This window comes from Enhydra lutris, unplaced genomic scaffold (genome assembly GCF_002288905.1).
Source record: "Enhydra lutris kenyoni isolate GAN:26980312 unplaced genomic scaffold, ASM228890v2 scaffoldscaffold17, whole genome shotgun sequence".
Lineage (NCBI taxonomy): Eukaryota > Metazoa > Chordata > Mammalia > Carnivora > Mustelidae > Enhydra > Enhydra lutris.
The window spans coordinates 7,490,116-7,562,204 of NW_019154101.1; positions in this window are offsets into that span (position 1 = coordinate 7,490,116).

Sequence of the window (72,089 nt, forward strand, 5' to 3'; positions counted from 1 at the left end):
TGCAAAAAAGTGTGACTTCTGTGTAGGTGGGCACACTGTGTGTGCATGTAGGTACTTGTACCTACATGAGATGTAGGGAGATGTGTGTGTGCATGCCAGAAGAGAGCATGATTATGAAATGGCCTGTGCAAGCAGCCAAGACCAACAGCATGTGCTTGGTGGTACAAATGACAGGAACTGCAGATCCACCTGGAATCCCTAAGACAGCCCACCACTTCCTGTGATTTTTCATAAGTTCACCAGGTTCATATGGATTCTGAATTATGATTTGAAGGGATCCAGCTTATCCTCCACTGGGACCTAAAATCTTGCCATTTTCCATTAGAAATGCCAAATCTGGGCTAAACATTGTCCTCTAGAGACTTCCCTTTAAAAATGCAAATACTTCTGGAAAGAGGTACCCAGAGCCAGAAAGATGGGAGGCTATATAATTAATCCCCTTTACATTTTTATTGATGAGGAAAGTAACATGCCAGCAGTGTTTCCAAGGTCACTTGGCACACTGGATGGCAGAGCTGCGATTTGAGTTTAGCCTTCTGACCCCTGGTCTGGCACATATGGCATACCTGGATCACAGGACATCACCTGTGGGCCCTTCACAATGTACCATAAAGACTTCCTTATCTATCAGGGCCATTCTTGAGAACACAGTAGGCAAGACCAATTGGAATAAGTTGTAGTGGTGATGCTGATAAATTGGGACATTTTCATAACTTGAGCTATTGGTTTTTTCTCTAGATTAGTAGTGTTTAATAGAAATCTAACATGAGCCACCGATTCGACTTACATATGCAGTTTAAAACTTTCTAGTAGCCACATTAAACAAATGGAAAAAAAGGGGAAATTTATTTTAATAATATACTTAATTTAGCCAAATATTTTTAAAAAACACTATTGTAAAAAATATCATTTCAACCTCCACTCTCTTACTCCACTCTGTATAAAATATTAAAGAGGCCTATTTACATATTTTTTATTAAGTCTTTGAAATCTAGTGAGTATTTTACACTTACAGCTCATCTCAGTTTGGACTAGCCACATGTGGCCAGTGACCACCTGATTGGACAGCACTGCCTTAGACTCTCCCTATTCAAAACCCAGGACTCTGCACCCCTGCTCTGACCAGAGCACTGTGTGTGCATACCTTTCTTATCCAGAACCAATGTCCACAGGCCTGTAGGCACCTTAGAAGCCAGCCAGTTCAGGGGATTTCATGTTATGTTTATTCCATAGAGTCCTTAGAGACATGGATGAGAATGTGTTGGGGAGGGCGTCTGGGGGATCTGAGGCATTTGTTTTCAGCCACGTACATTGCTGTAATGTGGGTGTCGTGATGAGCATTTTCAGATTTCCTTATCAAATGTTAACTAAACTAACCTCCACAAAAGGGCAAACTGCTTAAAGATATCCCTCCAAAGAAATTACAGATTGAAGATAATACCTGTAATGCTAGTGCTCGTGGGCACCGAGAAATAGTGAGCTGCTATTTTCCTTCTCCCAGGTCAGCTATGTGATGAGATTAAAACATTAGTGATGGGGCTTGACTTTACATTTCAGAATTACCAAGAAGGCTATCTGAAATGTGAATTTATGCCCACTGTCATTAACAAAGAGCTTCACCCTAAGGGTATTTTATGGCGTCAGATATCAGTGTGTGATACTTCCAGTGTTTCTAGTGTTTGGTATATGTTTTATCATGCTTGCAATTTATTTGCTCCACAGTACATGGACATAATTCAGAAATACACACAAACTTTATTTATTTATTTATTTAAAGATTCATTTGAGGGGGAGGGGCAGAGGGAGAGGGAAAGAAAGAATCTCAAATAGACTTCCCACTGAGCATAGAACCCGGCACTGGGCCCGGCGCTCATGACCTGAGCTAAAATCAAGAATTGGATGCTCAACTGACAATATGACCCAGTCACCTCCAGAAGTACATCCTGACTTTAAAAACATAAGTCAATTCAGATCATTCCTCTGCTTAAATCCATGCAATGATTTTACACCCACCTCTGATGGGCCCTAACCCTTCAATGGGCCCTAACCCTTCAAGCCTGTCCTAGTTGTCCCTGATATCATCTCCCCTGTCCCTCACTGCCATTGTCTCTACTCCAGCCACACTGGCCTCTTCACTGTGTATCATTTTTGTTGTATCCACAACAACAAAAGACATTCAGTTTGACACATCTTTTAGCATTTTATAAATGGAGTTATACTGGAAAATTTCTTCTGTTATTCTTTCGATCAAGTTTATATTTCTAAGATTCTCCTATGACATGGTTTGTAGATACATTCATTCCTTTTCACTACTGCATAGTACTCCACTGTATTTTTAAGGACATTCTCCTGCTGTTGTTCCGAGGTTTGTTTTTTTTCCTGTTCAAATAGGGCCACCATGAACATTTTTTCAGGTGTCCTGGGGCACATGGGCCTGCACAGGGGTCATAGATTTCCACATTCAGTGTCATGATCGTTGCTTTCCCTTAAGCTCAGAATGTCCCCCTCTCAGTCCTTCTCCTATATGCCAAACTGAAGACCAACTCACTAGATGTCTCCTTTGAGGAACTTCCTTCCCAAGTCTTGACACCATTGCTTTGTCTGTGCCTTTGCTAAAATATGTCTCACTCTGTACGTTAATGATAGTGATCCCTCTCTTAACTAACCTTTGCTCATCTGAGATGCACATTAATCAGTGTTGAGGTCCCTGAACCCTGAGGACTGGGATTCTGGTTCTCATTTCCACTTTCCCCTATTGAGAGATACACTTGCGGGAGCTGGTTATGTTTGTTCTCAGACCTGCCTCTGCAAATGCTACTTGTTACCCTAGTTACAAGATTTAATTACGCGTGACATGGACCAATGAGATTAAGTGTGAAAGAGTGACAGTTGTTTCCATACAACCTAAAAGGACACACAAGACACACGAGAATGCTGATGTGTGAAGAGGTTTGAGCAGGCTGACCTAATGAGATGCTGTTATCTGGTCACTTGTGTGTGTCTCCTCAAGATGGACATACTGGAGACCACACTGGGCCTTTGTGCCTTGTGTTCTAGCCCAAGGCCTAAGACAGAGTAGGAGTCAATGAATGTATGGTGATCAAAAGATGAACGAATAAATAAATGTTGAGGTTTTAAAAGGAGAACAAAGAACTCCCTACAGGCTAGTCATGGAAACAACCTACCAGAAAAGTAGGCATGGGGGAAACAACTGTGAAAGATTAGGATGACCTGTAAACATCTTGAAGGACTCTGCACTTGGAGTGTTGTAGCAAGTGTCCTTAAATCCTTGCTCTAATTTAAAGAAAAAGAAACTGGCAAATATCATAGTTAGGTGATGGATGTTTATGCATGGGAGATGATGTGGAACTTCAGCCAGCAGACACACACTCAAAGAAAAGGGCCTGGCCCCATATTAAATAAGAGGAAAATGAGTGCATTTGTATGTTTGAAGATTAAAAAAAAATAGTAAAGGATGTGTGTCCGTTGGTCTCAGCAGGAACAAAATGGCATTCTTGAGTGAGATACTTTAAAGAGAGTTTAAGAAAAGAACTGTTTGGGGCGCCTGGATGGCCCAGTGGGTTAAAGCCTCTGCCTTCGGCTCAGGTCATGATCTCAGGGTATTGGGATGGAGCCCCGCATTGGGCTCTCTGCTCAGCAGGGAGCCTGCTTCCCTTCCTCTCTCTCTATGCGTGCCTCTCTGCCTACTTGTGATCTCTGTCAAATAAATAGATAAAATCTTTAAAAAAATAAAGAAAAAGAAAAGAACTGCTTGTAGAACTGTGAACAGAAGGGAGGGGTGCCACGAGAGAGGACCACAGGCTAGGGAAAACAGGGTGCCTTCTGACAGCAGCTGGATTTGGGGTCGAGAGAGGGAGCTGGGGAATAAACACTCTGGTCTCTCACTTCTCTATCCCTCCAATCTCCTAGCAGTGTCTCCTCTAAGTCAAAGCCAAAGTGGAGGCAGAAAACATAGGAGCCCATTGATCTAGTCTATTCGGGTGAAATCTCCAGGGTAGAAAGCAGATGGAGAGTGGACAAGAGTGGGTCTGGGGACAAATGGAAGATGCCCAGCATTGTATCATTTTTTAATGATTCTCTCCTGGACATTTTTAATTTTCTAACAGATTGTGAGTCCCAGTCCTGCCAGATTGGAGGGCTTCTACTTTGTGTGTTCATACATTTATCTTCTCCAGTAGATGGTGAATATCTAGAGTCAGGGGCTCTGTCTTGGACATCTTTGGATCTCCAAGCCTGGCTTCGGGGTTGGCATATAGAAGAGGCTCAATAATTAAATGAATCAATGCTGGTAATGCTGTAAGAAAACTTATTTGTCAAAAAAATCAGTAACTTCTCTGCTTATTCACTTATGTAACAAATGCTTATTGAATGACTCCTGTGTGTCAGGTACTGCCCTAACCAAAGACCTGATGGACACCAGAGCTATGGTCTAGGGCAGAAGGCAGTCACCAAATTATTTTACTCATTCAACAAACCACATGCCAGGCACTTGGGAAGTGCCTGGGAAGTTGAACAATAAATGAGACAAGATTCTGCCTTTATCAAACTTACACTTGAGTGGACATGTTCTTCCCTGTGGTAGCCCTCTTTAAGGCTGAAGATATGCAGTGGGGCACCACTTTATGAAGCAAATTAGGTCTGTGGCTCCTGATAGGTGAGAGGCAAGCAGGATGCCACTTTGGGTCATGGAAAGACGATCCTCTGGGCTGGATGGATGGAAGCCAGAGCTTCGGGTGAATGTCCTTCTAGGGCAAGAGTGTCCTTGTTAACCACATCTGATCCTTTGGCCTGTTGGATGATTGGGATGGATCCCAAGTAAGAATATCTGAGCTCTTTACACTTCTCCAGTGACAAGGCTTTACATGGTAGGTCTTCAATTAATTTCTGGGATTAAGTTGACTTTTACCAGCCTTTTAGTGGATGTAGACTCCCCAGAAGCTGGGCTTGGAAGATGAAGGGCTAGCTGGTAGCCGATTGGAGCCCTGGCAGGGGAATGGGGATAACATTGCCTTGTTTAGATGCTTGGGATTGTTTTAGAGCATGTGTCACTTGTCTGTATACTAGAGCCAGGCTTTTCTGGGAAGCTTAAGAGTGGATCAAACTTAGCTTCTTATCATATTAATACTCCCTGAACTCCTACACTTGCAAGTTTTGGGAGTCTGTATTCCTCTTACCTCTAAGTAACAAATTGCTGGGGAAATGATGGTTCTCAGGGAATAAAGGGTGGGGTGCTGGTCCCACATTCCTCCCAACTTGGTGTAAGGCCATCAGGATTCAGATGGATGGAATGATCTTTTAGGGTCCCTTTCAGCTTGTTTGTTCTCTGTTTGGAACTTTTTCACCCTCCCAGGACTTTGGCTGCTGTGGTTAGTCTGCTCCCTCTTACTGGTACATTTTTGGCTATCAAATGAGCTGCTGTGAATCAGCAGGATTCACCTTCAGCATTGGTCTTTGGAGACAGCTGCCTACCCAGTGTGATTTTGCAGGCTCCCGGGAAGGGACTTTTCTCCCTACGCATGTCCCAAAATACCTTCTCTAATCAGCCTTTTGATGTTTGGGATTGCTTTCCTGTGGACAAAGCCTTCCATTCCACAATGAAGACCTGAAAATAGAAATGAATGCACATGTGTTTGGGGTTGCGCACAACAGACTGTTCTTGGCCTTCTTGCTGCTGCTCGTGCTGTCTCCTTTGCCAAGAATATCCTCCCTCTGCCCTTATTTCCCTTATACTGATTCTTTAAGAGTCAGTTCAAACATGTCTTGCCTGAGGGGATGTTGTAATTGGTTTGTCTTGATTACAGGAAATAGACTTACTCAGACTAGCTGAAATAAAGGCTGGTGGGGGTGTGGGGGTAGGAAAGATAAGAGCGCATAAAGGGGTGAGCCTGTGTACAGCTAAGAAAAGGGACATAACTATCTGTATTTATGCTTCTCTCCCCCATATAGACTGGCTGTAAGATCTAGAAAGTAGGGACTGTACTTTATTCATTTTTGAATTGTCGGGAGTAGCAGATAGCCTAGTACCTAGGATATACCCAATAGATGTTTGCTGAAAAGATGGATGAATGAAAATCTGAATCCTAAGTATGGGTAGAAGATGTTGGCGTTGTCTTTGAGGGACTTATAGTGTAGTTGGGGAACCAGAAAACAAGTGAAAAATAAATACTATAAGAGCTAAACAGTGCGAAACAATGTTTAGGAGGTGACACCGTAGGGGAGACGAGGCACCTTAGGGAAGAGGAGAGTCAGTGAGAAAACCACCCAGAGAAAGACTTCATGTCACACTAACAGAAAGCTGGCCCGTGTTAGACCTTTCAGAGTGCAGATTTTTGATGGGGAAAGGAGAGCAAACATCACGCTGGTGTCCAGTTCCACATAGGGCCCCGCAAAGCGTGTCCAGCAAAGGGGCAGACACAGGGAACTTGAAGGCTTGGCCAAGAGGTGACTTGCAACATTGGGGTGCATTAGACGCCATCCCAAGTCCTTTGGGACCCATGAACGACACTGGCCGGTGATTCCCATTGGTCTAATCTGATTGGTTGATCCAACAAAGAAAGTGAGGCTCCTGCCCTGTGTCTGTGGAGTTACTGCCAGCTTCTGGTGGTGGATGAGAGGAAGGCCCCTGGGTGGCCATTGGGAATCCTCAGTGAACCAAGCAAGTCATCCTAAGGCTTTGTGATTCTATTTTAATTTCTTAAGATTTTATTTATTTATGAGAGAGAGAGAGAGAGAGAGAGAGAGAGAAAACGCCAGTGGGGGGAGGGGCAGAGGGAATCTCAGGCAGTATCACAAGTAGACTCTGAGCTGAGTGCAGAGTCTATATGGGTCTTTGATCTCACAACCCCAAGACCATGACCTGAGCCGAAATCATGAGTCGGACACAACCTATCACACCAGCCAGGTGCCCCTCAGTACTTCCAGATTTTATAGACTTAGCTCCAAGGTCAAGAAAGAAGGGGTCTTTGTAGCTCTCTTTGTTGTGGAGACTGGCCCCAGGGTGAGTCCCATACTATTCCCTCTTTTTTTTTTTAAGATTTTATTTACCTATTACAGAGTGAAGGAGAGAGACAGAGAGAGAGCAAAAGCAAGGAGAGCAGCAGGCAGAGGGAGAAGCAGGCTCTCTGCTGAGCAGGGATTCTGACACCGGGCTCGATCCCAGGACCCTGAGATCATGACCCAAGCCAGAGGCAGACACTTAACTGACTGAGCTGCCCCAGTGCCCCATCCATTCTGTCTTCTGTGACATGCATCTTTGAGTCTTCCCACAGAACTTGTTGCCCTTGGGCAGGCTCTGTCAGTTTGCCAAGGATTAGCAGTGAACGACTGTGAGGGGATCCCAAGCAATTGGAACCTCATCTCTTCTTATACTTGAAAGGAGTCAGTGGCTACACAATTGAAATGGAGCCTGCCCCTCGATGAGAAAACAGGCTCAGAGAAATTAATTTTTTTGCATCTTCATGCCGTGTGCTGAGTTTGTCCACATATACCCACACTTTTGTTTTTCATTAAGCAGCCCTTTATGGAGGGCTCACTATGTTCTGGGCGCTGTTCCAGGCACTGAAGCGTATGGTTGGGTTGCAGGTAACAGAAGGCTTGTCTAATCATGGCTTAAGCAGTACAGACACCTATTATCTCGTAAAACAAGAAGGAAGTCCAGGACTGGGGTCTGCACAGCCTGCTGGCTCATCAGCTCAGCAGTGTTACCAAGAACCTAGGCTTGGACATCCTCCTGCTCTACTGTACTTGTGCGTCCCTCAGAGGACGCACAGTGGTGTTTCCCCTTAGAGGGAGGTGTTTCCTCTCTCTCTGAGGGAGACATTGCAGTCCCTTCCTCCCTGGTAGCATCCTAATGTCCAAAGACAGAAGGAGGCAGGTCAGGAACTTTCACTTCTCTCGTTTTATTGGGGAAGGATATCCTTCCTAGAAGTTTGCAGCTGACTTCTTTTTATATCGCATCAGTAACCCCAGGTCACATGCCCATTCCAGAACCAATCACAGGCAGATGGGACAGTGATGCTATCGGAGGCTGCCGTGGGCCAGTGGTGGTACACCACTCATGAGAAAGCTAGTGTCTCATCTCCATTGAGAGTACAGCCTCTGGAGCCAGATGCCCGAATTTAAGTCCTGAACTTGAACTTGGCCAATTCTTAGTTCCATAACCTTGGACAAGGTGCTTGACCTCTCTCCTCCTCAGTTTCCCTATGTGTAAAATGGTGATAATGAGACCTTCATGGTGAGGTAAGGAAGTGCTTAGCACAGTATTTGGCTCACAGTAAGTCTTAACTACTCCTACAGCCACCCTCCCCTGGGCTGAGCATTTCCTACTCTGATTTCCAAAATCAGAAATTGTGGTAGTGATGTTGAGTAGAAAACTCCAGTGTCTGCCACATGGGGTTACAGATAGTAAACAGGTGATGTCAAAATCCTGTGAGGGTGCATTGATACAGGATAATGGTGAGGAGGATGCCTGATTCAGACTTGAGGGACATCAGGGAGGGCTTCTCAGAAGAGGTGGCACTAATGTACTATTCCAGCAAAGGTAGCCATTTCTCAGACAATGGTATGGTTGGGAATGTGGGAAAAGAAGGTCTTCCAGGCAGAGGGAGTAACAGGAGTAGAGACTTTGCAGTGCGATAGTCCATGGTATATGCAGGATAAGTGCAGACAGATTATTGTGTCCAGAGAATGAAGTGGGAGCTGGGCTAGCTCTGGAGGGGTGTGTTGCCAGGCTGAGGGAGGGTCGCAAATGTAGAGCTAAGGAGTTTAGTCTTCCTACAGATTGTGGTTTATAAATTGGAAGTAGCCCTAGGTTTGTAGTTTCGGCCAATGACTCAGGTTGTGATGGGGGAGTGGATGGGAGGGGACCGGGACCCAGGTAAGAGGCTATGACAATATTCCTGGAGTGGGGTAAGAGCCTGAAGTAGGACAGCCTAGGCTGGAGACGGGGGAAGGATGGTCAATCATCAGGATGTGGTCATCAGATGTGTGGAGAGACAGGACAGTCCAGGAGGATCCAGTATTGTAGCTGGGGTGACTGGTGAGAGAAAGGGATTGCAGAACGCAGGCGGGAGGATGTGGTGATGTGAGGAAGTGCTTCAAGTGTGGCCATGTTGGGTGGGGGGCAGCTGGAGATGTCAGCAGACCCTCTAGTGCACAAAGCCTGAAGGTCAGGAGACAGATCTGGGCTGAGAAGACAGATCCAGGAGTTACCAATTGAGAGGAAGGAGAGAAATGCTTGAGATAGATGCAATCGTCCTGGGAAACCAGAAACATGAACAAGGGACAAACCTGCAGCTCCGGGCTTCACAGGGGTTGCCAGTGTTGTGTTTTGTTTGGGGACTTTGTTGGGCCAGGTGATGCCTCAGGGCCTGCGGCCAGGCAGGGGTCTGACCTGGCTGTTGCACAGCAGCTCCCTTTTGACACTCAGCCTGCCCTGTGCTTTGCAGCAAGCACCCCCCGCCCCGCCCCTCCCCCAGTTCCTCAAATCTGACGGTCCTGGTGGAGGGTGAGGAGAGAAGGGGCTGGAGATGGAGCCCTGAAGAGCACTGGCACTTACGGATGAGTTCCAGTAGAGAGCTGCTAGAGGGAGATGGGAAGGGACATGGGGAGGTAGGAGAAGACACGCTTGAAGGATGTCTCAGGACTGAATGGAGGTCATGTTCGTGTTGAAGGCATATTATATATTTTTCCTCTATCCTGGCACAGTGCCCGGGACAGGTGTTCGGTATAGACTTACTTCTCCCTATTAAATGAACAGTAAGAGTCAGGCATCCAGAGTGGAGAGGATGGGGAAGCAGGTTGCCTTCCTGATGGTATCCTGTGGCAGGGGTTAACATCCCAGCCTGTGGAACCACACCAAGCTGAGGCAGAGGACTGGGCTGTCTGTGTGATGCTGGGCAGCTTACTTGGTGGTTCTGGGCCTCGGTTATCCTGTCTAAGAATCAGAGAAACCAATGCCTGCCCTAAGGATGTGCAGAAGGTTAAAGGGAATACTGTGTGCTCCCATTTAGCATCTATGGATCATATATATGGACCCATATATACTCAGACATCACATTTTGAGTGAATATGGGAAAATAACTTTGCCAGTGGGGGAAAAAAGGATAGGCTTGCCAAGAAACAAGGGAGTGAATTGGGATGAGGATGTAAGGGAGAAACACACACATCTTAGGGAGCCAACAAAAGGAATCTAAGTAAAGAACAGACTGGCCCCGGGAGGCTTGTTATTACAGAGAGATCCAGAACCGAGGAAGAAACCCAGTCTATGTTCTATAACAACTCTGTATCTTTGCAATTTCCAGTCTTTCTGGAGTCTGCCTCCCCAAGCATTTGGCTGGCATGGTGGAAAGGACGTGGGTATTGGAGTCAGAGAACTCATAGTTCCCAAATCCCTGCTCTATCGCTTTACCACCTGTGTGATCTTGTAAAATATCTAACCCCTCTGTGCCTCAGTTTCTTCATCTGAAAAATGAGTGGGCCCACTTTAACTGGTTATTATGTGGAGTCAATGAGATAGTGTATATAAACTAGAGACAGTGTCTGGCTTGTAACAGGTGCTCAGTTATTATTTTTGTCTTGTTTTTTTCTTATGACTGAAGTAAGATAATTTCTATTGCCTTCAAGAAGAGGGGCTCAAAAGTGTCTCTTGAACAGTCAAGAGAGCCCATTCTGAGGAAGGAAAGAGTTATGAGGAAAGAAGGACCTGGAAGGATCTTATTTTCAAGGGGGCGCGTCCTGAAAGAAGGAGGCCCAGGCTCTGAGAGAAAGGGAAGACAATGGGACCTCACCAAAGGCGGGGAAGACCACCAGCAAGCAGGGCCTCAGCAGGTCCTGTGGAACTCTAGCACCTTACCTTTCTATCCCTAACACAGTGGGTGACATAGCCACAGCCCTTGGCCTTCCTCCACTTTTGCCCAGGATCCTGGGGGCAGAGAAGAGCCAGGGTATCAGGGCTCCATGGGACGTCCTCTGCTGCCTCCCAGAGGACACTTCAGGGATGCTGCCCTGACCAAGCCCACCCTCCAAGTACAAGTGGCTTTGGTCTCTCTTGTCCCACCTGGAGCCAAAGGCCAATCCTAGAGTCTGTGGGATCTGGAGGAAAATCTCTCAGGGGGCTCCTCTTTTCCCCCACCCCTCCCCCAATATATTTGTAGCTCACAATTGTGCAGCACTTGGCAGTTCTCAAAAAGCTTTCACATCCCATACTTTCACAGAGGAGGGCAATGGAGCCACCGAGAAATGACGTGCCTAAGATGGCATGACTAATAAATGGTGGCACCAGGACAAAAACTGAGGAACTCCCAGCCCAGGGCCATTCTGTGCTATAAAGTTTTGAGGGTCCGTGTTCCATCCCTATGGCCTGTTATCAGTGGGTGGTTTGCGGGCAGCTTGTTTGGGTCTGAGACTTACCCTCGTTTTGGTGCTGGGAGGAAAGCCATGTTCCTTCCCCCTTGCCGCTCTTCACCAACATCCACTGTCTCCTTGAATCCCTAGAAAAGTGTCCCAAAGGACAGAATCCCAGCCCCCATCTCCCTGAGAGCCTCTGCCGATCCCCCGTGGGTGCCTCTAATACTCAGGCTCTGGGAAATGAAGCTGTTTCCCTGCTTGCTTAATGGCATTGCCTGGAGCTCCAGAGAGCTGCACCTTCAGGTGAGTTACTGTGATACCCAGGCACACAGACATTGCTTCCCCTCTAAGTGCACCTGGCACAGCGGCAGCACAGGCCCGGCGGCAGGCTGAATGAACCCTGTCTGTTGCTTCCCATTAAAGGGCGGGAGGAAGTTACCAGCATTGATTGAAATTCTCAGGTAGAGAGAATCCGGGCGGCATTTGAAGAGGGGAATTTAATTCAATAGTTTATATTCCACTTAGGTTCCTCCTCTATCTGGCTGCTAGTAAACAGCTGTAAACGGCCACAGCTGTCTTACGGGTGCAGAGGAAACGCAGTCTGGAGAGTAAAATGGAGATGGTGGGACAAATGTCAAGGAGATGGAGGATACCAGGGGAATGGGAATACGTGGTGGGACTCTGGGCTCAGGGACCTCATTCACTCTTGCCTTCCTGGGCTTCAGCTACCCGAGGGGCTCAGGATACGTGACTGTTCAGGCCCCCTCCTGCTCTGAACTTCACGCTTTCAGAGGGAGCTCCGTGGTGTGGTGATGGCGACCCAGGATTTGGATTCATATAATCGGGGCTCAAACCCAGTCTTGGTTCTTACTTCCAGTGACAGCACCGTGGGCACCACTTGGCCCTCCCTGAATCTCTGAGGATGAAATGGCAAGCCACACTGGCCTCCTCCTACCCAGGGGCAGTGAGGTCAGAGAGAAGGTGTGAGATAACATCTTATGCCCTGGAAAGCCCCATCCAGATGTTAGTAACTACTGTCTCCATTGTGACTGGACCAGAGAAGCCCCCACAGCCTGCTTCTTGCTGGTCCCTTGCCCAAGGGCTGTGACTCTGATTGTCTGGGTAGGACTTTCCTCCTGTAGGGGGGCCAAGCTTGTGCTAAGCCAAGTGGGCAGTTATACTAAGATTTGAAAAGTAACCAAACTATCCCCCAACCACCTTCCCCAACAAAGCTTGTCTCCAGAAGGCACCTATCAAAGCACGTTAGCATAGTGCCCCAAATAATATATAATACCCTCTCAGCCCCAGACAGTGGGACTTCCTTCCCATAGCTGTTGGTTGGTTGGTTAGCTCTCACCCTAGGAAACTGTGTGTAGACCCTTGAGGGGAGTGGGACTTAAGATGGGAAAATGTAATCATCTTGACAATCCTCAACTCACTTTCTTCCTCACTCACTTCCACCGTGCTGGGCCTGGACACACAGGGCAGCTAGCATCTCTTTATTTTCTTGTCCATTCATTCAGCAGGCACCCTGAGAGCATCATCTTTGACAGGAACTGTGAACAGGGTGGGAGCTTAGGGGCTTTACGTCTGGTCGAGGAGACAGAAACACATACAAAGGATCTGAATCCTCATGCTGGGTTTAGTAGCTCCTGTTGGAACCTCAGGAAACTTGCCACAATCCATCTCTTTAAACACACACACACACACACACACACACACACACACACACACACACATTTATAAATAAAATCATGTGATCTGTTTAATACAACTATCTAGTTTAATACCAAATCATTTATCCCCTAATCTTCACTGACATGGGTAAACTATGATGTTTTTTCCTCCAAAATGGCAGCCCATATGTTGACAAAGTCTTGTCATTTTCTGTAAGTGCCACTTTGGCTAAATATGCAAAGGAAGGAGAGGTGAGGAGCAGGCAGACAGCCTCACTATAAGCCCAGGCTCCTGTCCTGGGAATGGTCTGGCAGCCTTGACCCTGGCATGTGGTCATGTGTGTGAGCAAGGTGTTTGGCCCGAGAGAGTCCAGCATTATCCCACTGGACCAAAAAATTCCAAGCCTCTACCTCAGTGAAAGGGCCATGCCAGCTTCCCCTACTTTCTGGCAGCCCTCTCTGTGGTCCCTCTGTGTCCTGAGCATCCTGTGTCATCTGTGGGGCCATTGCTTACCCACCTGTGGTCCTGGACACTGACCTGATCCCTCCCCACTCACACTCACCCTGCTCCTAGCTCCTGGGAGCCCACTCTGGGTCAGATCTCTGGGCCTCCCACTAGCCTGGCAGGAGCCCTCTGGGAGAAGCAAAGGGAGCATGATGAGAGACATTCTCATGTGGAGAGAGCCCTGAGAGAATTTCTAAATCCCTTTATTACTCTGTGATCTGGGACAGGCAAAATCTTGACGGGGAGCCATCCCCAAGGGAGATGAGGAGGCGTCAGAATGTATAAAACACAACCTCTGTAAACAAATGACTCTGACCACTTCTCACCACCCCACTGTACCACCCTCATCTGGGTACAACATCAAACTCCTGGGTTGCTGGGCCAGCCTCGTCTTGGACCCTTCACCTCACCCTTGTCTCCTGAGTCAGAATCGGACCTCACTGCCTACCACTCTCCCTTCCTTATTCTGCTCCATCCCTGGCTCTCCCTCAGCATCCTGAGCACAGGGAAGCCTGGCCCTAGGCCTTTTGCACCTGGATCCCCCTCCTTCCACTTCATTCAGGTCCCTGCTCCAATGTCAACTCTTCAGACCTTCTCTGACCCTTCCGCCAAAACTCAGGCCCCGTCACCATTATATACGTGGTGCTTAGAAAAATGCCACCACATAGTAGGTATTTAATACATAATTGTTGAATGAATGAACATGTGAATGAGTGATTTGTGGCAGCTGCTTGGGAGTGGGGAAGCAGTCCGCAGTGGCTAGGGGCACAGGGTTAGCACAGGACCAAGGACTGAGGCCCTGGGCCTTTGCCTGGCCATTCTCTGGGCATGAAGGGGGCAGCTGGGGAGGGGACGGGATGGGTGAATGAAGGGGATGGTCAGCACACCTGCTCTCCCCAGGGGCCTCCTTCGCTGAGTTTCTTCTCGTGTTCCCAGTTTCTCCTCATGCCTCTTGCAACTTCACCCCTGCTAGTCTGTGGGCAGAGCTAATGAATAATGACAGGCCTATAATTAGATTGGCAGCAGAGCCTTCGTTGTCCTAGATAGCCAGAGCTCAGAGTCAGAGTTCTGCTTTCCCCTGCCGCTCTCAGCCCCGTGGCCTTTCACCCAACACCCTTGCTCATGGCCTCTGTCTCGTGTAAAGTGACTCACTTTCCAGGATCCTGAACAGTCAGAAAGGAACCAGATGCGACATTGTGCTTGGGACAAAATTAGAGAGGCAAGGAGTGCCTTTCAGCGGGTGGTAGCATGCTGTGGGAAAAGGTCCAATGAGGAGCCTAGGCTGGGGTCCTGGGGGTGTCACGTCATCTCCCAGGTTTCAATTTTCTCCTCCATAAACCTCTAAGAGTTGGACGGATCAATATTCTTTATACTATGTTTGGAGTACTGTGGGGAATGCAAATGACATTATTTGGATTCTGCATGGAATCCGGAAGGGGGAAAAAACCATGATCATCGCCTGGCGAGAGGTCTCCACTGGGATCTGTGGACATCTGGGGGGCTTTTGAAGGGGGCGAAGGGCAGAGGGGGCAATGCACCTCCCCCGTTTTACCGGGGCAGCCCTTCCCCCACCCCCCGCCTGCTTCTTACTTGGCATTGACTAATGAGTGATTAAGATTTCACTTGAAAAAAGGCTTTTCCCACTAACACTTGAGAAACACCAGAGCAGATGGTCCCCAAATTCTCTTCCAGTTTTGACACTTACGGTCTTTATTTCCTTAAGAGCAGAAAGGCTCCCAAGACTATTTTGTTTCTTCTGCTGGGTGGTGTTCCTAGCAAGTGCGGTAGGATAAAAGCAGGCTGATGCAGGGCAGTCAGGCGCACCCTCCAGAACAAGCCTGGCACAGTGCCTGGCACGTAGGAGGTGCTCACTTGTGACTGACTGACCCCACTGGAGAGCCAGAGCCAGGGAGATGGCTTATCTTGAAATATCAGGTCCAGGGAAAGCTGTGTGACCAGGATGCCAGGAGCCCAGGGCTCTTCTATAGACAGGCAAGTCGTTGGCTTAACTCCCTGGCACCCTGTGTAGCTCTTGGGAGAAGCTGCCAGCAACGATTAGTAAGAAGTTCTGGAGTGTCCCCTGCCCTACTACGCTGCTTCCCCAGCTAAGGGGTAGACAGTGCTTTGTCTGAGTGGCAGCTCATTCAAGTGGGAATGAGTCCTCGGTCTCATCCAGAGCTGGAGAAGCATTCATTGTCCCCTGATCCCACTATCAAACCATTTTTCGAACTCTGCTCAGCCTACTCTGGTCTTGGCCTTGATGGAGAAGGAGGTGGGAGTGCCATGGGCCACCCAGGGGCTGACCGGAAACAAGGGACACTGAAGACCAAGAAGGAGGGATGCGGCTGGAGGGGGCCAGAGTCATGTGGTAGAACGTGTTGGGAGGAAAACAGTGTCTTGCCAAGGTGACGAGGGCTTTGAATGGAGCCCTCCTGTGAGTGGTGGATCTCTTTGGTTGCAGGTTATAGCTGCTCTGAGATCAAGAGATTTGAATGAGGACAGGTACTTATAAGAGAAATCCAGAGGAAAGGTGGCTTCAAAGTCACACGGCTGTAAAGTAGCAGAGACAAGATTTGTAAGTTCACCACAGCTTTGTGACCCTGGCATGCGGTGGGAAAGCCTGGGGAGCTTTCCTCAGCTCACTCCTCCCAGCCAGCCCCTCCCTCTGGGCCGTGGGGCAAGCTCAGCATCTTAGCCTCTGGGGGTACAGGCTGGCCCAGGAGGGCAGCATGGGGCTGGTGGCTGTAAGCCTGTCCCACAGCAGGGGTGTGGCAGGGGATAAGGGGGAGGCAGCCTTCACCGAGGTCTGGGTGGGTGCAGTCTTGAAAGGAGGCCCCATCGGGAACAGAATAAGTAGACAAGGATTGAAGGACCCAGGCTTCAGGGGAGAACAGGGACCTTCTGAATCTGATGACTAAGAACTGGGGTGCATCTTCACAGAAGGGCTACCCTTTCATATCCCGCACTTCCTTTAATCCTGAAAGGACCCTGTGAATTAACAGAGGGGATAAACAGAGATCCCGTCATTAAGTAATTTGCCAGAGATTATTCAACTACAAAGTAGCAGAGCTAGGACTTGAATCCGGGGCTGTATGGCAGCAGTCCGGTGTTTTCCACCTGCCAGGTTGCTCAGAGGCTCAGGGGAGGGTGCTTGGGGGATGCGGATATGCCTGAGACACATTGCAGGTGCACTCCGTGTCATGCTGTGAAATTGTTTCCACGGAGCGGCTAGGCTGGGGCCCAGTGCTGTGCAGGCTGCCTGAGTCAGAACTGGCAAAGGGTCTGGCTGGGCCTGGCTGTCCCCTGAAGGTCTCCCCCATGCTGGGCTGGGCCACAGAAGGTGGCAGGATCGGCACCATTATCTTTGTTTCAGTAAAGGGGTTTGTGCATTTTGTGAGCTCTTCAGCCTAACAGACACCTGGATCAAAGGTGGATTCATTTCTTCTCACCTACCATGATCTGGTTTTTATTTAGTTTTCATCCTGACTCTGTCCTTCCTTTTTCTCAGGCTGCTTACGCAAGGGACACCCAGCCTTCTGGGAGTCATGGCACGCTGTCATTGTTTGCTTTATTTCCTAACACCTTTCTCCTGCCTAAAGGGTTGCCTGGCCAGGATTTTTAAAATTTTTATTACTGTGATTTTTCCCTGCTCTTTTATTCTTCTCTCTTCTGACATGAAAGGAAATATAATTTCTTTACTTTGTATAATCCCCACCCCAGCTCTCACCTTGCTGGGCTGCCCCTTATCGAGGAACAATTGTCTCACACTCCCGAAGTCTTCATCTAAATGGCCAGAGATGGAGCCCCTGGGCAGGGCGAGAGCAGATCCGAAGAGCCCTCTGGTTTGACAGGGCGCTCTAGAGAACATTCAGTAAAAACAAAAGCCACCTCGCTGGTCTAGCATACATTTCTGTAACTCAAACACACTCTCCAGCACAGACTGATCAGTGCACGGAAAGCCTGCACTTCTCAAGGGTAAACTATGTTTTTCAGAAGTAAGCTCTTTATGGCTTACTGCATACATTTTAAAGTTTTGCAGGGAAACAATTGCTCTTCCAACATTTAGAATGTACAAGAGCCCAAACCCAGCAAGCTTCTGTACTCGGACCCTTTGGTATGCTGCCCAGAGCAGGGGCAATGCAAGCAGTTGTGAGTTTGGGGGTTAGGAAGGTGGAGTGTGTGATGATTTGGATCAAAGAACTTAGGGTTTTAATAATTTTACTATAGTAAAGAATGTCCACGGTGGGTAGATGGCTCAGCTCCTCTCTAAGGTCATCCAGGGTCCCACATGACTCTTCTAGAACATCGCTCTCATCCCCATGGTCACCTCCGATTCATGGGCATTATATCCAGCTGGCAAAATGGCACAAACACATTAATATTTCAAGGGCAGGTCCCAGAAGTTGTGGACAGCACTCCTCTTAAAATCTGTTGGCAAGAGCTTGGCCCCGTGGTCAGCCGCAGGGGAGACTGGGGGATGTGTGCTGATGGGAAGCTAGAACTGAGACACGGGGGATTCGATTGCTGGGAGGAAGAAGGAAGAATAGATACCAGTAACTAATTAGCAGATTTGACGGTCAAAAAAACATGTTTTTTTTTCTAGATGATCCAATCAATCCCTTACTTCAAGTTGATCTTTAAAAACAGCAACAACCAGGGCACCTGGCCGGTTCAGTCGTTAGAACACGTGACTCATGACCTCAAGGTCGGGAGTTCCAGCCCCATGTGGGGGGTGGATCCTACTTTAAAATAAATAAATAAAAATAAAATAAAAATGGGTGACTACTACTCAAAACAAACAAACAAATGAAAACAGCAACCTTTTCCTCTCTCCCCTAAAATACCACTCCAAATGAACCACTGCAGCGAATTAAGGTGGCTTCAGGAAAAAAAAAAAAAGACACTTTTGGCCGCTTCAAGGTAATCACTAAAATAATGCAGCCTCCTTGTTTGCCAACACCCCATGAGGCTGAGATCTTATTTTTTCCCTCCAAGGAAGCCACAGGAACAATAAATAGCAATGCACTAAGCAATACACATTTTATTCTGTAAAGGCATAGAAATTCTACCTGGAGGCTTTACTGACAAGACTTCCCAATCTTTCCTGAGATTTAATACAGGAAATAAATTCAATTTTAGCACTTAGTGCCTGCCTCATGGTGGGCTCCTGGTAAATGGCTGTTGAATAAATGCTTTAGAAAGTGCCCGTCTCCATAACGTCTCGGGAGATCACAGAGGAGGGAGTCAGCTTTCACCAGCACGAATGGGTTTTCTTGTCTTGTTTGTGCAAAGAGAATGGGAAGTGTAGTTTTGCTTGCTCCAGCCAGACCTTGACAAGCAGCCCCCTACCGGGATCCACCCCGATCCCCAGCTGGAATCACTGCTCTGTTCATGTGTGGTTGGGGGCAATATCTCTGATAGTTTTCCTTTACTTCTCCATCATGTTTGCAGTTAAAAGTTGGACAAATCAATATCACCAACAGCCATGTGCTGCTAAATTTCTGACAAGTATGTGAAATGCCTTGAGATCACAGAGACTTTTTAGGTCCTGCTGGGCCACTGCTCTCAGAAGGTTGATGGTCCAGGGTGAGGAGCTAGAGAGGTCAAAATTCCTAATTAGGCAGGAAAGTCAGGCCACTGAGGCACCAGGAGATAGCCAAGGGCAAGAGGAGCGTCAACATCAGAAGGGAGAGCCAGGCAGGTGTTCAGCATCCAGGAAAACAGGAACCAGGTGATGTCTGCAGGTGCTACTGGAGGAGATCAGGGGCTGCTCATGTGTCCATGAGACGGGTGTGTGAGAACAAGGGGAATGACACCAAGGGCATTTTCACAGGAATATAGCTAACACTATTCATGTAGTGTGGCATATACAAGGTCAAGGCAATTATCAACATTTTATAGATGAGGAAATGGGCTTAGAGAGGTTTAATAAATGTCCAACTTTACACAAATATTTGAAGGCTGAGCCAGGACCTCGCTCCAGGACCACACACCCCAGAGCATGTGGAAGGAGCAAGCAGAGAAATTATAGGCAAGAGAGGATGGCTGAGTCGATGGCCAGGATAGTGGACTTTGGCGATGGAGGTATCCATCAGCTTCCTGAGCAAGACTTGCTCCACAGACAGGGGCAGGAATCACCTGGCAGGAACTGTGAGCATGGGAACTGGGAGAAAACCACTGTCCACAGTCAATACTGATCTAGCAGACCTCAAACATGTGTGGACAATCACAAGGCAGAAGCTGTTGGAAGGGAACTGGCAGAGAACAGACAGGAGACTGGGATTACATGCAGGCGTTTTCCCCCCTCAGCTCCCTAGGGTATCAGTGTTTTTCTACTGACTTGGATTTCCTTCTCTCCTCTCCCTTGCCTTTTTATCCCCCCCCCCCATTCCTTCCCTTGCCCTCCTCTCCTTTCTTCTCCCTCTCCTCAAGACTCTGTCCATCCTCTGGTTTAAACCTCTTCTCTGAGCTATAGTCTTGTACAGCTAACGCCTTGTGAAACATCCCCCATGGCTGTCCCACAAATGCAAGACATCCAGATAAGTCTCTCACCTCTTACCCTACCTAGTCGTCTGCCTGTGTCCATTATGGCTGAGACATGGTATTACCATCTCCTTAGGCGTCCAACAAGAAACCTACCCCAAACACCTCCCTTCAGCTGGACACTAAGCCCTGTAGATCTTATACCCGAAATACCTCCAGAGTCCCCTTCCCACTGCTGTGCTTTGGTCCTGACTATTCTCACCTCTCCCCTAGACCCTTTCTGTGGCCATAACTTGTTTTCCCCCAGTTTGTCTCCATGTCCAATCTCCATAGAGAAGCCCAAGTGAACTCAACAAAATGTGTGTCTCTCCATGCCTCCTTGGTTTGAATTCCTTTGGCTACTTCCTTCACCTTCCAGAAACGCCAAGCTCCTGAGAGCAGGATAGCCAGCTCTGGATAACAGGTCCTTCCTCCTCTCCACAGGTCCATGCTCTTTCCATATGGGTTCCCACCTCTCCACCTCTTTCTTCCTGGCCTGGCTAATGCCTGGTCCCCTCTGAGTTGAGCCCTGCCACCATCGCAGGAGACCCTCTCTGATTCATCCTGTCTGGTCATCAGTCTAGGATTTCATCTACCACTTCCTTGTCATCTACATTTCCTTCCTTCCTTCCCACCTTCTTTCCCGTTTCTTTTTTTCTTTCTTCCCTCTTTCTCCTTCCTTTTTCCCTCCCTCCCTCCCTCCCTCCCTTCCTTCCTTTTTCTGTCTTTCTTTCTTTCTTTCTTTCTTTCTTTCTTTCTTTCTTTCTTTCTTTCTTCTATTGTAAAAATTTCAAACATATACAGAGTATAGAGAATAGTATAATGAACTCTCATATGCCCATCATCAATTACAATTATCAACTAATGGAAAACTTTGTTTGATCTAAACACTAGACACCCCCCCCACTTACACACACACACACACACACACACACACACCACACTCATACACACATACACATTGAGTTAGTTTGAAGCCAACTCTACACATCATATCATTTCATTTATAAATACTTTAGTATTTATGTCTAAATGGTAAGGACTCTTTAAAAAATAACCACAAGATCATCAACACACATTTTAATTGCTTAAAATAATCAAATATCCACAAATGTTCAAATAATTCTTATTATCTCATGAATGCTTTTTTTAATAGTTTGCTCAAATCAGGATGCAGGTAGTGTCTCACATTGCAATTGAATGATTGCTTCTTCAGTCCCCTTTAGTCTAGAGAATCTCTCTTATTCTTGCCCCTTGCAGTGTATTTATTAAGAAAACCAGGTCTTTGTTCTATAATTTCCAAGTTGTCTGGATTTTGTGGATGTTGTTTGCACTGTGTCTATTAACATGATCTCTATTCCCTATGCTTCCTGTAAACTCTCCCATGAGGTATACCAACTGTCTGCTTTTCAAAAACTATAGTCACCTTTTACCTCTGCATCCCTAGGATCCTCAAGGAGGCACAGAACAAAATGTTTTGGTAAGCAAGATGATAGGAAGGAAAAAAGGAGGGAAGGAAGGAAGGTGAGAGGGAGGGTGGGGTGGGAATAGGAGGGAAGGAAGGGGAGGAAAGGAAAAAGAAGAGAAAACAGAGAAAATATGAGGAAGGAAGGATCAGGTGTGAGTGCAAGCCTGTGTTTCTCAGTATAATCCACAGATCAGAACCACCCCTGATAAACCTGTTAGAAATGGAGTTCCCTGGGCCTTATCCCATCAGCTCTATAAACATCAGAATTGAGTCCTGGGCCCACAAATCTCCATTCTTCTCTCTGTCTGGGTGTGAGTTTCCCCATCTGTGCAGAGAGGGGTTCCTTCACTAAGGTCCCTGCCAGCTCCAATACTCTGAACCCAAACCAGGTTTCTGTGGTTCTGAAGAATGGGCGACTTCACTTCAAGTGTTGTGCATTTGGAAAAGCAAAAACCTAAATCAAAGGTTCGTACCTCACAGGGTTGCTGAGATCAACTGTCTTTATTTCTAGTGAGCTCACTCCATCCAGGCTGTGGCTGTCTAGCAGTTGGTGAAGCCCACTGTCTGGCAGGCTTCTGGTCAACTTTTCTCTCAGCAGCCCTTCCCCCAGGTCCCCAAACAAACATTGCCTCCTGTTCACACCTCTGCATATTTCTGAATCTTGACAGACAAGCCAGGCCTCCCTCTCTCACATCACCCTCCCTCCATTCCCTACCTCAGGGCTGTGGGCTTTGGTTTTCTCCTTAATCATTATTTGTTTGTTTATCTTTCCACTGGTTTTCAACCCCAGGGACAGTTCTCCTCACCAAGCCAATTTGAATTAATTTTGCAGAGACAATTCCACAAGACAATGTATCAATTGCTGTATTAAAATCAAGATGTATTGCATCTCTCCCATCATTCCCATCCCTTAATTTCTTAGTTCCCTCAAAGGCACAATCAAGTGTGTTTGGCATAATTTGTTCTTTATAAACCCAGACTGCTCATTGCATGCACTCACAATTTTAGAAAGATTTTTGGCAGTGTTTTACTTCCATAATACCTTCCTTTATTATATTTGGTGATTGAATCTCAGTGATTAAGGTGACAGCCAGGTGGACCTTGGGGCCCAGGCCCCCACACAGACTTCTTCCATCCCATGCACTACTCTGCTGTCTGGCTATGACCCAGTCACACCCACTGCCTGATGGGTAGGGCCACCAAAAGCAGCTGGGGACATAAGCAAAAGGGAATCTTGTCCAAGATGCAGTGGACAAGCTCAGAGAATAAAAAAAGTGTGTTCAGAACAAGGTGTATGGAGTGTGGAGGGGCAAGCAGCAAGCCTGGTGGATGTTATGAGTTGAATGGTGTCCCCTCAAAATTCATATTTTTGAGTCCTAACCCCTTTAACTATGAATGTGACCTTAGCTGGAAATAGGGTTGTTGCCATGCAATTAGTTAAGACAAGGTCATTAGGGTGGGCCTCCATCCAGTATGACTGAGGTCCTTATTAAAAAGGGAAATTAAAAGAGGAAATAGAGACATGTACACAACAGAGAACACCATGTGAAGATAAAAACAGAGATGGGAGGGAGGTGATGTATTCATAAGCCAAGGAATGCCAGAGATTACCAGTGAAACACCAGAAGCTAGGAGGGAGTCATGGAACAGACTCTCCTTCAGAGCTTTCCAGAAGGAATCACCTCTGCTGACACCTTCATCCCAGACTTCAAGCTTCCAGAACTGTGAGACAGTACATTTCTGTTGTTTAACCCACATAGTCTCTACTGCTTTGTTATGGCAACCTCAGGAACCTAATACAATGGGTAAGAATGTGGGCTCTGCAGTCAGACAGAACTGAGTTTGAATTCTGATTCCACACCTCATTAATTGTGTGGCCTTGGGCAGGCTGATGTAGCCTCTTCCAGTCCCTACTTTCTCATCTAAAATGGAATCATCTTAATAACTTTCTTAGTGGATTGGGAGATGTTAGTGTTTTCCCACATCCCCTCAGCCTACCTGAAGGTTACTTGCACATGGTTTCTCTACCTGCCTCCATTAATGGGAGCCCCTGACAGTGCTCTTTTGGGGCTAGAAGTGTCTGGGCTATGGGAGGCAGGAAAAGCCAAGGGGTTGATGCCTCCCGAATTTCAACAGAAGGTGTGGCTAAATACCCCAGCTTCCTCTCCTCTGGGTGAGGGAAAACCCTGATCTGTGTTACATGGAGTCTCTAGAGGACCCCAGTGGACACCAGCCCCTGTTGCTCAGAGTAGTAACCCCTTCATTAATGGCCATAAATGGGTTTCTCTCCCTTTGCTCTCTTGCTTCCCTATTCCGTCATAGTAATTCCTGGATCACTTCCCAATGAAACTACTTGCTCCCAAATTTTTGCTTCGAGGTTTGCTTTGGAAGGAAACCAAATAAAAAAATGCTGTATAAAAGCATTTAACACAGCAAGTGGCACATGGAAAACACTTAATCCATTTTAGTGGGTATGATGTGCCATCTGATGTGCAGTCTGTCTATGGCGTTGGAAAGTGGAAGGTGTGTGCATGTGGTCTCCAGAATGGGGAGTCTGGTGTGTAGCAGGAGTGATGTGCTCAGATGTCACCGGAGAGTGGGGAAGATGGGAGTAGACACAGTGGGTGCAACTGTAACTGCAGGGTGGTCACCTTCTGAGATTTCCATCCCCAACACCCAGACTGAATGCTGAGAAGACTAGGGAGAGGCCATCCCACTCGATTGGAGCCAGGCCCATCTGTGTCCACCAGCTTGCTGCCGGGAATTGCTTGGTGTATGGTCCCTTGCCTGAGTGCTTGGGAATTGGCATGATGCCTGCTTTGAAGTCTGTCTCCTAAGAAAAGAACACATACTGAGAGAACTGGAAAGAGTCTCAGGTTTCGTTTGAGCTGACCCATCATTGCACATGTGAGAAGACGACTATGCCATTCACTGTGGAGCAGGATTGACATTTGGACCAGATAATTCTTTATCTTAGGGGCCTTTCTGTACATTGTTGGGGGCTGTGTGTCCCTGGCCTCTATCCACTGGATGCCAGCAGCACCCACCCCCCCACAGCCTCTAACAACCAAAAATGTCTCCAGGCATTGCCAAATACCCCTGGAGGGAATCACCCCTGGTTGAGAACCAAGGCTGTGGAATCAACACATGCATGTGAAGACACACAGAACGAATATGTGTGAGCACCCACACACAGAGGCACTAGCTTATCAATCCCAGGTGCAGTCTGCTCACATGGCAGTTGAAAGCAAGGCTCTGTAGAGATATATATCTGGCTTCAAATTTCATTTCTCATTCGCCAGCTTTGTGACCTTAGATATAAAATGAAAATCAAATTATACCACAACCCTGCTTAAAACCCTCTACTAGCTTTCCATTGATCTTAAAATAAAATCCATGCTCCTTACTCTATTCAACCAGACCCAAATCTCATTTTACATACTGGCTGCTCTTGTGTTCTGTTGCAGCCACGTTGAGCTCCTTTCTGTGCCCTGCATGGGTAAAGGTCCGTTCCCACCTCAAGGATTTGGCATTTACTTTTCCCTCCTGCTAGAGCCTCCTGTCCCCAGATGGCTGTGTGTCCCCCTCCTCCTTCTCATCACTCAGGTTTCAACTTAAATATCACCTCCCCAGAAATGCCTTTCCTGCACACCCTCGCTACAGTGTCCACCCTGTCCTGTCTGTCCCTCTCTGCAGTCTTGCCTTGTGCTTTTCTCCTTTACTCTTCAACATACCCCCATTTATTTACTTCTTTGTTTATTGTCCATCTCCCCCACAAACAGTGTAAGAGCGCTGGACAAGTAATATTCTTTCATAGGTTTGTGGGGAAGATTAAATGAGGTAATGATAATAAAATAATAAAATAAAGCACTTAGCAAGTGCATGTCTTAGTAAATAATAAATGATAATTATAACTTATTTTTTTATCATGCATTTTAGAGATTATCTGTCATTGTCACTGCCTAAAATCAACTAACCTGTTCTCCATATCTTGACAGTTTCCTACCTTCCCAATGTAGAGTCTCAAAACACCACATTTCCTTGTTAGAGCGGCCAACTCACTCCACTTTGCCTGAGACTTTTCTTGTCTTAGCACTGTCAGTCTTACATCTTGGGAAACCCCCAGTCCTGGACAGCCTGGAATGGTTGGTTACCCTACCCCTAGCTTCCAATATCAGTTCTAGGTTTTGATTGTTTGGAAACTGAGTTAAACCAGAGACTGGGGTGGAGGTCACCCATTTTCCCGGCGTGGTTCTGTGGTGCATAATGGCCACTTGTTGACTCTCACAGAAGTGTAGATTCCCTTATCAGGCCAGTTCTGACATTTGTCAATGCATTTGTCTGCAGCAGCTGAACATAAGACTGTCTCTTAGGCAGTTTTGATGATTCTGTGAGCTCTCTACATTCTTACGAAGCTGCTCTTTGTTTAAACTGCCTAGAGAGGATTCTGTTGTCTGCAATAAAGAGGCTCAGCCAATACATATAGTAATTGTACAATTCTCTTCAGTGAGATCTACACTGCAGTATAGAGCCTCTTAAGGGATGTTCAAGAAGAATCAGCATCTGAACAATCTAGGGGATTGTTCATGACCAGTCCATTCACTTGATAGGAAAAATGCCACTGTCTGTAATTTCAAATGCTTCAGACAGTCTACCACATGTGTGGCAAGGTGTACATCTTGTCAGTGGCGTAAGGCTATGAATAGCCCCTCCTGATCCTGGGCGTCTATGCCTGCTGGGGTATAAATCACCCTGGATCTTGGGTAGCTCTCGGCTAGCCAGAAAGGTGGAGACACAGACCTCAGGCTGGGAGTGGGTTTGGGATACTGACCCAGTACAGAAGGTTGCCCTGGAGAAGACCAGGCAGTCCTGGTCAACATGCCCACAGGGCATGTAGGTCTCATGGAAGGTTAGGACAATCACAGGTACCACAATGCTTGGATATGGCTGAGGGCATTCCAAGAGAAGGTTCAGCTCAGCAGACAGGTGGGGCGGTAGTCAGTTCTGTCCTCAGATCGTGAACAGGGATCTGTGATCTGGATGTAGCCCAGGGAAAGAAGTTTAGGTGGGGTCTTATTGGGAATTGGAGCCAGTAGGCCATGCCTAAGGCTTAGGCAAGAACTCAAATCAGAAGAAATCAGAATTCCTTGAGGGACAATCTGGTATGTGTCATTGACTCAGCATGAATCCTTACAGAAAAGCAATGTGGCTTTGAATGCGTGTGATTTTGAGTTTACACACAGAGAGAGTTGTAGACTTGTTCTGTGTTTCCCTTTTTTAACTCTTAGCACTGAGTTTTCAGCTTTTGCTTTCAGGTAATTTTTTAAAAATGTATAACTTATATAACGTAACATGTAGAATCTTAAGTGTACAGGTTAATGAATTTTCATGGCAACTTTATTAAGGTAGTTCACTGTCCACAAAATTTGCAGTTTTAAATTTTCAGCAGTTTTTAGTGTTTGCCAGTTGTGCAACTATTCCTACTACCTAATTCAGAACATTTTCATCACCCCCAAAGTCACTCCTGTCTGTTCTTCCCTGCCTTCACCCCTGGCAACCACTAGTCTACTTTCCGTCTCTGTGGATTTGCCTATTCTGCCAACTTCATAGAAATAGGATCATACAATACATGACCTTTTGTGTCTGACTTCCTTCACTTAGCACTTAGCATTTTTATGGATGGAGAATGCAACTGTTGCATGAGTATACTACATTTTATTTACCTATTTCTCAGTTTATGGACATTGGGTTGGTTCTACATTTTAGCTATTATGATTAATGCTACTATGAATATTTGTGTGAAGGTTTTTGTGTGGACATAAATTTTTAATTCTCTCGCGTATATACCTAGGAGAGAAATTGCTGGGTCATATGATTATCTTCAACATCTTGAGGAAAAGCCAAACTGTTTTCCAAAGTGGCTGCACCATTTTACATTCCCACCAGAAATATATGAAGGTTCCAATTTCTCCACATTTTAGCCAGCACTTGTTATTGTCATTCTTTTTGACAATAGCCATCCGAGTGGGAGAGAAGTGGTATCTCGTGGTGGTTTTGATTTATATTTCCCTAATGACTAATGATATTGAGAATCATTTCAGTGTTTATTTTATTGTCCATTTATATGTCTTCTTTGGAGAAATGTCTGTTCAAATGTTTGTTGAATTTCGAAATATAGCAAGTTATCCTTGCATGACTATCACCCATGTAACATTTCTAGCATCCTACAAGACTCCTGTGTGCCCTTTCCCCATCAAATCTTTTCCTCAAAGGTAACTACTATTCTGACTTCTATGATCATAGTCTGTGTCTAATAACTATATTAGTCTATGCCTGATCAATGTTTATGGGTGAAATGGTATGATACCTAGAATTGGTTTCAAAACAGTCTTGTATGTATGTGCATGTGTGTAAAGAGGTATTAAATAAATCAAATGAAATTGTCCATGAGTTAATAATTGCTGACTAATTTTGCCTGATTTTAGACTTCCTAAAAACAGAATGAACTCTTTTATGTCTGGTTTCTTTTACTTAATACAATGCATGTGAAATTCATCAGTGATGTTCTTTCTCCTTGTTCCTTTGCATGTAGTATCCTATCATATGAATATATGACACTAAGCTTACTCATTCTACTGCTGATGTTGATTTGGATTGTTCCTAGTTTTTGGCTGTTACAAATAAGGTTTCAGCACTTTGAAAGGTCTATCTATTCAGCTAGCCTCTCCAGGATAGCTGGTTAGCAACCTGGTCCCAGATGTGGCCAGTCACAACAACGCAGTGTAGAGACACACCTGGGGCCCTAGTAGCCATCAGGCTGGGACCCTGGTTCTTGGTCTGAGGAGGTGATCCAATTGGCAGAACCAAAGGTGGTGTGGTGGCCTCATAGAGCTTGGCTGTGACTTGGAAAGAAAAGCAAAGTCTGAGGAGGCAGAGAGGGTCAGATGCTGGGGGAGCAGGCAAGGGAAGGGGAACTCAAGAGGGGCTACTAAGAGGTCCCTCTGCCCAGCCAAGTGCTCTGGCCTCCTCCTTGGACTTCTAGTCCAAGCTCTACTTTCTCCCTAGCCTTACACCAGTGAGCAACCCTGGTGCAGACAAAGCCACAGTCACTCACCTCATGGTGAATCAAAGGGGCAAGTGAAAAAGGTCTCTTTCGCCAAGGAACTTTAGTCAATCTGCGTCTACAGATGGCATGCGACACCATGGCCTTGCACTCTTGGACACACTGGAAATTTGCCCCTTTACAAAATGCAGGGGGACAGGACAAGCACAATACACTACTCCAGGACACTGTTCCCACTGGGTTCCACATGGAGGGGTTCCCTGGGGTACAACACAGGAGAATATAGCCTGAATGATGCCCCTGGAGCTGAGCCACTGACCCTGAGGGGGTACGCTTTTGTCACAAACAGGGAGGGTGCAACCAAGAGGTTTCTGGCATTTGCTTAGTCTCAGCTGTGCCTTTGTAGAGCCACTAAACAAAACAAAGATTTCCCTCATGCCAAGATGTGGGTCAGGGCCACCAAAGCAGGACCTACTAACCCACAGAGTTTGGGCAAATAAAGAGTGCATATCTCCTGCGACCCAGACACTCCACTCTGGATATGAACCAAGGGGTTGATCTCATGAAGATTCCGGGGAAGACCGATACGCATGTTCTGTGGGTGCTGCTGGGGCACTTGGTAGTGGAGGCAATTGGATGTCCATCAGAGGCATAGAGAGGTAGCATGTAGTGGTAGGTCCTGTGAATTCTGGGCAGCAATCAAAAACAATGAATGAGATGCACATATAGCTCTTGGTAGATCGTTAGAAATGGTGCTGAAGGTAAGAGAAAGGCAAAGAACAGGGTCTATAGTGCAACAATGCCATGTGTGAATTAAAAGGACAGAAACATACAAATGCAACTCCAGGGTGTACTCCAAAGGACAGAGTGGTCACCTTTGGGGGTTGGGGTAGGGGCAGGGAATGTGGCTGGGAGAGGGGATCTGCAGGGCTGATGCTGAGTGTGCTGTCACTGATTCAGGAAGGATGGATACCCTGCCTGAGGAAGGAAGGAAGTAGGGAGGCAGCTGGTCTAGTGGTTAAGTTCGAGCTATTGCCATATCTCAGGGCCTTCTCTAGGGGCAGGGAGGGCTGATCTGCCCAAAGAGAAAGGAGTGAGCAGTGCTCTTCTTCTCCCACCAATGAGCCCTCACTGCGCTAGCTGGGCTTTATAAGGTTTTGAATTCATCAAGGTTATGAATTCTCCTCCTTCTCTTGGAGCCTGTTAAGATTTATACTAATGTCCCAGGCAAAAGACTCTCTGTGCTTCCTTTCCCTTTCTGGGGCTCATTCCTTTAAATAGGTGGGTTAGGCTCTGTTCCCCAGAGAACTTCCAAATCTGAGTGCTCACCTGGACCCCGAGGCTCGAGGCAGGAATCTGGTCTCATGAAGGAAATAGCTTGTAGATGAGCTACCTCCTGCTATCTCTTGGCCCTTCCTTCAGGTTCCCCTCTTTCAGTTCTGCCCCACCTCCACCTCACCATCCCTCAACAAAGTCCCGCTCAGGCCCCTACTTCTCTTGGGGGTCCTAGGGCAGAAGATCGGGAGTAGCTCAGATGTTTTGCCAGGAGCTATAGACAGATTCTCACTTACATGGCCACAGGCATGGCTGAAACTGTTGCTTGAAGGGCTTATGTGGGAAGGTCCATCTGAAGAAAGGGGGCTATGGCAGCACAAAATTGGGGTGTCACATGTGGGACACTAGAGAGCTTCCTCCAGGTGGCGGTGCTTGGAGCACTTGGAACTCCTGCCCTGATCTTTAGTGGTAGAAGGACTGAAAAGGAGCTTGTGCACTTGTAACCTTGAGTCCCTTGTGCTGTCATTTAAACCCACTTCCGTAGAATTATAGTGTGAATGCGGGGACACAGGGTAAGACCATCTGTCCAGCCAGCTCCCTGGCATACAGATGGGAAGCAGGAAGAGAAGACACTCCTACAGGTAGGCACCTGCGGGTATTGATGGCTGAGAAGAGAGGTGCCCTTCCCAGCAACTGTATTCATGACATGTGTGCAAGCATGGGACTCCTACTAGAACCTGACCCTGCCTCATCCTGCATGGGGGCAGGGGTAAGTGTTTCCATTTCACAACCCAGTCCTGGAGCCCAAGAGTGTTAGGGTTTGTTTTGGAGGAAAGTAAGTCTGGGAGAGAGAGATGGAGAAAGAGAGGAAAAGACAGGGACAAAGACCTCTTGGCAGAGAGAGACGTTATAAAGTGGGGAAGATAGAAGAGGGGACACAGGATGGACAAGGTGAGGAGGAAGATGTGGAGGAGCAAGACAGGGAGTGGGGAGTGCTTGTGGACAAGGCCAAGCAGCACCCTCCCTCGAAACCCTCTTTGGCCGGCTCCCTTCCTGTCCCCTTTCCCTGTCACCCATCCACAGAGCCTGGCCCCATGGTGTGCACCAAGTTCAGTGGGGGTGTTCCTTTCAGGCCATGCTGGGCCTTCCTTGCTGCACCCCAAGCTCTGTCTGGTTACTGGAGGCGTGCCAGCATGAGCAGGCAGAACTCCCACTCTCACTCTCTCCCCAGGCTTGAGACCAGCCCAGCAGCCCAGGGAAGCCAGGGTTTGCTGTGGTGCCAGAGTCCTGGGGAAGGGACAGCAAAGGAGTCACAGAGAGTTAAGTGGAAACATGGTGTTAGCCCTGGCTTCACACCCCTGGGCGTACCTAAATGGAGACTGGACTGGGACAATAGGCAGCAGCTATTTCCTGTCAGCTCCCTGAACAGTGAACAGTGGCCAAACCAGTTCACCCAACATGGTAGAAGCACAAGGGCCTTGAACTTGAACGCTGCTCTTGGTCCTTCACCAACACACGGCGTCTGAACAACACAAAGTGTGTCTGAGGCTGGAAGTAGTAAGGCTGCCATGGGGGACCTAGACTCATTACTCTGTGGACCAGGATGGACCCAGCTTAACACCTGTGAGCCATGTCATGCTAGGGAGGTACTTTACTGGCCCGGCCTCAGTTTCTGCATCTGTAAATTGGGTTTAAGAATCTTTTAGTCTTGTTGCTGTTTAGCAGAGCATTCCAGCACTGCTCCTGCTCTCCAGTCTGTGTCCTGTCCAGTCTTCCCCACTCCCCATGAGAGGCCATTGAGGCTTCTAGACCCTGCAGAACCCCAGACACAGCAGTAGACCATAAGACAGAAAGCCGAGCCCTTGAAGCCCTCTGCAGCAACTAGAGCTCCCTAGAGTGTAGAAGGACCCCACAGACACACCAGAGACACTTAGGATCCTATAGAGATGCACAGAGCTTCTTATTTTAACATCCATGTGTTCCTAGTTTCCAAACTGGGTGGGAGGGTAAACTGAGGCAGTCAGTGGGGAAGTGACTGACAATACAGGATGGGCAAATCTTACTTTGGAAAACATGGTTTCCCTGTTTGCAGAGGGTCACGAGCAGCCAACCCCAAATTGGCAAGGGTTAGGAGCCCATGAGAGGAGGAACCACAAAGGGGGTGCCAGGCAGCAGGAAACACGTGGGTGGGTCTGATAAGCAGCCGTTACAACCATGTCTACACAGGCCACACTCACCCAGCCCTGAGATACCTTCACTCACTCCTTTCTTCTCACTCACTCTCTCTGTCTTCATCTCCAGCTGCCAATCCGTGTGTCTCAAAATGACATGAGTTAAACATTTTAAAGAACTAGGGATTTATCATGTGGCAACATCAACTCAGAAAGCAGTGCATCTTGGAGGCTGTCACAAACCCGGGGATATTTTATCTCAAAAGTGATGACTGCAGGATCCCTGATGCTAGTAAGGACCCATATCCTCATATGTTATGATCTGATGTGTAGGCAGTATTGTTTGTTGAATTGAATCCACAAAAAGGAATATTTGAGTCCTAACTCCAGGGGACCTAACTCCAGGTGAAAGTGACCTTATTGGAAATAGCGTCTCTGCAGTCAAGCCAAGAAGAGTTTATTAGGGTGAGCCCTCATCCAATGTGACTGGCATCCTTAAAGAAGGGGAGAAGCTGGAGAGACAGAGGGGGAGCTGGCCACGTGAAGATGAAGGCAAGATTTGGATGCAGCCACAAATCAGGGAGCAGCTGGAACAGCCAGAAGCTGCAAGACATGAGGGATCCTTCCCTAGAAGTTTCAGAGGGAGCGTGACCCTGTCAACACCTTAATTTCAGACTTCTGGCCTCCAGAACTGCAAGAGAATAAATTAGTGTTGTTTCTGACCACCCCGTTTCGTGGTATTTGGTTATAGCAGCTCCAGGAAAGAAATGTAATATTTAAGTGGAGACAGCTGGGGCTGGGAGGAAGGCAGGCACTCTGTTTAAGGGGACCTTGGAGTCTCTTCTCCTCCATCTGGGATGTCCTCTATTTTCTGTCCCTTCAGCTCTTTCCATTCATCATTAACCCACAAGTGTGGGTGCATGTGGCTTTGTGCTGGGGGCTGAGAAGGACACAGCAGCATCGGACTGGAGTCCTCTTTACTACCTGGACTCCAGCTGGTGTTTTGGGGGTGGGCGGTAAAAGGTGGGACTCTAGGGCACCTGGCTGCATGACCTTGGGCATAGGACTAAACTATCCGAGCCCATATCTTCCCCTGTAAATGGGGACAAACCTCGCCTACTTCACAGGTCCTTTTGAGAATTAAATTAGAATATATGCCAAGTGATTAGTACAGACAATCAATCAGTGCTCATTATTATCATGACTATTGTTACTGGTATCAGGGAATGACATGACAGAACTTGGTGTAATACAGGATAAAGTATGACACATGCTGGCCCAGAGCTGGAAATGAAGCATTCTGAGAAGACAAAGAGAGATGGACTATCTGTCTACTCAGGGACCAGGGAAGCCTCTTGCAGAGTGTTAGCTTGTAAGCAGAGCCTGGAAGTGAGAGCAGATTTCACCAATAAGGAAGGGCGATGTTGAGTGTGAGCATGTCCACTGCATTTCTTGGATGGAGAGGAACTGAGGACTTTGTCCTAGAGAAAATAGCATTGGTGGAAGCAAAAGATCTGGCAGGTGCAACAAATAGAGTTGCCCAAGTATAGGCAACATCCTGTGTGTGAAGACAGGTGAGACTGTCCAGATTGCAGTGAGTGGCTCTCAAGTCAGGGGAAGGAGTCAGGTCTTGATTTGGAAGACAGTGGCCCCTGTGGACGTTAGAATAATACCAGTGGCCTCCAAAAGCTGGAGGAAGCCAGGTTGGAGCCAGGAAGACCAGCAAGGGCTCAGCAATCCACTCCGGTGATAAGAAAGGTCTGAGCCAGGATGGGGAAGTAATGTGGGAGGAGTAGATTTGATAATCATGGATTTAACTGGCTGGGGTCACGGGGAAAGACATTTAACATGATTCCTTGGTTTCTTGCCAGAATTACCTAGAAGGACAGTAATGGGAGCACACACAATTCTGTGTGAGGTGGTGGTCAATAAAATCATGTTGAATGAATTTGATGCCATTGATGGGGAGGGACCGAAGGAGAAGTAGCAGGTTTGCAGCCGTGTTAATTAAGCTTAGGATATCTTGAGGCAACCATGTGGAACTGTCTAGAGGGCTGCTGGACAAGCGAAGAGGATGGGGGGGAGCAGTGTGGAGATGTAAACTTGGTGGCCAACAGCAGCCAAGTGAAACACACACACACACACACACACACACACACACACACACACACAGTTTTATAACCCAGGGACACCCAGATCTTTAAGCAGTCTGTGAGCTCCAGGAGATTTGTCACAATAACTTCAGAGAAAATAGCAGATGCCTGGTAGGGAGGTGGCACAGAGAGGGATTCAGATAAGCCAGTGATCCCCAGCAGCCTTGGAAATAGGACAGGCACGTGCATTTCCCCACGAAGGGACTAAGAGGGAAAGGCCTCCTGTGCCCCAGAAGGCGGAGAGCCCCTGCCTAGCTGGGCAGAGCACCCAGCTCTTTCAAATGTCAGCATGAATACTTTCCTCATTAAGAAATGATTTTAAGAATTTGTTTTTAAAATAAAAAGGAGTTTCAGAGTTGGGAAGCCCTGCTGGTCACAAAGAGATGTGTTGTTGTTTTTTTAATTCTTTTTTTTTTAATTTTTAAAATTTATTTTCAGCAAATACAAAAACAGTATTCATTGTTTTTGTACCACACCCAGTGCTCCATGCAGTCTGTGCCCTCTCCAATACCCACCACCTGGTTCCCCCAACCTCCCACCCCTCGCCCCTTCAAAACCCTCAGATTGTTTTTCAGAGTCCATAGTCTCTCATGGTTCACCTCCCCTTCCAATTTCCCTCAACTCCCTTCTCCTCCCTAACTCCCCTTGTCCTCCATGCTATTTGTTATGCTCCACAAATAAGTGAAACCATATGATAATTGACTCTCTCTGCTTGACTTATTTCACTCAGCATAATCTCTTCCAGTCCCGTCCATGTTGCTACAAAAGTTGGATATTCATCCTTTCTGATGGAGGCATAATACTCCATAGTGTATATGGACCACATCTTCCTTATCCATTTGTCCGTTGAAGGGCATCTTGATTCTTTCCACAGTTTGGCGACCATGGCCATTGCTGCTATAAACACTGGGGTACAGATGGCCCTTCTTTTCAATCCATCTGTATCTTTGGGGTAAATACCCAGTAGTGCAATTGCAGGGTCATAGGGAAGCTCTATTTTTAATTTCTTGAGGAATCTCCACACTGTTCTCCAAAGTGGCTGCACCAACTTGCATTCCCACCAACAGTGTAAGAGGGTTCCCCTTTTTCCACATGCCCTCCAACACATGTTGTTTCCTGTCTTGCTAATTTTGGCCATTCCAACTGGTGTAAGATGATATCTCAATGTGGTTTTAATTTGAATCTCCCTGATGGCTAGTGATGATGAACATTTTTTCATGTGTCTGATAGCCATTTGTATGTCTTCATTGGAGAAGTGTCTGTTCATATCTTCTGCCCATTTTTTTATATGATTGTCTGTTTTGTGTGTGTTGAGTTTGAGGAGTTCTTTATAGATCCTGGATATCAACCTTTTGTGTACTGTCATTTGCAAATATCTTCTCTCATTCCGTGGGTTGCCTCTTTGTTTTGTTGACTGTTTCCTTTGCTGTGCAGAAGCTTTTGATCTTGATGAAGTCCCAGAAGTTCATTTTCGCTTTTGTTTCCTTTGCCTTTGGAGACATATCTTGAAAGAAGTTGCTGTGGTTGATATCGAAGAGGTTACTGCCTATATTCTCCTCTAGGATTCTGATGGATTCCTGCCTCATGTTGAGGTCTTTTATCCATTTTGAGTTTATCTTTGTGTACGGTGTAAGAGAATGGTCGAGTTTCATTCTTCTACATATCGCTGTCCAGTTTTCCCAGCACCATTTATTGAAGAGACTGTCTTTTTTCCACTGTATATTTTTTCCTGTTTTGTCGAAGATTATTTGACCATAGAGTTGAGGTCCATATCTGGGCTCTCTACTCTGTTCCACTGGTCTATGTGTCTGTTTTTATGCCAGTACCATGCTGTCTTGGTGATCACAGCTTTGTAGTAAAGCTTGAAATCAGGTAACGTGATGCCCCCAGTTTTATTTTTGTTTTTCAACATTTCCTTAGAGATTCAGGGTCTCTTCTGATTCCATACAAATTTTTGGATTATTTGCTCCAGCTTTTTAAAAAATACTGGTGGAATTTTGATCGGAATGGCATTAAAAGTATAGATTGCTCTAGGCAGTATAGACATTTTAACAATGTTTATTCTTCTGATCCAATCAATCAATGTGATAAAACAAATTAATAAGAGAAGAGAGAAGAAGCACATGGTCCTCTCAATTGATGCAGAAAAAGCTTTTGACAAAATCCAGCATCCGTTCCTGATTAAAACGCTTCAAAGTATAAGGATAGAGGGAACATTCCTGAACTTCATAAAATCTATCTATGAAAGACCCACAGCAAATATCATCCTCAATGGGAAAAAGCTTGCAGCCTTCCCGTTGAGATCAGGAACATGACAAGGATGCCCACTCTCACCACTCTTGTTCAACATAGTATTAGAAGTCCTAGCAACAATCAGACAACAAAGAGAAATAAAAGGTATCCAAATTGGCAATGAAGAAGTCAAACTCTCTCTCTTCGCAGATGAAATGATTCTTTATATGGAAAACCCAAAAGACTCCACTCCCAAACTACTAGAACTCATACAACAATTCAGGAATGTGGCAGGATACAAAGTCAATGTACAGAAATCAGTGGCTTTCTTATACACGAACAATGAAAATACAGAAAGGGAAATTAGAGAATCAATTCCATTTTCTATAGCACCAAGAACCATAAGATACCTGGGAATAAACCTAACCAAAGAGGTAAAGGATCTGTACTCGAGGAACTACAGAACACTCATGAAAGAAATTGAAGAAGGCACAAAAAGATGAAAGAGATGTGTTTTATGGGAAGATTAAGAGGCACTTGGAAAACAGTGATGACCTATAGATATATTCATGGATTCAGACCCAGGGCAGGTTTCACAGGTCAATTGCTGATGCCTTGGGGATGGTGTCAGCAGGAAGGCCACTGCCCAGCAGCCACATTTCCTTCCCCTGCCCTCTCAAGTCCTGGCTCCCCCCGCTGCTGTGGGGCAGGCCCTGAAGTCTTAGTATCTCTTGGAAGCTCTAAGATGCCTTTCAGTGAAACCACAGATCCTCACCTGGGGTGTCTGCGTCCCCTTAGCCCCAGGCACCCCAGCCCATTCAGTCTCATGAGCATGGTGTACCCCCGCAACCAGCCCAACACCCACACCCTATCCCTCACCCTTTACCATAATCAGTTTTGTGCCAGTAGACCTGAACTCCAGTCCTGTCTACTTAGACTCTGACCCTACACAATCAGCCTTTCAGAGTTTCAGCTTCCTCATTGGTACAAGGTTTCTCTCCTTTTTTTTTTTTTAAGATTTTATTTATTTATTTGACAGAGAGAAATCACAATAGGCAGAGAGGCAGGCAGAGAGAGAGAGAGGAGGAAGCAGAGAGCCCTATGCGGGACTCGATCCCAGGACCCTGAGATCATGACCTGAGCCGAAGGCAGAGGCTTAACCCACTGAGCCACCCACCTGCCCCAAGGTTTCTCTCCTTGTGTGTCCCCTTCTGAGTCAGGCACAGTGCCTGGTACTCATTTGGTGCTCCATAGATGCTGGAGCAGATGCATAAACATATGCCTCCTCAGAGCAGTACATGCGTGTGAATTCACATTGTTTGCTGAACGAGAGTGCTCAGGAGAGTGGAGCTGGCTTGCAGATGTTGGTCATATCAAACCACCTCTTTCTGGCATCCTGGTTGGTTCCTCATTTGAAAAGTCTTCTTCCATATTTGAGTACATTCTACCTCACTTCTTCAGGCCTTGGCAGAATTCCTTCTCCCTTGTGCAGCCTTCCCTGGCTGCCCCTCGTCTGTGTTAACTCCCTCACCTGGCTGATGTCTGCCTTCCAGTCAATTCCTCAGACTTTAGGATTGTACTGGGTTGGAAACACCAAGTTCTAAGCCCTACATGGTGCTATTTGTTATCTCTGTTCTTATTCATTACATATACCCCAAATATAGGCACACTGACCAATGGGTCCTAGAATCAGTCACCAGAAAGGAATCCTAGATCAATCACACTGTAGCAAGATCATAAGATACTGATTTGGGATGTGAAACACAGTCATGGCATTGGCTGAGCCTGTGAGCCCATAATACACACATATATGTGCACTTGTGTGTGCCCACACACACGGGGGAAGGGGTTTTCTTTGCTTTCCTTTAAAACTACCCTGAGCTGCCTCCCAGTTCAGAGGTGTCCAGACCCAAGCTTGGAGGTAGCTGGTACTCATTTGGTGCTCCATAGATGCTGAGCAGATGCATAAACATATGCCTCCTCAGAGCAGTACATGCGTGTGAATTCACATTGCTTGCTTAATGAGAGTGCTCAGGAGAGTGGAGCATGATGTGAAGAAGGTTCTTGTATGTTCGGGGGCAGACTAAGTGTGATATGGGGCTGCCACCACACCGCTGAGGTGCGTGCATGGGGGAGGAGAGGAAAGGGACAAAGTTGTACATTGTCGCAGCTGGAAACACTAATGAGCCTGGGGGCGGGGGGTGCAGGGGTGAGAGGGGGTGTACAGGGATCCCAGCCTGAGGCTGAAGCTGCAGGCTAATGTCCAGCAGCAGGTTTTGACTTCAGATGAAAATACACACTCATACACTCATGGACACCCACTTGCATCACACACACACAGACACACACCCACCACACACACACATGCACACACACACACACACCAGAGGCAGTGGGTATAGTCTGCTAACTTACCCTGCTCACACACTGGTACAGTATGGGGGCCAGTGGGTTTCTTCAGGTAGGAAAATAAACAGGGAAGAGATATGCCAATGCATTAATGGGGGCATGCTCATAGTGCATGACCTCATTGAGTATTGATTGGTTGTTATGTTTGTTCAGCACATATTTTCCATAGACTCACAATGTGTCAAACACTGAGGATACAGATAGGAATAAGACACACATACACCTACATAGCACACATCCTCATAATCATCTTTTCTGGGACGACCTTCCCCCCCACCCAGCATGTTTAAATGTGTTCTTTCTTGCACCTCAAATGTGTGCACACATGCACACACACACACACACACACACACACTCACACACTCACATACACACTTGCTTGTCCATCCAAACACCCACACAGACACTTTCTGTCCTAACCCTCGTGAGAATAGCAAAATGAGAAACTTATAGTTTTAATGGCCAGGTCCAGGCTCAATACTGTTTCTCTAATTACCTCTCCTGGGCCCAGGGTCCAAACGTCAGCTGAAATGACTTTTTAAATGTCCATTTGGGACTCAAGAAGGGAATGGATGTGGGAATAACCCTCCCTTTGTAACCTGTCTGTCTCTGTAGCACTTGAGAAAATTGGATGCTATTAAAATCAATTTAACTCTAAAGGGCACAAATAGGGGAGATGGGGAAAGCCTTCAGTGGCAGCCCCAAGGGCTCACTGGAGCATGGCAAGATGCCACGTGAGATAGGACCCTGTACAAGGGAATCTTTCAGGCTGTCCCTGCATGATTTCTCAGCAACTGGAGCGTGACTCTAATCCAGACCTCCTGCAGCTAGTCACATCCTTCCTCCACTCACAGACCCTCTTGGGGTTCTCAAGTTAACTCTGGTAACAGAGAGATCACTCCCAACATTGGGAAGCTCCCCAGCCAATGGGAGAAATGGAGCTCCTGGCTTCAGGTATAAGGGGAAAGCCACACAAATGTGCTAACAAGCTAGAGAGGAAAAAGAGTTAGAAGAGAAAGAAATATTCATGCAATAGAATTAGCATTTAAATTTAAGTTTAAAATCTTGAAAAAACAATCTATATATTGCTTTGAGATACATAGACTTATAAAATACAGGCAGTGCTTGTTTTGCATGATCCTCATATACATGGATTTCCATGATCACTCTTTAGTTAAATTAGTTCCCTGACAACACAACTTGAAGTCATTACTACGCTATGTTAACTATGCGTGAATGCACAGGGTACAAACTCTGATGTGAAGTCTTCATTCCACAAATCACTCCATAAATAACGACATGTATGGTGATCAGCAACCAGTGATGTCACTTCCTTCTCGGGTTAGTGTGACAGGTCAACAGGCATCTGTGATTCAGTTCATGCACAGACAGCAAAGCATGCAGCTGTGTTACTTTGGTGTCTACTGGTGATGAACCCATGTGACATTTCACCAAAATGGATAATCCAAAGAGGAAATCAGCCAACAAAAATTAAAGAAGCACAGCAAAGAAACAAAAATTTGCTAATGTGGCGGGTGCTATTCAAATCGAATGTAGATGGAGCCGGAGGGAATAGCTGACTACATTGCGGGCAGGGGCACTACTGTGTCTGGCGAGAACATGACCAGGCGCCAGAGCAACTCAGGGAAGCACAGTTAATCCAAATTAATGAGGGCATGGTCATGATGGAAAGGATGAAGATGGCCCAGGGGAAGGGATGCCTGCAGAAACCTCCCACTAAAGGAATTCCTGGAGATGTGTCATGGCATTGAAAGGGCAAAGGATAAAAATGCTGGAAGTTGACTCAAACTTATAGAAAAGATAGGAAATATCCTTGCTTTTTATTGTAAGATGAGAAAAATGCGACGGCTGGAAAACGTGCACTGTTTGTATGATGGGAAGAGAAAGTCAAGCACGGTTCAAACACTATCTTGAGAAGCTTTTTTACAAAGTAATAAAACACTTCAACTCTCAAGGCTTCTCATGTTTTAAATGGAAAATTGGAATAATATTCATATTTTAAACATTGTTTTTACGATTGTTAAGAAACTTCCGTTATATATGTATAGTCTACAGCAAGAGTTTTTAATGTTCCAACAAGAAGTTTTAAAGCTCACAAAGCAACTGTTATTTTTCCCATTGATTTTAAAGATCGTTTTGCATGGTCTCAGCATGTGTGGTTGTTTTTATGGCCCTGAACCACTGTGCAGAGGGAGGACTGCCTATATGTTATTCACGTAAAAAATAATGTCTCAAGGATAAAGAAATGCATGGAAGTGATGAACACACCAGTCAGTGTCTCCAGTTGGGTCTGCAAGGGGGAGAGACAGTATGACTGGGAAGGCGAATGCAGGGGGCTTTGACTGTATTTATAATATTTTATTTCTTAACTTGCAGCAGTAGTTTCAATGATATTTGTTGCCTTTTCTTTATATTTTTTTTATGCAGTAAAAATTTTCTAGTAAAAACATAAAGGCATGAGCTCTACAAATAAACATATCCAGTGGGCCCATTTCTTTACTATAAATGATAAATATTGATGCTGATTAGTAGAGTAAAAATGATAAGAGCTGGTTCTTTAGGGAAGACTTTCTGAAAGAGATGGTGGCTCATGAGAAAGAGGCAGGAACAGGAGAGTGCTTCAGACTCCATGGGACAGCCAGCCCTCAGTCGCAAAGTAGCTTAGAGAAGACACAAGCCTTCCCAGATTGCAGGCAGGGGTGCATGTGGAGGAAGGCAGGCTGCTGGAGGCAGAGGGTCTAGTCTTTCCCCCATTGCTAACAAGCTCTCCATGCTCTTCAGGAGTCCATAATTTTCCTGGTCCTCAAGTACATTATCTATAAAACGCGAGTGCCTATACCTTACTCAGAAGAGATGCTTTCTTGTTGTTCCCTCCAGGACTAACAATAGTTCTTTCTTGCATGCTAGGGTTAAGGACAAGTAGGACAAGTGTTTCAAGTTCCCCCAACTGTGGGCTGTGTGACCCATTTCTGAGCAAACAAGAGTGTTCCCATCTGCCCCTCTGGGCAGTCTGGAAGCTCTCCGAAAGTACTCTGCTGTCTGGTAGGGGCCATGTGTCAACACCAACCCTGTCACCGCCTCTTCCCTCTTCTCCCCCTTTAGAGGCCCCCAGAAGCACACTCGGTCACCAGCCACCTCAGCAGGAGCCGAGTGGGAGGCATTTCCCAGAGTGGTGTTGGTAACGGCAGTGGGGCTGCACAGGGAGTCTCTGTGACTGGAAGGTGCAGGTGTGAGGCTGACCTTCAGGGGGCAGTGCTGACCTCTCAGAAGCATCTGAGGCAAAGAAAACAGGGTTAAAAACCATTTCCTCTCCTGCTATTCTTAGAGACCAATGGGAAAACTTAAAACCCCATCTGCAGGATCCTGTTCCACCCTCCCACCTTCTTGTCCCCACAAGCTTGCCCTGGATCCTTCAGAGCAGAGTTGGCTCCTGGAGAAGAGGGGGAGAGACTGTCATTCATCATTCTGGGTCACATTCCTTCTGGTTCTAACTCAGTCCCTGATGCCTGTCTTTTTCCGAATGACAGAACCAGATGAAAATCAGATAGGTACTTTCTGCTGAGGTGAGAGAGGAGCCAGGGGCTTTGAAGACATCTCTTTCCTCAAGGGATGAGATAGATTTTTCTAAATCCATTGTTAACAAGATGAAAAAAAAAAAACCTTAAGAATTCACGACTCTGAAAATGCTACTTTGGGTAAACACTGGTCTGGAACTTTGGTGAGACAGTTCTTTGTTGGTGAAGGTACAGGTACATTGATAGCATATGTAGATGACAGCAGATTATGTGACCAATCAGAGAAATGGAAACTTTCCTAGGAGAGTTTCCTATGTGGCTGGAAAAAGCAGTTGTTGGAGGGGATATAATGATAACATAACTACCACTTACTATAATAGCAGGTGCTGCACTAAGCTCTCCCCATTTAATCCACACAACTACCTGCAATGTAGGTCCTGTTACTAGCCCCATTTTACAGGTGAGGAAATGGAAGCCTGCAAGGCAACTTGCCTAAGCCGATAGAACCATCCAAGTAACAGATGGTGACTTCTAGGAGATGTGTGAATGGTTTGCTGGAATCAGTTGTGCCTAGTTGATATCATCTTTTCTATCTTTATCTCTTCACTAGTTGCTATTATTTACCTTCCCTAGACCCAGAAAAAGAGGGACAGAATGCAAATCAGAGTGCTCAACCGGAGTTAGGACAGCTCCACTCTGCAGCCAGCTCAGCCCTTCACTCTGTGTGTGATGCTGGGCAAACCCCTCCCTGACCCTCAGACTCCACATTTGTCAAAGGAGGCAGGTGACTAGCTGGCTTCAGAAGTCCATCCCAGTCCCATCATTCTGTGCACACCAGTCTACTGACTCCATGGGCAGGGGTGTGGATCCTCATGTCACAGCTGCTGCTGGTGACTTTTCCCAAGGCTCCTCCTTTCTGGGTGTTGCCCCCCTGTAGGCTCTGTTTTGCAGCCAAGAGAGCTGTGTAGGAGTGCCTTTCTGCCTGTCCCTTCTGGGTTCTCCCGTTCAGGATGTTTTTTCACACCTCCAAGTGCTGGGTGGGAGTGGACATCCCACATGTTTGGCTCTGATGAGACACCTTCTTTCCCTTCCATGGGATGCTTGCAGCAGAGGACCTAGGGATCGATGCTTCTCTTCTGACCCCTTGTGAGCTGCTCGGGGATGTCTCCACAGCAGCAATCCATCATCGCTGCTGGGTGAACCATTCTTCCCTGGTCCCCAAAGGCCAGAGGAAATGACTCCTTTGCCAGAGCCTGTCCCTACACTATGAAGGAGGTGAACAGATTGTGCAGACTGGGTCATGTTGCATCTCCTCTCTCGGCCTCAGGTTTCACATTTGTAAAATGAAAGGATTGGACTAGACTGCTCCCTAAGATCCTCCCAACTCGACTACTGTTGGGTATGTTTCATTTCTGTGTTTGTTTCAAGTGCATCCTGGTTTTCTCATATCCTCTATGACCTGTGTACATTATATCTGCTGATTGGGACGTTAAACTGCTTTGAACGCCCTGCTGGAGGGATATATCTCAGCATACTGGGCTGGATGGAATTTTGGTGGAATAGCTTGGTATTAAAATATGGTTAATAGTGAAGTTTTATTTATGAAGTAACACTGCATGAGAAAGACAAAACAGCAAAGAGGATGCACGCATTGGTTGGAATGGGGGGGAAACGTGTCTGACAGCGCTCCAGAAGGAAATCAGACATGAGCTGCTTGTTTTGTACTCAACTGGTTCTTTTGGCTGTAGTGTTACTTAAGTTAATAATTTCTAAAAATTGTGACTGATGAGACTAAGGGACCTTTCAAATTTCATCAAGGAGCCTGTGGGGCTTCCCTAAAATTTCATTAGAAGAGACCAATTTAAAGATTAACTAATGTAAGAGATGCGGTTTATCTAATTAATTGCAGCGGGCTCATGAGGTAACCTAGAGAGCGAGGTTCCTGGCAGCTGATACAGACCCAAAAGGGAAGAGCTGGGGAGGAAAGAATCAGTGCGTCCATAGTCCATGTTCAGGGTGGAAGGTTCTCTTTCCAAGTGAGTCCCAGTAGTCCGAAAAGGGATGCCCTTGAAACTGAAACTCCTCCATACTGGTGGAATGAGGATAACCTTGAGATGACATTCAACTTCCTTTCACTTATTTAAAATTCATTACTAACGTTTTAATCAAATTTCGCTTCTGGGCAAACCTGCCCAACAGGAAGAACCACCCTGAGCAAATATTGCTATTAAATTGCCAGATACATGTCCCAATACAGATAATGGGATATAGTGTTTCTGATTTAAAGATATTTCACATGCATTTAACTATAATTTTTATAATAGCCCTGCAAGGTAGATAGTAATGTTTCAGGGCTACCATGGCCAGCCCTGCAGATTATGCATTGCACAACTCTGCACACGTGAATGGCATCTTCTAAAGTTGTATAGTACACATCCTATACTACTGTACTGGTTTAATCACAATACAACAAGACTTCTACAGTGTCCTGTACTATTCTAAATACTTACACACATGTCAGCTCATTTAACCTGCATACCCCACATGCAAGGTGCCTGGGTTCAAAATATACATTGTGACTTGGGAAATTATTTTAAGATATCATCTTGTAGTCTCCAGGCCATCCTCTGCCTGTGACTACCATGCATCTGCCGAATGTGACTGTACTGAGTTCGTGAAACTGAGAAGCTAAGAACCCAGTGTTCAATCACCCACCAAGGCAGATGATGTGGGAGGATCTCTCTGGCCACCCAGGAAGCCAATCTCTTATTCATTAATTGCCAAGTTCACCATTCACCACTGCCCCTTATCAAGGAAGATGCATGTGTTCTACTGTTTCTGCAGTAAGAACATAAACCATTGTGAAAGATTATTGGTTGACTCCATAATAAGACTTAAGTGGGGGGATAATCTGACAACTACCCCTACCAAACCTTTATATCTGAGGTGACCAACAAGGGTGACAAGACAATCTTTAGATCATTTGATTTTTAAGACTCACCTCTGGCTAGATTTAGCACATTGTGTCCCAGAAGAAGGCAGACAGCTTTATGTTGGTCCTTGGAGAGCCCTGGTCCTAGCTTCTCTTCTCACTCCCATGCTGGTATGATGTGTCTGTCCTACAAATGGCTGGAGGAATTATTTTGTGGTTAAATGGGATGAAACATCAAAAAATCTTCCAAGAAAAAGACACACCTCCAAGAAAAAAATGTATACCTGTTCATGGAATGAATAGAGAGGGTCATCACTCATTCCCTGGACATATACATGCGATGGGGGTTGCCCTCCCCCGCCCAGCTCCAATCTGTCTCCTCTGCTGCCCCTGCTGGCCAGCTGTCAGTATAACGGACACCCCCCTCCCTCAGCTGGGAGGGCTTTGCTGGTCTGTGTTGGTGCAGCCCCCTCTGATTCCAACAAATCTTGCTGTTGCCATAGTAACTCTACCCAGCCTGCTTGCTGCACATTTCTGAGGCAGATTGCATCCTGTCATCTTGTCCAAATGCCTGGGGCCAGCTTGATTTGGGAGGGAGGGGAGAGGGTGGGGTTTCAGTCAGATTGGACAACTTCATGTCCCTCAGCCACTTAGGTTTGGTGGGGAAAAGCAGAATGGCTCAGTGTGGTTTCTAATGCCCATTAGCCCTTTATATCCCATCCACACTGTGAGACATTCCCCCGCCTGAGTCAGATCCAGAAGTGTGAGGCTTGTGTCAAAAGAACTGAAGTAGGACCTTAAGAACAGAAAACCTAGTTCTCTGGGCAAACCTCCAAAGTCCCCCAGCCTGAGTTTTTGTCTCTGCACAAGGGCAAAAAAAAAAAAAAAAAAAAAAAGAGAGAGAGAGAGAGATACAAAGGTATATAAAAATCATCAACCTTATTTATTCCCAAATGATAGTCTTCCAGGACTCTTAATTTTCCTTAAGTCATTTCCGGGATTTCTCTCGGGTATTGACATTAACCCCACTTTTTTCCCTCTTCAAATTAAGTATTTTGTCATAGTTACCTTGCTGAAAACTGAATGTATTCTTTTTGTTTAATCTCTCACCAGGATCTCAAACTGTTCTGACCCTTAATATATTAATGTACCCAATTCCTAACCACTCTTCAGAACCAATGCAAACCCATCTCTCTTTCTTGCTCCTCAAACGACTTCTTTAGGCAGGAGGAGAGCCTGTGGAGAGGGTGGCTGGCAGTCTTTTGAGAGGACCCTGCATAGTAGCTTCAGAGCTAGTGTTGGATGCTCAAAGTTGTAGTGCACAAATATATACTTCAAAACCATTTGAAATTGACATGCATGCCTTTTTTGTTGTTGTTGTTCTCACTGCGCCACATTGTCTTTTTGCACTCTGATATGTCACTAAGTAACCTCCTTGATCTGCAAAGGCGTTCTTGTTCGCACCCTCTGGAACAAGGACTAGTTACGCTTTGGTCAATGGCAGTATGTCTTGGCCTTGCTGTGAATCTTTTCCTGCACTGAGCTCAGTAGACTCCCACTTGCTGAATAAAGATCCATCTTTTGGAGCCAAAGTCTGAGACACAAGCTATTATTCATATGCAGGGTCAGATACTAAAAAAGTTTCTGCTTTAAATAGGGACAGGTTCTCTGTCACGTTATTAATACTCCGAGATAATTACAGGTCTCCTGACACAAATCCAGGGTAAGAATAATTGATTTAGGGACTGCTTAGAGTCCAGGCCAAGCATCCCCTTGATACAATGTCCCCAGAAACTTGGGAAGCATTGTTACTGAGGCTGTCTCCCAGATACTGGCAGGCATGGGCCCCTGATGGACTGATCACAAGGTCAGGTGAGAGAGGTAGGTGGAAGGCCACAGCAAATTTTTGGAGGCAAGACACACAAAATTCACAGAACTAGACTCAGTAAATAAAGCTTCAGAGTCTGGAAGGATGAGCCAGGAAAGGAAATGCTTAATGTGTAGATAGCTCTTGAGAGCAGGGGCCCTTAAAGTGGGGTCTGTGAACTTGAATGGGGAAAAAAGTCACATCCCTCATTTGGCTGACTTCTAACTTAATCTAGCATTTGCTTCAATTATGAATGCAGACAAACCGCATTAGATTTAGTGGGAACAGAGACATTTCCGCCAATGGAAATCAACTATTTTCATCATGGTACAATTTTTACAGATACCTCAAAATAGTGTTTATATTTAGCACTAAATTCTAAATTATTTATTAAACCTCCTTCTAGATTTTATTTAATGGGTTAAACACATATATTGCTATATTCTAAATTAAAAATTTTGGTATTATATGTCATATATATTATATATTTGGATATATATATTTGATATACTTTCAATTTTATATATAGACACATACTAGTTTCCTTTGTAGTCCTATCCATTTTACTTTGTAAACATTATTTTATTTTTTTAAATTTTTATTTACTTTGAAAACATTATTCAAGAAGGCGTCCCGTGCTCATCACCACAGTGGGAAGGGTTCCATGTCACAAGGAAGGGTAACAACCACTACTCTAGAATTCCATTTAAAAGGAGAATTAACTTCTGGAACTTATAGGGAAGGCCAGACTGGGAGGGAAAAGACTTAGAAATCCAGTTTTGTTTTCAAGATTCTTCCTAAGAAGATTCTTTCCCTCTTAAAAAGAACCTTGGGAAGACAACGCTTAAACCAAAGGAATAAAATTCAAATGGCAGCATCTCAGGCATTGCGAAGAGAGGTTTTAGTGGAGGGCTTTAAAATATCCCTGTAAAAATACAGCTCAGGCAAACGCCCACTCTGCAGGCACCTAACTTCTATCTCAGTTCAGGTGGGGGGTCAAAAGGGTGAATGAAGGATGGATATGGAAGGAAGTAACAAGGAAAGACCTTCAAATCACCCCATGGTGCAGGGAGGGGAGAGCATCTGTGAAATTCCCAAGTGTGTGTATCTCACACTTCTCTTTCATGGACTGGTGTGGTGGGGACACTGGATTTCACCTTGAGTCCAGCAACCTTAGGACTTGGGCACCCTCAGTGTCTAGGAAGCCCCCTTCTCCTGCAGCCCACCATACCCTGAGCCCCCTGAGAGCTCTCCTCCAGTTGACCCCAACATCTCCTCTCACTGGAAGTGCAAACAAAACAGATGGCTAGGCTTCCAAAGTTTGGCCAGAACATTCTGTAAAGAATTATTTTCCCAGCAGCAGGTAGCAACTTATCACAGAGTCATAAAATCACATTAGTGGATCACAATAAACATTAAAATAATAGGAAATAATACGTCACACCAGAGTTCGGTATTATCTTGCATGGCTGGTTTTTGGTTCATACATGTGTATGCATGTGAGTATTGGGTGTAGAGTGTGATTTGCTCCTCACTGCAGGTCACAGCCAAGAGTTTGAAAAACAGTGCTGTCACGATGCCTCTGAGGCCCCACAGAGAACCCACAGCAGTGGGAAGAAGTGTATGCTTACGTGATGATGAATTCAAGGACTTAATAATTATTTTAATGAACACTAGGGAAAAAATGAGCATACCAGACTCATGGGAATCCTGTATGGGGCTCAACACCACGCTCCCGTCGGGACCTCAGCTGACACAGAGCTCAGTAGTCTGCGGGGTGGTGCTGGGTGAACAAAACTCCACACACCCAGAGGCTCTGAGAATGACCTCATCATGGGGAACTCTGAGAAGGGAGAAGACATGAGGTAAGTTGATAGAACAGAGAGGGCAGACCTGAGAGTAGACAGAACACAGCCTCTGCCCTTGTTTTATTCATTTAAACTGGTGTCCTGATCTCTCAAATGGGAACAATTACACCAGGCTGGCTGATCCCATGGGGCTGGGAAAGCCATGTAGAGTGTTTAAGGCATCAGGAATTATTGCTGTCAACAAGAGAGGTGAGTTTCTCCAGCAGAGATCAGAGATGGCTAGCAAATGTTTAGAGCTATTTGCATGACAAGGAGAGAAAGGGTGGGTGCTGGCTAGGCTCCAGGCAAGCAGGCCTAGAGCCTCTTCCTGCTCTCTCTCTCTCATTTCTTCGAGTACCATTCCAGGTGCCTACATGGAGGTGGAGTGGTCACAGCGTGTGGTGGGGCCTGCTACCTGCGATGTGGACATTACAAGAATAATGACCAGTGCCAAGTCAGCTGCTCCTCTATCAGCAATTTGTCACCCTTCTCCGAAGTGGGCCCTGCATATCACTGGTGTTGACACAGGGTCCTCACAAAGATGGGTGCTGATGTCCACATCCCCAGACCCATGTCACGGTGATCCCTGCTGCACAAGGAGCCTCTGGTTCATCACCTGCAAGGCCATAGGTCCCCTCAGGAAGCCAGGCAGAGGGAATATAAAACAGGAAAAAGAGTAAGAAGGGTGCAGAGGGAGAGGTGTGAAAATAGTCTGTTCTCACAGGAAAGAGGCTGACAAGGTGCTATGTGCTGACCTGAGTCCTCCCAAATTCCCATGTGGAAGTCCTGACCCTGATGGCCTCAGAATGTGCCTGTATTTGGAAATTTTAGAAGTCCAGTTTTGTTTTCAAGATTTGGGGTCTTTAAAGAGTTATTTGAGTTAAAGGGGGTCATTAGGATGGACACCCAATACCACTGGTGTCCTTATAAGAGGAAAATTGGAACTCCGGGAGAACAGTCATCTACAAGCCAAGGAGAGAGGACTCTATCCTGCAGAAAGACCTCTCCTGCAGACACCTTGATCTCAGCCTTCCGGCTTCTAGGCCTGTGAGAAGTACATTTCTATTTTTAAGCCACTCAGCCTGTGGTGTTTTGTTATGGCAGCCCAAGAAAACTCATACAGACAGCAAGTCCTGTGGTCAAGGGAGGATGGGTGCTACAAGATGGGTTGTGGGCTGCAAACCAAGGTGGGGCATACCCAGGCCAGTGTGCATAGAGCAGTGCTGCTCTAGACTTAGGAGAGAAAATGAACCAGTGTTAGGAGCTTGTGATTAGCAACTGTGCACTCATGGACATGCTGTACACATAGTCTATACTGTATACATATTTGAGACTAGGTGGGTCTCAGTGTAGGTCCCAGACCAAGAGCCTCAATAGCACCTGGGAACCTGTTGGAAATGCATGTTTTCAGGCCTCCCCCAAATCCACTAAATCAGTAACTCAGCAGGGGGGTGTGGAGTGGTGGCCACCATTCTGTCCTCTAACAAGACCTGTAGGTGATTCTGATACACTGATACACAAGTTGGCAGAACGACTGCCAACTTGTTGATAATGCACCAAGAGTTTGTCAAGTTGAGTCATACAGAGAGTCGGGGAAAGTGATTGTCACATGACTCCGACCCATGATGGGGCTCCTGTGACATGGGGCTCCTGTGACATGCAGGTGGAAAGAAGAAATACCAAGTGGGAGAGAGACCACTTCAGTCTCCCAGCTCAAGTTGCTCTTGTCTCAAACAGAAGTAAGAGAGCTGGGGTGACCGCAGGACCTTAGAACTTGACTCATTCAAACCCCTCTCAATCCTTTTTTTTTTTTCCTTCCCAATCCTTTTTCTGACCAAATCTTCACCCACTATAAATACAGTCTTAAATAATGACACTGGTCCCTCTAAGATTTATACACTAGGAGGAAGTAGGGGTGGAGGAAGATAAGCGCAAGGACGTTCTTATTTAAGGAGGGCCTATGTTATGCCAAATGTCACAAGGTGGCTTATGAAGTGGCTCAATAAATGTTATTTTCTTTCTCCTTCCCTCTTATTATCTACTAGCTAGAAGCACACCACTATCTCAGGAGAGAAGGCAGTTACTCTAAAGCCACTTGTGGCTCTCTTTACATGGGACAAAAATGACTAATGTTAAGACATATGTAAATATGGTTCTTTTACCTAATCTCAATTTTAAAGAGATTGGGGTGTAATGATAAACTAGTTTTTTTCTTTTAAGATTTTATTTATTTGTCAGAGAGAGAGAGACAGCAAGAGGGGGAATACAAGCAGGGGAAGTGGGAGAGGGAGAAGCAAGCTCTCTGCTGAGCAGGGAGCCAGATGTGGGACTCAATCCCAGGACTCTGGGATCATGACCCCAGCCAAAGGCAGACACCTAACTGACTGAGCCACCCAGGCATCCTGATAAACTAGTTTTGAAAAGGCATCTTCGGGGCACCTGGGTGGCTCAGTGGGTTAAAGCCTCTGCCTTTGGCTCAGGTCATGATCCGGAGTCCTGGGGTCGAGCCCTGCATCGGGCTCTATGCTCAGTGGACAGCCTGCTTCCTCCTCTCTCTCTCTCTCTCTCTGCCTGCCTCTCTGCCTACTTGTGATCTCTGTTTGTCTAATAAATAAATTAATAAATAAAAATTAAAAAAAAAGAAAAGAAAAGGCATCTTCATGTGAGGCTAAAATAATGCCATTCTAGAATGTAGTTTTTTGGCATTCTAGCTAGATTCAAGGATTCTGGAGGAATGGATGTTTGGAGAGTCTTTTTTTATACTCTAAGTGCCCACAATCTGTGTGGACAGAGGATGCAGGGACGCTTTCCCTGTTCTCAGTGATGTCCACCAAGTTTCCTGTAGCTCTAGAGAGAACATTTGAGTCCAAGGATTCTGGCAAAGGTCTGAAGTGCAAGCAGTGGACACAGACAAGGGGTCCATCTGCTAAGCACATAGGTGGCTAACTTGGTAATGATAATTGGGATTCCGGTTCCCTGTCAGTTTCTCCTGACTCTGTTGGAGTTGGACTCTCTCCAAAGGCACATTAGTCATAAGGGCAGCTAATGCCGGCTGGGCACTTGCTAGGAGTGTCACATACTCCACAACAAACTTTTTTTTTTTTTTAAACTGCATTCCAGCTTTTTTTCTTGTTTTCCTTTTTTTTTTTTTCTTTAAGTATGGAAGCTCAAGTATAAGACTGATGTAGATTTTTTTTGAAAGGTTTACCAAAAAATAAATAAATAAGTAAAACAAAAAAACTTCTTTTGCATTTCATAAAAATTAACAGAAAAGCATTTGGCCAGAAGAGCAGACCAAAAATGGGACAAGGGCCAGTGTGGACAGGACCATGCTGAGGGCCATCTCTCCTTTCTGCCAAAGATCAGTGAGTTAAGTAACTTTCTAGATAACACAGCTGCTGACTAGTCAAATCTGACCTAGAAAGTGTTTTGTAGACAACACGGTGCCAGTTGTCAACCAGCATATGGTGACTCCAGGAGCATGGAGTGGCATTCTGGGAAGGCTGGAGAGGAAAAGAGAAAGTGCACCAAGGGTCCGTGATGCCCAAAGGGACAAAGCAGGTTAGGAGATGGTAAGATTTTCTACCAAGTCCGGGTTGGGTTGGTGTGATTACTGCAAGAAGGGAGCTGTTGGCAAGGAGATCCCTTGAGAACCTCAGAGACCATGTGGAGGCATGGAGACAGAAGCCAGCATGCTCAGAAGTCTGAAGCTGAGCAGGAAGTAGAAATGGCCCACCATGAGGAGGCACAGGAGATGCGGGATTTATGAATGAGGAGGTCCTCTGGACTACAGCACCCTTTCTCCTACGAGTACCCTGGACAGAGGACAGGCTATTCTAGCACCCCTCCCCAGCCTCCACAATTACATCCAAAGGCTGGCCTCCCAAGCTCCTGCATCCCTTCACCATAGAGTCTCATGTTGACTGCTCTACTTCCAAACTTCCTTGACCTTCACCTCACCTTTTAGGACCTATTTTAATATCTAGTGTTTTTGTTCACTGTTGGGACCAGACCAAGGACCTTCAGCACATCACACACCTTGAGATGTCTCCTCACTGAGGGATAAGACCCATCTCTGTTGCTTTGTACACGCAAGATATCTGTGTTTAACTCAGTATGAAGGCCCATGCTACCTCTTCATTAAGTTCACAGTAATTACTTAAAACTACCTTAGAAGTTCTACCACCAGACGGACAGTTGGCTTTTGTAAGTCAGTGACTTCTTTTTTCTTTTTTAAGATTTAAATTTTTTTATTTGTTTGAGAGAGAGAGAGAGAGAGAGGGAGAAAGTGCAAGCTGGGGGAGGAGCAGAAGGGGAGAGAGAAGGAAGTGGAAAGAATCTCGAGCAGACTCTGAGCAGACTCTAGAGCAGAATCTTGAGCATGGAGCCCCATTAAGCTCAATCTCATGACCCGGAGATCATGTAAGTCAGTGACTTCTGACTTTATTTTTATAAACATCAATTTCCACCCAAAATGTAGTAGTTCATCCCTTTATTTCTTGCTTTTTTTCCCTCACAGACACTTATTGCATTGTCTTCTCTTACAATGAACCCACCTGCTTTCCCAAACCTTTACTCCGTTGTCAGTCTCCTTCATTCTACATGTTCACAGAAGCTCTGCCCCCAAACACCACAGTGTCCTCCAAGCCCAGTGTGGGCTGTGTTCTCACAGAGGTGCCAAGGCAACAGGTGGTCCACTTTCTCCTCACATCATCATGACCCCCAGTGCATTTCATCCTTGTTCCTTAGGTACTTGAGCCTGGTCCTTCAACTGTATCCTTTCTTGCTTCTCTCCCTCTAGAATCTTGCTCCATTAACCTTGCTTCTTCAATAGCTTTGATACCCTTTTAAATGTTCTCATCCTCATGTGAATTTGGCCAGTTTTTCTCATGACTCCCACCAAAACCTTCCTTGAGCCTCTCCCTAATGTGACTTACTTTCTTAATCTCAAACTTGGTCTTCACTTCTCAGTTTCTGCTTACATCTTCATTCTCCTGTATCTTGGTATAATCAAGCTCTCAATCCCTCATAACTTCAAGGAAACTGTTCTGGCTAAGTTCACCAATAATCTCCTAATGGTAAAGTTCAATAAATTATCCAGTCTCTATGGTCCACCCTGCTTCATTTGGTCTGTTGGTCACTCTTCTTTTCTGAAAATTGACACCATAGAATCACGTGTTATTATACAATTTATTGCTCCCTTGTGGTTTCTTCTTTCATGATCTTAGACCTTAGGGACTCTAAGCCCTGTTATAACTGTGCACCACACAGCCACAAATGGTGCTAGTTTAGAAATGTATAATATATATTATAATATGTAAATGGTGTGGGTCTCCTCTTGCTGTTCACCACTTCCCATGAGGCTTATGAGTATGCTATGGTCCTGTATTCCTGGCAGAACCTGGCAGTGTGGACCCTTGGTTGAGAAAAGAAGGGAAGCTGAAGGGACACGAGAATCACCCATGTAAATGACCCTCTTGGTCAGACTTCAGTTCTCTCTTAAGATGTTCAGGAGAACAGAACATGTTCCTTTTCACTCGCAACAATGTTAGGACAATACTCAAAATACTATCCATTCTCCAGATACTGTAATCTTTTGAGGCATAAAGCCTTCTGTGTGAGCTGGGACAGTATCAAAATATTTCCTGGAAAGCATTTTGAGGGATAGCGGTAGAGACAAATGTCTGGAACTAGACAGTTCTTCCTGGTATCCTCCCCATGAGTTCTATTCTGTCCTTCTTCTCCAGCCAGAAGAGTCCTCCTGAGGTAGTGTTCCAGTATCTCAGTTACCCAAACATCTCTCATGGATCTTGTATTTCATGTGGCTCATGGTATAATGGCTTGGTCTCTTCTGCTTCCAACAGGCTTGTATATGCAAAATCACATTAAACATAATTCTCATCACATGCAGGGATTCTCAGTGACTGCCTGGAGGAGAAAAAGAAAAAAAATTCTGTTGGTTGTTATTTTATATATATTTGTGTATATATATGTATATATACATATATACACACATATATACATATATATGGAGTATAAATAATTTGAAAAATCCAACTCCTTCTAACAGATTTGAGCAATGTGTCCATTCACCATACATACAGAGATTTATGTTTGTACAAGCATTTCCTGGAGATATTTTAACGAATGGTATCATCTCTGATAGCTTACGTGATAAAGGACAAAGATGAAAAATATGGGAAAAACATTTATGGAATGCAGTTGTACCTTGAGGGTAGATATCTCTTTGACATTTCATAAATCATGGCTATCTCTGTTTACATTCAGATCCTGTTCTTGTGCGTGGTTCTTCTGAGCTTGCCTCTCCTAGCTATGATTTTCTATCTCCCTCAAATACATGTCTCTCTTATCCCAGTAGTACAGGAGACCCTACCAGAACATGAGAAAAGCCAGGACCTCAAGAGTTTTGACATTTGTTGGTGGCTTTCTTTCTCCTACCCCTCTGGGCTCCTTGTCTGCAGTCTCTCTACTGCCTTCTGCAGAGTGGAAAGTTTTAATATCCTTCATCTCTTTAGAAATTAACACAAAAATTCTGCTGACAAGACTTACCCTTTCTGAGGTTTAAATCCCAGGGCTCGTGAGCTATGACAATGTAAATGAGCAATATTTCCAAAAACTGATGAGTGAGGCTTTAAATTTCTCAAAGAAGCAAGTTGCCAAGTCCTCCTTAAAGACTTCTGTAGGACAAAGTAGATGGTGAATAGTTGCTTGCGATAGCATTCATGTGCATGTGCAGTAGTGGTGGGGAAGCTATCTTTGAAGAGTAATTACTAAGCAAAAGAGCTGGGAGAAACCTTAGGAACTAATACACCAACAAGAGCATTTTTAAGGATGAACAAAACAGAGCTGAAGAAGGTTAGATCATTTGTTCAAGGACATGTGTCAACTGCAACTTATGTCTCCTGAATCTGAACCTAGCACTCTTTCTTATTTCATAAGGCAGTGGGGCACAAAATATGTAAGAATGATCAGGCACTGATCAGAAAGATTAACTTAGCTCACTGTGGAAAGAAATGTTAGGTGTCAACACAAGTCTATACATCTATTTTGGTCTACTTGCTGTCATTTGCTATTCTCCCAGACAGCTTTCTGATGGCATCATCTCCATTTCCTCTCCCTTCCAAAGGTTAACCTTATTATAAAAGGTTCATATTATTTAAGGATAAATTTAAACTTTATTCTAAGGAAGTGAATTTATGTAAATGTGGGAAAACTCTTAAGCTACATGCTGTAATTGCAAAGAGCAGTTAAAATCCACTTAGTCATTTCCACTTCTGGAGAAGATGGAGTAGACACACTTTTCTCTCTTCCTCCCAGTAAGTACAAGCAAATACCCTGGCTTTACATATAAAACACACATAAGTTTCCGAAAGGAAGGGAGCCTATGGCTGACCAACTAGGAAACTCAGGACTGGAGAAGCAACATGGCAGTGAATTCCCTGGGTTCACTTTTTGCCTTCTACATCCCATGTTTGAACTGGAACAAGCCATCAACTTGGAAATGTCAATGAGCACAGACAACAAAAACCCCCCAAGAAAAGCCTGTTCTCTTTATCCAAAGGACCAGGAAAGGGGAAGCCTGGCAAGACAGTAAACTTTTGAATAATAAGTGCTCAACTTTAGCCAAACACAACAGATAAACGGTAGCTCTACTCCTTGGCAGAGGCTGAGTGGGCAGTTTAGGTTTTTATTCTCTCCCAGAAGTAATAATGGGCTTCGACATTCACACTGGGTAGTGTCAGAGAAGGCCAAGTGGGGAGTTAAGATTTGCTTTCCCACCCAGGCAGTAATGAGCACTTCCATCCCATGGTGACAGTGGTGGCCACATGGAGAGTAGTAACAAGGTATCCTTTCCCCTCCCAGCTAAGATGGCATCAACTGGGAGGCCTAAGGGGGAGGCTGAAATCCTACCATCACCCAGCACTAACAAGGAAGGAGCCCCCTTCCATCTTCCCTCCCCATGTCAATGAAAGCTGAGTGGTAATGATGAGTAAGTGCCCCCTCATTTACCCACTAGCATGATGTCAGAGTTTTGCTAGAACAGGAGATCTTTTTAAAGAATATCCAGAGTTTCATAATATAATAGTAAAAAATACAAAATTTAATTTAAAAAAATCACTCATCATATCAAGAACCAGGAAAATATCAACTTGAATGAGAAAAGACAACAACATTGAGATGACACAGATAAGAAATTATCTGACAAGCCACCTATCAGTCACCACAAAAATAATTCAATGAGCAATTAGAAACATGTTTGAAATATATAAAAAAATAGAAAGTCTTAGCAAAGAAATAGAAGATATAAAGAAGAAGCAAAAGGAAAACTTAATATAACTAAAATTAAAAACTCACTGGATGAACCCAACAACAGGATGGAGGAGACAGAGAAAATGATCAGTTAACTTGAAGATAAAGCATTAGAAATGACCCAGTCTGAGCAAAAGAGAACAACAAAATAGGCTGAAAAAAAAAAAGAAAAGAAAAGAAAAGAAACTCAGAGACCTCTGGGTCTATAACAAAAGATCTAACATTTGTGTCAATGGAATCCCAGAAGGAGACAAGAAAGAGAGTGAAGCTGAGAAGTTTTCGAAAAAATAATACCCCCCAAACTCCCCAATTTGGTAAAAAACATAAACATACAGATTCAGGAAACTGCATAGCCCCAAACAGGATAATCCTAAAGAATCCTTACCAAGACACATCATAATCAAACTTCTGAAAACCTGCAAAGAATAAATCTTGGAAGCATCAAGAGATAAATAATACCTTAATTTCTGAATAAAAACAATTTGAATGACAATAGATTTCTTGTGGGGTGCTATAAGGAAGTGGCACTTCACTTTTCAAGTGCTGAAAAAGAACCCTCAACCCAGAAGTCCACAACCAGTGAGCATAGCTAGGAATGAATGGGGAATCAAGACATTCTTAGAGGAGGGAAATGAAGGAAACTTATTATGAGCAGACCTATCCTAAAATAGAAGTTAAAGGGAGTTCTTGAAACGGAAAGAGAATTAACAAAAGATGAAATGTTGGAACATCAGGAAGGAAACAAGAATAAAGGAAAGAGTAAAAATACGTAAATAAAATACACTTGCCTTCTCCTCTTGAGTTTTATATATTACATTTAATGGTTGAAGCAAAAAATATAATGCTGTTTGACGTGATTCTCAATATATGTATAGGAAATACTTAAGAAAATTATATACAGGAGAGGAGAGGGAGAAGCAGAGTTTCTATACTTCTATATTTCACTCAAACTGGTAAAATGATGACACCAGTAGATTGTGATGTCATGGTATATTATGTAATATCTAGAACAATCAATTTAAAAAAACTATACAAAGAGATACATTAAGAAACACTATAGATAGAGGCGTGTGGGTAGCTCAGTCAGTTAAGTGTCCAACTTTTGATTTTAGCTCAGGTCATGATCTTAGGGTCCTGAGATCTAGCCTGGCATTGAGCTCCACGCTAAGTGTAGAGCCTGCTTAGGACTGTCTTCTTCTCCCTCTGCCTCTCCCCTCTCCCTGACGCCTTAAAAAATAATTCATTTTAAGCTCCACACCCAGCTTGGGTCAGACTGAGGGCCTGAACTGAGGGCCTGACTGAGGGCCTGACTTGGAGCTCATTGTGACCTGAGCTGAAATCAAGAGTTGAAGGCTTAACTAACTGAGGCACCCAGGTACCCCTCAAAATGAATTCTTAAAAATGTTAAAGTAATTCTCAGGAAGTCAGGAAAAAGAAAATAGAGAAAAAGAGAACAAACAGAATATAAAAAATAAAATGGGAGACTTAAATCTGAAGATATCAATAATCTCCTTAAAGGTAAATGCTCTAGATATACCAATTATAAGACAGAATAGTTAACTAGATAAAAAGATGTAGCCCAACTATATGCTGTCTATAAGAAACTTACTTCAAAAATAATAATAATATAGGTAGGTTGAAAGCAAAAGGATTGTAAAAGTTATACCATGCAAACATTAATCAAATGAAAACAAGGGTAGCATTTTAATATCAGAAAAAGTAGACTCCAGGGCAAAAAAACTTACCAGGGACAAAACATGATGATAAAAGAGTCAGTCTATCAAGAACATATTGTAATTGTTAAGTGTATAGGTCCAAAGAACAGAACTGAAAACTGTGTGAAGCAAAAATGGAAAGAACTGAAAGGAGAAATAGACAAATGCAAAATTACAGTTGGAGATTTCAGCACTCAGCTATCAACAGCTGACAGAACAACCAGACAGAAAACTATACCAGCTAGACCAGCACAGACATAGAACTCAGTAGTGCTATCAATCAACAGGAATAGACATTTATAGAACACTTTACTCAACAACAACAGAATATACATTTTTAAGTGCCCATGAAACAAATACCAAGGTATACCACACTCTGGGTCGCAAAAGTGACCTCAACAAATTTTTTTTTAAAAATTGAAATCATCCAGACTGTGTTCTTCAACCACAATCGGATTAAACTAAAAATAAAAACAAGAAAATAAAATGAAAGTCTCTAAGCACTTGTAAACTAAACAAACATACTTAAAAAAATCCACATTTCAAAAAGGAAGTCTCAAAGCAAAAAGAAAAAAAGAAAAACATATATAGTATACACACACATTCTCACCCACACACTCAAACACACTCATGCACACACACACACACACACACACACAAGCAGTACTGAAAAGGAAAATTATAGAACTTAAACTTTATATTATAAAAGAAGAGAAGTCTCAAATCAATCATCTAAGTTCCCACTTTAAAAACCTAGAAAATAAAAAAATACAAAATCAACACAAAGCAAGCAGGAGGAAGGAAATAACAAAGAAAAGAGCAGGAAAATCTATGAAATTGGTAACAGATAAACAACAGAGGAAACCAATAAAAAAGCTATTTTTTTTCTTTTTTAAGATTAATGCAATTGACAGACCTCTAGCAAGACTAACAAAAGAAAAAAGAACCTTCAACTTACCAGCATCAGGAATGAAATATTGGCTATCACCACAGACCCTGTGGTCGTCAGGGGATGCTGTGAGAATACTATGAACAGCTCACAAATGTAAATTTAACAAGTTAGTTGAAATGGACCAATTCCTTCTAGAGCATAAACTATCACAACTTTCCCAAAATAAGAGAGAAATTTGAATAGCCCCATTGCCATAAAGAAAATAGATTTTATAAGCTAAAAACTCCTGAAAAAGTATTCTCTAGGGCCAGATAATTTTACTGACGAACTCTACCAAACATTTAAATATCAATGCTATACAATCTCTTCCCGAAAATGGAAGAGAGAACACTTCTCAATTCATTTAAGAAGCCAATATTACTTTGATACTAACACCAGACAAAGACAGTACAAAAAAAAAAAAAAAAAGAAAAGAAAAGTAAAAATCAGAATCCCTCATCAATATGGATATAAAAAATTCTTAACAAAATTATCAGCAAATAGAATTCACTAATACATAAAAAGCTAACCTCAAAAGGTTATGTACTATATGATGTTGTTTGTGTAACATTTTCAGAATGACAAAATTATAGAGATGGAGAACATGTTAGTGATTGCCAAGGGTTAGGAATGGTGTCATGGTGATGAGGGGTAGGACAATCATTGGGTAGCATGGGCGACATCTTTGTGGCAATGGAATAGTTCTAATCTTGACTGAGGTGATGGTTACACAAATCTACACACATGAGAAAATGACATAAAACTATGCTGCATTGTACCAATTTGTTTCCTGGTTTTGCTACTGTGTTATGTAAGATGTAACCATTAGGGGAAACCGGGGTGGTGGTACATGGTACTATGTACCCTCTTTGCACTTTCCTACAGATCTGTGATTATTTTAAAATAAAGAGCTTCAACATCACTTTGTATCTCAGCCAGCAGACTCATCATGCTAGTCTCTGTGTTCACCCCATTGCTGTTTCAATGCCCTAGGGAGTGTCAGTTCCCACCAAACTTTTTCTCAAGTCTTAATATTCACAGCTGTTTCTTCCCCTTAATAAACTGGAACTCTGCAGCAAGGTTAACAGTGAAGCTGTAATTTTGTCCTTAGCTCATAAAGTCAGTGTTTTTCCTTTCTCTTTTTGGTCTCTGCTTCATCATCTGGTGAGCCGAAACCAGAAAGGCCATGGAGAGGAAAGCGTTCTTGGCGGCATCAGGCCTGGACGTGGTGGCGTCTGTAGCCTTTCTCTCAGAGACGATCCAGAGCTCAAGCCAGAGTTCACATGGTTGGGTCTAGTGTCTCAGCTGTGTATTTGGAAGGTGAAGAAAAGCCAACGTTACTGGCTGGAGAGCAGATTTTGGGAGCCCAAAGTGTCAAAGCTGCAGACTGGAGATGGGCCTGAGGCAGATGGGAGACCAGGAACACCAGGTGCAGATCAAAACCCAATTACTTCTATAATCAATCTTCTTATCAGGGCCCTAATTGCTCTAAGGATAGATACTGAAAGTAGCAGGCTCCTGCAAGGTGATCTCATTTATTCCTAACAGGCACCCCTGAACCTTTTACATGTATGCAGCATGATACAAGCTAACAGAGCACTTGCACAGGTACGAGTGCACGTCCATATTCCAACCTATGTGCACAAAGTAACCAGGGTAGAGTTAACAGGCTAAGTAAGTGGTCAAGGCCAGGGCTGACCACACAAGGAAGCTGCTGCTGAGGATTGGGGACAGCACAGACAAAGATTTTCCCCCACTTCAACCACTGCATGCATTCTGACCATGCTTGAGTGTTTTTTGGGGAGAAAGGCAAAAGGAAATCATAGTGGACTCACAAAGACTGACCTTTGGAATCTTTATTCCACTGAAAGCTGATTCACTCCCAGAGCTGCATTTGATCAAGAGGGAGAGCCATTCATTGTGTATTTCCACTAAAATAGCTTCTTAGAAGTCAAGCTAATTATATGCCAAGATATGTCTTTGATATCCTAATTCAGTCTAGGGCTCTCTTTTCCGTTATACCTCAAAGCCTGTCTCCACACTGGAATCCCATTGTCAGTCATCCCTCAGCCCTCAGAGCCTAGCACAGTGCTGCTGTGCAGGCGAAGGAGGACACACGTATTATGGTTTTATTGGCTGCTAAAACTGGGTGATGGAAGAGCCCATCCCTGCCTAAGCATCCCTGGACAACTGGGACCTTTTTGTCAGGACGATTGACTCCTGTCAGCAACCTCGTTACAAGTTAGACTCATCTCAGTGACCAGTGTTCAGTTTCTTCAACTTCTCACCTCAATTAAAGCTTCAGACTCCGTCTGCCCCACAGGGAATGAGCTTGTGCAGAGTCTGGAGAACTGAACTTAAAAGCCGCTAGGTATTGACACCGGTGAAGCAGCTTAAGCCAGTCTGAAGCAAGGCATTTGCAAAGCTCAATAATGAAACTCCAGCTCCCAAGAATAAGGCTGAAAGACAGCATCTTAAGAGACCTTTCAGAAACTCCTAGTATATAACTTGCAAGGATCACAACTACAAAGCACCAAGTTTCTTTCGGCATTTTCAGCATATCTGCACATGTTTGACCTCAAAATTCTGAGACCGGGCAAATTCAGGAACATGAGTACCAGCACTTGTATGTAACACACACTCTAGAATTTATGAAAAATGCTCACACATACCACACTCCTTTGGTCCTCAACCAAGCCTGTGAGGGAGGCAGAACAGGCCTACAAGTATAAGAACCTTGCCCATTAGCGCATGGATGCTTCACTGTCTTAGCGTTAAGTACTGACCTTTTCATCTCCCCCTCCATCTCTGAGAGCAAAATGCTCCATCTAGTTCTTAAGGAAATACGCCACACAGTGAAACCAATAACTATCCATTTTTAGGGAGTTTATATATAGTTTTCATTTGATGAATCATAAAAATCACTCATAAATACATTTAATTCCTATTATTTCTTTTCAACCAATATCACCAAATAATATAATGCACCAGTAAGACTCTCTAACTGATTTAAATTGTGCTCAGTGATTTATGCCTTTGAAAATACCTAGCTTTTCTTCTTTTTCTTTTCTTTCTTTTTTTTTAATCTTTTATCTTTTTTTTTTTTTTTTTGTAGTTTTAGAGTCAATAGGAAGCAGAAGCAGAGAAAGTTGAGAGGAAAAATGCTTAAGTACAAAGCCTGGAGCTGGGTGGGCAGAAGTAAAATAGGTCCAGGCGATTGCTTAGTGCTCCTGGCAGCTCTACTTAATCCTAGGGAGTCCAAGGACACAGCATTTCTCCTATACCCAACATTTACCACTCAGCAGTCTTCTGAATAATCACAAAAGTCAGGGGGCAGAGGCAGGGTGGTTAGTTAAAAACCAAAGTTCTACAATTCCTTTGTTAACTTTTCAGTAGGGAAAAAAAAAATCTATACTAGACATAATGCTATAAGCAGGAATTCCAAGTTCCTGTTCAATTGCACATCAAGGAAGTTATCACTCAATAAAAAGCATGCCATCTATATATTAGGTGTTATTCTACAGCCATTTCAAAGTCTCACTAAAATATTTCCTTTGTAATGATTAAATTAATAATTAAAAATTCAAAATTTTGGGGGCACCTGGGTGGCTCAGTGGGTTAAGCCTTTGCCTTCGGCTCAGGTCATGATCTCAGGGTCCTGGGATTGAGCCCCACATTGGGCTCTCTGCTCAGCAAGGAGCTTGCTTCCCCCCGCCCCCACCCCCTGCCTCTCTGCCTACTTGAGGTCTCTGTCTGTCAAATAAATAGATAAAATCTTTAAAAGAACAAAAAAAATTCAAAATTTTGAATGGATAACTCAGGATTGAAAAATGGAAAGCATGCAGGGAAATAATCTTCTTGACACTCAGTTTCCTGCCCCGGAGGACTCTAGCATTAACAGTATCTTTAGTATAGCATGGCAGAATGGAAGCAAATCTGTAACATATTCTTAACTTTTTAATTTTTTTTTACTAAATGAACATCATTTTACAAATGGCAGGTTCACCACCACTTTTACCTTTTAACCCTTTACTTAATGTAGCTTCAAGATTTTAAAGGACCTGAAGGAATTCCTCTTTCTCTCATGACTGTATAGTATTTCATTGTATGGATGTACCATATTTAACCAGTACCCTACACATGGCCTTGTTTTAAAATTTTTGCTATTATAAACAATACTGTAATTAGTTGTCTCTTACATGCATCATTTTGGAACGCATATATCTTAAAGGTAAATTCTCAGAAGGGGAACTGCATTTGTGCATTTGTAATTGTGATCAGCATTGCCAATCTTTTTCCCTTGCCAATTATGTATTGATATCCAGCTTTCAGTCTTTGCTGATTCTTAGCATCCCAGAATGCTTTGGTTTGGAGTTAGTCCATGACAAACTTTATCATGCAATGCAGTGCATCGTGGCACAATTCGTCACACATCTAAGAACCCTCATGTCCCTAGGAAACTGAGCAGAATGGCCAAATAGGAAGAATAAATATGGGACGTAGCTCCGGTCTTTAGACGAGACTGGAAGCACTGCAGGTGATATTCTAACTAGAGCTTACTATGTCTCTGATTCGATCTGACAGCCTAAATACTTCCAATAATGCTTCAGTAGAGACATAAGCATGAGTTTTAAAACATGTCTCGAAATTTGCATTACATTTGCTTCAATTCTGACTGCTTTCAAAGTTCATTCACAAAAGGCAGTGGATTCCAGCTCCCTCCTCTCAAAAGGTAAATGTGCCTCACTGTTATTTTGTTTGCGAAAGATAATGGATTTGTTTAACTGAAACACTCAATCGGTATACAGCTGCTCCAATATCAGGCAGAGTCCTAAATGTTCCATGCACATGTCAGTATTTAAAATGCTCTCAAATTTGGGATGATGAACTTCAACATACATGCCTTAAGGCCCCAAATCTTAAGCAGACTTTCCTGCCTTTCAGTTCATCTGTTTTCATCTGAAACAAGGATACTGTGGCAACAGCTAGCAATAACAATGTCAGCTTGTCCTTTCAGAGGAACATTGTTCTTTTTATATTGAAAGGATCAGGAGCTCTATAACAGATGCCAAATTGTGTCCAGAGGAATTCACATTTCTGGGTGTAACAATAGCTTACTCATGAATCCACAAACGAGTGCCGTAACATTTTCATTTCAAGAGTGACATCATCTAAGTCGTCTGCTTGTATCTGCCTTTCCTACACAGATACCTTTGTTATGAACTCACTTGGTTTAGCTTGCATATCTTCTACATCACTCATAAGTCATTTTTCTAAGAGACCTGATTGTGGGGTATCAGCTTTGATAAGCTCTCACTTTCTCATGTGCTCTGGATGTATTCCTGCTGCATTTTAAAGATGTGAGCAAAACTATTGTCTCTTCAGTGCTCCCAAGGCTGGGGACAAAACAGTTTAGATGGTGTTGCCTTAGCTCTGACCCCATGTACTGATTCATCTAGTGAATCTGTCATGGTCTGTCACTCAACTGCTAAACAATGGGGCTGGGCACACAATCTTGAAATAATCTTTTAGACTGACTGGCCAGGTCTCTTTCATGTGGGACAGTATCAGAGGTAGTAATAAATCTAAATCCTTGGTGACAATATAGTTTTCTTTATTTGTTTGGTCACTTAAGTTTTACTTTGTTTTTCTTTCTTTACTAAGTTTTACTTTGTTTTCAGCCTCTCCATCCCTTCCCCCAAGATGCCTTGCTCCCCTCTCTGGAAGAAAATATCACCAATTTCTCAGTGAATCCTTCCAGAAACATCCTGTGCATACACAAGCAAGTGCATCCCTAACTCAAAGCATATGCAACGGTATTATAGTATTCTTTTATTATTTCCCCAGTGTCTGCCATTAGACACTCCTTTAGAGCAGGCAGGGGATAGCCAACAAGATTATAACATATCTTTCCAAAGCTACATGTTAAATCAATACTTTTTCTCTGAGAAAGAGTCCTTTGCTCCTTCCTAGGATTTTGTCAGTTCCTTGTATTATCAGGAACCCACTTATAAAACTTCTCCTAGCTGATATCTCCTGGGGAGTTTTGAAGCATTTTTATTATGAAACTCTTAGTCATATACAAAAGCAGAACGTTTCAGTCACTATCAGCCTGTATTCTGTCTTGTTTCTGTTATCTCTTACTGTATTATTTTAAAGTAAATCCCAGGTCATAATTTATCCTGGGAAGACTTTTTCAAAATTGAATAAGAATACCCATTTCTGAGAGTATAATTCACTAATATCTTCCTTAAGCCTAGATAGAACCTTACTTGTGGTCAATCCCACAATAACTATCTTCCTTTCTCGGTGTGGTCACTATCATAAACCTGTGCTTTTCAGCAGCTCTGTGGAGAACTTTTTATAGATAGGAAACCAAAAGGTGGGATGCCTGGGTGGCTCAATCGGTTAGACATCCTACTCTTGATTTCAGCTCAGGTGATGATCTCAGGGTTGTGAGATCAAGCCCCATGTTGGGCTTGGAGCCTGCTCAAGATTCTCTCTCTTCCTCCCCCTCCGCCTCTCCCCCACTATCTCTCTGTCTAAAAAAGGAAGGACGAAAGGAAGAAAGAAAAAAGAAAGAAAGAAGAAAGAAAATCAGAAAGAAACCCCAAAAAAGATTAGACCAAGAACAAGCCCATAAAAAGGTACTCTTTCTATGGAGATACTGGGAATAGAAGAGGTAAGGAATAATAAACAGAATCAGAAGAGAGGTTAGATATTTACACACACACACACACACACACACACACAAATTTGAACTATGTGGACTCTATTAGGCAGGCTAGAGACGGGGTAAGAAGAAGTGATGCTTAAAGCTCTGGTTGGAATAAAGAAATAATATGTTTGGCTAAATGCCAACATGGGCAGGATGGGTCAGGGCCAACCGTACGGCCTGAACTGAAGTGCCAATAACAATAGCACTAGAAAGCAGCACACACATACAGTGCTTAAGCACTCACGTGGATATTTAACAGAAGAGGTTTGCGCTGGCTTAGTGAGACTTTACAAATAAGACACTTGTGCAGCAGAGTTTCTCCTTTTTATGACTCCTGGGAAGGTATGCACCAGAATGGAAATTGGTTCTATCAAAATTTTCAAAAAATGTATTAGGGTAGGGTAACTCCTAGCCACACAAAGCACCTTAGGGGAAAGAAGAGTTCCTAGACTCTAGGTCATAGCTAAAAGAAAGGAAATAAAGGGCTACTTACCAGAAAGAAAAATCATTGATGCTGGCTGTCACTGAAGAAATCATTTTTGAAAGGAAATCTTGACTCCAGAAATAGTCTGCGTCTGGGAACAGGAATCCAGCCAAGGGATCCAGGCCCAGCAAGATAAATGTCCAGGTGGAGGGAAGTGAGAGAACCTGACTCACAGAAGGTCAGAGAAAAGTAGTCTGGGAAAACATGCTCTTCTTTTCTCTTAAAATGGAGCATTATTCACTAATTACTCTACATTGGACTTTGTAGATCTTAGACCAAAGGAGATTTCTTCCAGGTATGGAAAATGTACAGTTGAATCAAACCCTTGTTACTCTGGCATGTCTTAGACTATGTCAGATTCTGCCCTAGAGCTCACTGGAGGCTCACTAAACCAATTTCTAAGGGTGGGGAGTGGCTCAAGGGTAACCTTAAAAGAGAAATTATAGAGCTTGTTGCTGATTCAGAGAGCAATGGCGTGTCTCCAACGGGACTATTTACTGGTGGTACCAAGCACTGCCTAGCTCTGGACTAAACTGAAAAGGGCAGACAAATATTTATTCATGGAAGAGACACTAATTATAAAAGCATATTATGATCTTGTTAGCACAGCACAAACTATTCTAGCCAAAGGTATTTCATGACCTTGGCTTCAATATTGCATGAGGTAATTCTTCATCCTTGAAGTGTTTGGGAACAAAGTGAGAAAATTTGTATAATTTACCCATTCTTCCTTGCATCTATTTAAGTGCCTTGCTCTTTTTCAGTTGTGGATTTTGATAGCAGGCTTCCCCAGCATCATAGCTGAATCAACCTGGAGTTTTCACCTGCTTTTTTCCTATAGGAAAATCATCCTCCAAGAGTCCCACATACTGTTCCATTCTCACGTGGTTTGGTGATTTTATGTGAGGTTCCACAACTACTAGTTGATGCTTATCGTCTTCAAAATGATAAGCATGTTTCTTCTACCTCCATCTTACTAGTATTAGGATTGGTACATATTAACTGTGTCAAACTGTTCTCCATGGTAGACACCTTGAAGTTCCTCCAGTTCCCTCCCAGAACAGTCTTTAACTTCTTCACAGTAGAGGCTAGGGACATGAAATATTGAGCCTGTTAGGTTCCAGGGTTGGAGGAAGGATAAGAAGTTCTTTTACTTACATTTTGCTACCTGAGCTGGGGCAGTTTCTGTGGCAAATTTAGCCTTCCTAGTTGGACAGATGCACATCTGTCATGAATATCTCATGTTCCTCATCAACCTCACTAATGAGATTGGGGGGAAGTGACCATGGCTACCATGTTCAGTTAACTAGGCAGGCAATGTTCCAAATTTTCAAATGCTCCAATTTTATCTACAGTATATAGAGATGACGACAGACACTAGGTCATTTCCCTTCTCTTTAATCATTGCAGGCAGACCCCATTTATATTGTAAACATACAAAAATGCAGGATTTTTCACCAGCCCACACAGTTCTTCAGTTGCATGCACTGACATTTTCTGAAGGTTGGCCTCTTGGGAAAGTTTTATCTGATGAAGCTTCTCTGTTACTTTAATGACAAATTCTGAGGTCATCCCAGTGGACTTTGGTATCTGACGTGACTTTAGAAACAACCATTGATTTGTGGGATCCAGAAGTAAAACCTGACCTTCCTTCAGCAGGCCTCAAGATTTGGGTATACTGGGGGTCCAAAAAAGATGTAACATCCTACCAATGGACTCGGACATTGTGATTTTTCAGAATTTTCAATTTGTAGTCATTCAGTCAGACTTAACTGAATTAAAATGTGTAATGAAACTTTTGTTGCCTACAATAAAATATTTCAGCATGACAGTATATACTGTTCCCTTTGCTACCCTGTCAAGTGGCTTTTAAAAATGTTTGAACCTTTGAACAAATACTTTGTAGATCAACCTATGGGTCCTACAGTGGTACTGAATATTTGCAATCAAGCTTTCTACATTTTGGTTGTTTTAAAAACCAGTTGGGAAACTTTAATCAATACATTCAATAAAGTGCCAAAATACTTCAACTTCTGGCAAAAAAATGCAATGATTTAAAATAAAGCTTGTAAATAGGATGAAATAGAAATTTAACCCCACAAAAGCAAGAGAATAAGTCAACCTATCAGAACGCTTACAATAGAAAAGAGTGACAACACTCAATATTGACAAAGATGTGGAGAAATTGAATCACTCCTATAACTGCTGGAGGGAATGAGAGCTCAACCAGCGCAGGAGATTTATTTTCCTTAATCCTTTTACTGTAAAATAATTCTAGGTTCACAGGAAATTGCAACAAACATGTGCCGGGATGTTCTGTGCCCCCTTCCGTCATCATCCCTCAGTGGTAACACGGTGAATACCTATGGTACAATATCAAAGCCTGGAAATCATCATTGGTACAAAAGCACTTACTCAGATTTCTGCAGTTTCACATCTGTTCATTTGCGTGTCTGTATAGTTTTATGAAACTTTATTACATGCAGCTTCGTGGAATCACCACCATAATCAAGATACGGAATTATTTCTTCACTGAAAGTCTGCTTTGTGCCACTTCTTTTGTAGTTACACCTGCTCTGCCATTCCTAATCCCTGGAAAGCATTAAGTTTTGTAATTTCAAGAATATTCTAGAATATTGGGTTGCCTGGGTGGCTTAGTTAGGTAAGCGTCTACCATAGGGTAGACCCATATGGTTGACCCATAGGTTGGCTCAGGTCATGATCTCATGGTAGTGGGATGGAGCCTCGAGTCTGGCTCTGCACTCAGCAGGGAGTTTGCTTCAGATTCTCTCTCTCCCTCTGCCCTCCTCACCGCCCCCCTCATGCTCGCTCACTCTCGCTCTTTCAAATAAATAAAGAAAAGCTTTTTTTTAAAAAAAAGAATATTCTAGAATGTTATGTCACCATTTTACAGTGTGTAGTCTTTCAAAATTATTTTTTTTCACTCAGTGTCATCCCCCGCTTGTGTTATCAATAGTTAGCTCCTTTTCATTACTGACTAGTAGTCCTGAATGTACTGAAGTTTGTTTAGCTTTTATCCATTGAAAGACATCTGGGTTGTTTCTGTGTTTGGTGAATTTGAAAAACAAACAAACAAACTGCTATTAACATTTGTGAACACGCTTTTGTGTGAACATAATTTTTATTTTCCTAAAAGATAAATTCCCTGGAGTACAATGACTGGGTCATACAGTAACTGCATGTTTCATTTTAACAGAAATTGCCAGACTAATTTCCAGAGTGGATGTACTGTTTTACATTCACACCAGCAACGTATGAAAATCTATTTTCTCTTCATCCTGACCAGCAGGTGGTGTGATCACTATTTTTAATTTTAATAATTCTGACAGGTGTGTAGTAATAACCCATTGTGGTTTTAATTTTCATGCATCTAATGGCTAATGAGTTGCATATCTTTTCATGTGTTTATTTACCATCTATGTATCTTCCTCAGTGAAATATCTGTTCATACATTTTGCCCATTTCCTTTTTTTAAAGGATTTATTTATTTTAGAGAGACACAGAGAGCAGAGGTGGGAAAAGGCAGAGGGAGAGAAAGTCTTAAGTAGACTCTGTGCTGAGTATAGAGCCTGATGGGGGAGCTCAATCTCATGACCCTGAGATCACGACCTGAGAGAAACCAAGAGTCAGAGGCTTAACTGACTGAGCCTCCCAGGCACCCTTATTTTGCCCAATTTCTAACTGAGTTGATTTTTTTTTCTACTGTTGTGTGCTGAGAATTACTTATATATTCTTCCTACAGAAACTTTGTGGAATATGTGGTTTGCAAATATTTCCCCCCCCACCCTGTAGCTTATCTTTTCAATTTCTAAAGTGGGTCTTCGGCCAAGAAAAAGTTTTTAATATTGTCAACATCCATTTAATCAAATTCCCCCTTTATAGATTATACTTTTGGTGTCAAGTCTGAGAACTTTTTGCCTCCTTCAGGTCTAAAAACCATTCTGGTTTTTTTTTTTTTCTTTTCTAAAAGTTTTATGATTTCATGTTTTACATTTAAAACCTTGATACCTTTTGAGTTAATTTTTATATAAGGTGTGAAGGTTAGGACAAAGTTCATTTTATTTTTGCCTCTGTATGTCAATTGCTCCAACATAATTGGTTGATAGGCTGTTTTTTCTCTTTGCCTTCATCAAAAATCAATCGGGCACATCTGTGTGGATCCATGTCTGGGTTCTCTATTTTGTGTCATTGGTCTGTGTCTCACTGTCCACTAATACGACACCATCTCAATTATTGTTCACATCAGATAAAGGGATTTCTCTCACTTCATTTTGCTTTTTCAAAATGCTATTTTAGCTATTCTCGGTCCTTTCCTTTAAATATACATTTCAGAATAAGCTTGGGAATTTGATAGGAACCACATTAAACTTATAAGATCAATTTGGAGATAACTGACATCTTTACTGTGTAGGGCCTTCCAATCCACGAGTATGTCATCTCTCTCCATTTACTTAGGTCTTCTGTGATGTCTGTCATCAGCATTTTGTAATTTTCAGCATGCAGATCCTTTATCTATTGGATTTATACTGAAGTATTCCATTTTCTTTGGAGCAATTAGAAATGGTATTGTGCTTTTAATTTTGGTTCTCACATGCTTGTTGTGTATACATAGAAAAGCTATTGATTTTTGTGTGTTCTCCTTTTAATCTGCAACATGGCGAAACCCACCCCCTCTAGGAATTAAAAAAAAAAAATTCCTTTGGATTGTCTACGTAGACACTTCCATCACCTGCAAATAGAAATAGTTTTGTCATTTCCACTCCAATGTACATGTCTTTTATTTTTTTGTCAAGATTCAATTTGTAAGTTCTATAATTGTGTTTGGGAATGTGTTGGCTTGTTTGAAAAATCACTGGCTGCAACTCT